General features: G+C 50.2%; 1 protein-coding gene and 3 long non-coding RNA genes across 4 annotated transcripts; all 4 read left to right on the top strand.

Moving 5' to 3' along the window:
• Nucleotides 1-1,199: 1,199 nt before the first annotated feature.
• On the top strand, nt 1,200-8,971 carry LOC131492665 (uncharacterized). Its single transcript, XR_009252226.1, has 2 exons — nt 1,200-1,251; nt 8,322-8,971. It is a non-coding gene; the product is annotated as an uncharacterized LOC131492665 (long non-coding RNA).
• Nucleotides 8,972-40,356: 31,385 nt separating this feature from the next.
• Nucleotides 40,357-51,682, top strand: LOC131492658 (uncharacterized). The gene is made up of 3 exons (XR_009252219.1): nt 40,357-40,464; nt 41,805-41,897; nt 51,562-51,682. It is a non-coding gene; the product is annotated as an uncharacterized LOC131492658 (long non-coding RNA).
• Nucleotides 51,683-56,165: 4,483 nt separating this feature from the next.
• Nucleotides 56,166-58,391, top strand: LOC131492666 (uncharacterized). Its single transcript, XR_009252227.1, has 3 exons — nt 56,166-56,223; nt 57,781-57,864; nt 58,324-58,391. It is a non-coding gene; the product is annotated as an uncharacterized LOC131492666 (long non-coding RNA).
• Nucleotides 58,392-62,486: 4,095 nt separating this feature from the next.
• On the top strand, nt 62,487-70,234 carry LOC131492398 (liprin-alpha-1-like). Its single transcript, XM_058696026.1, has 4 exons — nt 62,487-62,629; nt 64,410-64,629; nt 69,324-69,400; nt 70,066-70,234. Exons 1-4 carry the CDS (start codon nt 62,568-62,570, stop codon nt 70,232-70,234), a joined length of 528 nt encoding a protein of 175 aa, XP_058552009.1. The 5' UTR covers nt 62,487-62,567.
• Nucleotides 70,235-70,539: the final 305 nt, after the last annotated feature.

Raw genomic sequence — 70,539 nt, 5'->3', positions numbered from 1 at the left:
GTGGCCGGGCTCCTGGTGGTTGGAGGTCCTGGGGAGGGTACACCCCTCGGTGCAGATGGGCTGGGGGTCTCAGTAGGCCCACTGCCCGGACGCGAATCCACCCTTTCGCCTGGCGTTATGTCGATCCTAGGAAGTCGTTTTGGACGCTGCACAAAGCACAGCTCATAGCTTTTCAAATAAGTTGCTGGCTGTCATTTCAGGGCTGTGCTCCTCTGTCTGGGTGCACGGTGAACTCATGTCACTCTCCTCTCCACCCCACAGTTGCTGCCTTTGGAGGAAGAGTCACAAGATAGTGTGGCAAGGACACGATGTGTACCATCAGCTCCTTCTTCCCAGAGGTCCCTGAGCTTGGACAGGCTGCAGCAAGGGGCACTGCCCAAGGCCAGCCACGAGGACATCAGGGACGCCACAAAGTAAGGGGCACAGGCATCGTAGGAGATATGCCTGTGGGCTGGTTTTCAGCTCTGAGAACCCTTTGATCTCTCCATGGGGCAGAAAGGGTCAGAACAGCGATTCCAAAGAAAGGCCAATGAACTGAGTTTACGTGCACGGTGTTCTTGGGATACCTGCCTGGGTGCCCTGGGTGTGGCCAGCAGGGCAAAAGGCAGGTGGGAAAGACCAGAGTCTTGTGATGCTGGTGGCTGTAGGGCAACCTCGTTTGCTCAGATCCTACACACCAGCAGTCCTGAGACCTGCCTTTTCCTCCCGGTGGATCCTGGGTGACATGCTCCCTAGGGCTCCTCTCCTGGGCTGCACTGTGCCCTGTGGGGTTGTCAGGAGCCATGCTCTCTTCCCCCCACCCCCACCAGGCAGCTCCAGCAGCCTCTCTGTTACTCGCACCACGTCCTGGGGTGGCTCAGGTGTGCATGTCCTCCGTGCTCCCGGGTCACGGCCAGGGAGGGGTGCTGAGCGTTCTCCACCCAAGGTGCTTGGACTCCAGATATACTTGGGAGGGAGACAGTGTCAGCTCCCAGGGCGCAGCCCTCCCTAGAAGCTGGGGGATTGTGCTTCTAATCACGTGGGGCGGTGTGTCGTGCGACGAGCACGCGTGGAAGATGCTCTCCTGTGCGTCCCCCAGATCCACAGCCTCTCAGGATGGCCCCTTGAGCAACCTCAGCAACACTAGCACTAACGAGGACTCACTGAACAACGCCCCCAAGAAGAAGGGCATCACAAAATCCACCCGCTGGTTGCTCGCCAGAAAACAAAAGGTCCACCCCAGCCACACTAGCGACGAGCCTGCATGACCAGGTTGGTGTCCCCTGCGTGTTTGCAGCGTGTGGGTGGTCTTACTGGCCTCATTCCTCTAGATCCGTGGTGTCTCTGCCTGCAGACCCCTCCCCGTGTCGGGAGACCTCACGTGGCCGTTGACACCCCCCACCTCCCCTTTCATCACTCTGCTTCCCCACAGCCACTGAATTGGAGCCACTGAATTGAAAACCCTTCCCAAGGTGCCCTGGGACTCAGCAAATTGGGCGGACAAGCTGAAAAACACCAAAAACTTTAAAAAATAAGCATTGTGTTTCTTGTCACCTTGCTGAGCACTTTTCAGCTGTACCTGTTTTGAAAGCAGTAGCTGTTCGTTTGCTCAATATAGTCTATAGCTGCAAAGCAGTATTATGTCCTCCACGGACATAAAAAGGCCTCCAGGGCCTTTTGCTCCTGGAACCATGCTGGGAAAATTCGGTCCCTTGGATGTTGCCAGTGTATTTTCTTCCACATCCTTATACTTTCTGTAATGAAAACATTAAGATTCGTGGTAGTGCCGTCTGGCTCTCACACCCACTGCTCCCAGAAATGTGTATGTCTTGTAAGTCCAGAGGTCACAAAAATTGGCCAAAACATTTCACTGTGTTTCCTGCGTTTATTTTGTCATCTTCAGGAGGTATGGGTTAAGTACTTGGTCATATGAGGACAGCGTTTATTGAGTTGTTTGCCGCAGCATTTGATTCAGTTTCACAGAGTGTGTGTAAGTGACTTTCTCCGGGGCTGAGATGTTCAAATTGCTCACTTGGGTTCTGTGTTATCATAGGTATAACGCAGTGTCTGAGAGTGGATCATACTGTGGTCTCTGTGGACACGCATGGCCAGTCCCAGAAACATACGGTTGACCCTTGAACAGCCAGGGTTTGAAGATCAGGTCCACTTATAGGCAAGTTATGTGTTTCCATCCAGTAGAGTGATGTAAATGTATTTTCTTTATGGTTTTCTTAATCACATTTACCTTGTTTTATGAAGGAATGTAGCATATACACGTCACTTATAAAATATGTGTTAACCGACTGTTTCTGGTAAGGCTTCTGGGTACAGTGGGCTATGAGGAGTGAAGTTCTCAGGGAGGTGGCGGTGAGGTAGAGCCCCATAAGGCTCCACGAAAGGTGCCTAGTGTTGACAATGTCCGCCTGGGAGAATGAGTCTCAGTCACGGCCGTGGTCACGTCGTATTTGATGGCACGATTCTTGTTACGAACGACCACCTCACTGCTTCGTTTACGTCCTAACTGTGAGATGCGTGTTGTCAGTCACAGGTTAGGAGACCTCATACGTGTGCCTACTCCCTGTAGAATTCCGCAGATTTCTCAATGTCTTTGAGTGGGCTCTAACTGTAAGGCTGGGAAGCACTCATCTGAGGTTTCCATTGGAGCAGGTGATTGGAAAATCTTGTGTGGTGTCGAGAATTGAGTCCTTGAGGGAAATCGGGACCCTGTTCAGTAGGCCTGGTCCCTGGCGGCCACAGTGCTCGTCCATCTTACCGCACGGAGGAGGCAGAGTTCTGTAACCGGGAGGGGCGCAGCCACAGCAAGGAATTGGGTGTCTGAAAGCTGAGGAAGGAAGTAACTAACCACAAAAGGCAGACGAGTCTTCCATGCCTCCAGGATGTGGGCTTGTAACTCTGGTTCCTCAGCACAGAGTTCGGTGCTGGGGGCCGATTGAAAATGCAGAAGCGAGGGGCGTCTGGAGGGCTCGTCCGGTTAAGGCTCCGACTTCAGCTCAGCTCATGATGTCACGGTCCGTGGGTTCGAGCCCTTTGTCGTGTTCTGCGCTGACAGTGTGGAGCCTAGGTTGGATCCTGTCCCTCCCTCCCTTCGTCTGCCACTCCCCCACTTTCTTGCTGTGTCTCTGTCTCTGTCTCTGTCTCTGTCTGTGTCTCTCTCAAAAATCAATAAACTTGAGAAAAAGGGGCAGCGGGGATGGCCCAGTTGAAGGATAGCCTAGCTGTGATTGAGTTATTGTGAATCACAAGAAAAGCCAGAAGCCAACCTTTGTGATACACGTTGTGTATATACATAATTTAATTATAAGGTATGTAACAGAGAAATGTAATAAGGATCTGCAAGTGTTTGAAGCGTGTCCATGCGTTTGAACAACTGCTATTTTAACTAGTGAAAGACCTTGGAAATGAATTGGGTAAATGTGTTTCCTCTAGTGTGTACTTCCTTTTAAATCTCTTCACAGTTGACAGAAGCAGTCTTTCACCAGAAGTAACTAGTGAATCATCTGGTGATTTTTCCATGTCTCCTAAAGCAAATGCAATCTTTGTTACTTTGCATGAACGTGAGGCGTCCTGTCACAGTCTCTTAATATGCTGGGGAGACTTTTCAGGTCTCTCTGATTTTCAACTGAGTCCACAAAGCGGGCTTTGCGATTAGAACTGAGACGTTTGTGTTGAAGTGACAAGGTGCCCAGGCACGGGGCCAACAGTGTTGTCTGACGGGAGGAAGGTTTTCCAGAACACCCGGAGTGTGCAGCTGAAGCATAGGCTTGGGGCACACAGCAGAGATCCTTGTCCTGCATTACAGGGTGTGGATGTGATGGAGAGAGCTTTCGGCAGCCACCGTGGCCATGGGTGTTGACTGTCGGCAGAGGTGCTGGTTTGGAGGAAGGACCCAGTGATTCGCTGGGTCCTATCGATTGGCCTTAAAGCGGATGCCAACAATCGCGTAGACAGTGGAGTTCACGGCACGTTGATGGCCTCAGATGGGACCTTCGATGTCACCGCCCTGGCGCTTCTGGTGCAGAACCCGACCCAGAACACACAGGTGACACCTGGCCGTCCGCACCCGCCCACTGCTCTCTTGCTGGAGACCCTGCAACCTGTATTGTAGCAAGGCAGCGTGTAGCTTCACCGCACAGCTAGTCCTCTCTCCCCAGGCCCGGTCTGTGCTGTGTGGCACGGAGTCCTCGGTGCTGCCTCCTCCTGCCTGAGCTCTGCCTGTCCCTTCCCCTCACAGGCTCGTGAGACTGGCGTGCATTTAGCTCTTATGTGGAGAGAGAAACACTCTTGCTTCGTGTGCCACGTGGAAGTTTCATGGCTTCTGTTTCTGATTTCCCTGTGGAATTCTGTTTGACTCATGGGCTCAGTGGAGAATCAGGAATCTTTTGATCCTTCTACAGAACACTGAACACCTTTGGGAATGCCCTCAGTGTCCCCAGTGCAAATCCCCCTCCACGGCACCCTTGTCTAATTTCCCGGAGAGCATGGACCCCTCTCCCCAAAGGCCCATTCCTGTGGGCTTCCTGGGGGGCTCAGATGATTCGGCGCTCGACCCTTGCTTTGGGCTCAGGTCATGATCTCATAGTTGGTGACGTCGAGCCCCAAGTCGGGCTCCGTGCCGACAACGTGGAGTCTGTTTGGGATTCTCTCTCTCCATCTCTCGCTGCCCCTCCCCTGCTCGTGCTGTCTCTCTGCCTCTCAAAGATAAGTAAATCAAGCCCATTAATGGACTCCACGTTAACATCTCTGATTGAAAATACACTATTAGGATTCAATGGATATTGTTTTGAGTTTGAAGTCTTGGTTTCAACGCAAGTGCAATATGTCGTCATCCTTTAGATTGACATAACTTTTGGGGTGTTTGCTCGTAATTTCAGGCTCGTGCTATCTTGGAATGGGAGTTGAACCACCTTTTGGTCATGGGGACTGACCAAAGGGTCGGTGAAATAAGTTTTCGGCCTAATGATATCTAAATTTGCGTTAACTGTTAAGTATTATATTTGGGGGTGCCTGGCTGGCTGAGTCGGAGGACAGCGTGACTCATAATCTCTGGGTTGTCACTTTGAGCCCTGTGTTGGGGGTAGAGATTTCCTAAAAGTAAAATCTTAAAAAAAAAAAAAAAAGGAATGTAGATTATTATGTTTGTAGGAATCATGTACCAGACTACTCTTCCAAATGTGGAGATAATTTTACCTTACAAGTTAAGCGTCACTCTTAATTTATTAACAAATGAGCTTTGGGGCGCCTGTGTGGCTCAGTTGGTTGAGTGTCTGACTTTGGCTCAGGTCAGGATCACACTGCTTGTGAGTCTGAGGCCAGCATTGGGCTGGCTGCTGTCTGCGTGGAGCCTGCTTTGGGTCCTCTGTCACCCTTTCCATCGGCCCCTCTCTCGCTCACACACAATCGTTCTCTCTTTCTCTCTCCCTCTCTCTCTGAAAATCTAACAAACAGGGGCGCCTGGTAGCTCAATCATTTAAGCATCTGAGTCTTGCTTTCAGCTCAGGTCGGGATCTCACACTTCGTGAGTTTGAGCCTCCCATTGGGCTCAGCGGTGACAATGGCGATTCTGCTTCGGATTCTCTCTCTCCCTAGCTCTCTGCCCTTCCGCAACTCATACTGTTTCTGTCTCTTTCAAAAATAAATAAATGTACCTACAAAAACTTAAAAAACTACCAAACCAATGAGCTATTGAGAAACCAATAATTTAACAGAGGTGAGGAGTTTGGTTTCTGTCCTTTTGATATTTGACTTTTGATAGTCTTGAGAAATATTTTTCACATCATAACACGTTGATGGCAGCCTGGCAATAGAGCCTGTAAGTTGTGTTTGGGGGCGGCCGGAGGTCTCTCTGCAGTCCAGGGCCCTATGCTCTGGGGGAAGGTTACAGTCGTTTATTTAAAAAGACACGAAGTGTTGATTTCTCCTTATACAACAGCAGGACTGATTTACTCCCACACCACTACTTAAGACTGTCTTCATTGCCATAAGAACACTCAAGTGTGACGAGAATAGGACATGTGAAAGGGTGTGGTGGGACCGTCCTAGCGTGTAGCACTGTCCGCAGCTTAAAGACTGTTTTGAAAACCAAAAGGTAGTATCTTCTATAGCAGGAAGGTGATTTCACAAAGACAGTGCGGCAGGTCCAGTCAGCCCAGGAGTGTCCTGACTTGTGCCCAGTCAGTGTCCTGGCACAAATACGGCCCTGCCTCCCTTTACCGCCTGGGGCAGCCATCTGGGCAGGGGGCCCCCAATGGCTGTCAGGAATGGGGGTAAACAGCTGTAAACAAACTTGCAGAGTGCGGTCATTTTAAAGGGCTGGTAACCTTACTATATATTTTTGGTTTTTATTTCACAATGTGTCCTGTAATTTCCCAGGATGATGATAGAAGCTTCAGGAGGGCACCTTCTTAGAGATAGCAATATAGATCAAGACACTCTTGACTTACCTGCTGAGTCAGCAGAGACTCTCCCTGCAGACTTCTGGGTCACTTCCTCTCTGTCCTCTATGCAGCCAAAGAAGATGCTGCCGGTCTGTATGTGACGTGCTGCTCTGCCCCAGCCTCTTGGCGGAGGTATGGGAGGCTCTTGGGTTGGAATGTGAACACTGATGGAGAATGGCCGACTTAATATGTAACAAGGCGTTCAGATGCTGTGGCATGCTCAGGCTCGGATGATCTAAGATTACTCCTGACTTCTGCTTATCAAAGTTCCCCAGTGATAGAGATTTTTGTTAACATTTCTATCTGATGGAATATTAGCGTATTCTCTCCACTACTACAACTAGGCATCGTGGGTGTCCTCAGAGCTTTGGACCAGCCTCAGAGCGTCACTTGCAGAGCTACGTATGTGATGGGCAGCCCTGGCCCCTCTTTCACAAGATGGCAGATGGACACGGCGAAAGTGTTTTCATGGCCTCTACTGCCCCTTTGCTATTTGAGAGTGAACTCCCGGGGACTCCCCCGGCTGCTTGTGGGTGGAGAGAACCCCACTCAGAAGTGCCCCGGGAGCCCTCAGTGGTTGCTGCTGTGGTTTAGAATGTGTGGGGCTGTATTTGTGCCCTCATGTGCTATTTTAAGACTAACCGCATGCTGCGTTTGCACGCTGCCCCTTGTGTTGCTTGGAGCAGGCATAGTATCTGCACCACAGAGGCTGGATTCAGCCAGTCGTGTCTTAATCCTGCCGACGCCTCCTGTTGGTGAGTAGAGGGCACCGTCCGTGCAGGCCACAGTCGGACACCCTGTGTCCTGTCTGCGCAATGTCCATGTGAGCCAGGAGAGCCGCAGCAGGCTCACTTAGGGACTTTCAGAAATACACAGACACGCAGACGCACATAGACTCACAAACACACACACATACACACACGCACACACACGCACACACACGCACACACACACACACACACACACACACACACACACACACGAGCTTCTCTACACCTGCTAAGAGGATGCTGGTGTTTGTGTGCTTACACTTAAAGAGGTTGGTGTGTTCTCAGTTTTTCCAGAGAAAACTGTATTTCCACTCTTTTCGTAAAAAAAGAAGTTTGGGTTCAGTGTCTGCTAATGTCTTTTTTGGTAGGGAGGCAGGATTGCTGTTGGAGCAGTAGGAAATTTTCCAGGTCTGAGCTGACCTTCCCGGTCGTTCGGGAGCAAGTGGCACTGGCCTTTGCCTGGTCTGGTGGAGCTCCCGGGTCAACAGGCCCTGGCTGGCTTGTTTTACGCACACCTTCTTGAATGGACCAGGCCCAAGAGGATTCTCGTCCTCACATGAGTGACACTGGTGGCCTCTCAGTTGAGAGATTAGCTTTTGAAAGCGGAAGCACATTGCCCTCTGAGGCGCTGAGTTTGAACATGGAGATTTCGGGTGTGGGCCCCGGAGCCCGGCCCTCTTCTCCCTGCTCTGAGGACCTCCAGGGGTGGGCTTTGTTCTGCTCTCATCCTGTTTTCCTGTCTCAGCCACAGTGTTTGATTGTTGGGAGCTCCTGGCTGGAGGCCAGGTGGAGCCTATGACACTTGAACTTAGGGTAGTGAGTTTGAGCCCCATTTTGGAGTGGAGATTACTTAAAATCCTGACAAAATAAAAGAATAGTTGATTGATTCCTTCATCTTGTTTTTTTTAATTTGGGAACTTTCAGTCTTAAGCCAGTAGGAACTCAATCGAATAATTCTCATTGATAATGCAAAATGCTTCATATTTTCTCTAGATTCTCAAATCTCTTCAGCCAGGAAGGTCTTTGGGGAGGGGGGACACGCGCTAGGCCCCACCTGGGGCCCCGGAAGGTGCTTTTCGGGCTGTCTTAAGACTGATTCTTTCCTTTTATCTTGCAGTTTACCCACACTGCTTCTCCCGATGGTCTTGCAGCACGCTGAGCCCAGCAGTGACTACATTTGAAACTTCAACCAGATCTTTCATCTGTTAATCCTTGTTATATGGACCCTGAGATATTTTATTACAGTGTTTGATTACTGAAAAATTCGTGAATAGGATAGAGAAACTCATTTAGCATTTAATGTTTCGTACATTTCTGTAAATTTGTCACTCCCTATAGAGAGTTCCTGACTTTCATGTATATCCGGGCTATAAATATCCTTTGGAATCAATTGATGTTCTTATATCTCAGTTTAGTCTTTCAAATGAATGTACTGTCATGGCTGTATGTATGAATCCTACGACAAATACGGTCTTTTATAACCTGTGCATGTATTGTAATTATCATTGTTTAATTGTTTGTTAAGAAACCCTGACAGAGAAAAGGATTTTACCATGTTTGTAAAATCACCATGACACAGCCTGCATTATCCTTTACGAATGTCCCTTAGCTCTACAACCATGGTTTTGATATAAGCAGACTTAATTTGCAGCAATTGTCGCTGTATTTTAACGACTCACCTTAACTACACTTTTTCTAGCAAGAAATGCTTTCTTGTGCAGTGTGAAGAGATTAAAAATATCTGGTGTTGACTATCAGCTAAAGAAACTTGGAGTGGAAAGCTGATTGAAACACTGTGAAAATCTCCCAGGGCCGGTATGCTCTTTCTGAGCCTGGTCCCTGGGGGCCTGGGCAGTTTGCCTGGAGTGACCCGCACAACCTGGGAGCCGAGGCCCCAGAAAGCCTGGGTGGGGCAACCTGGCCACCTCTTCCCCGGAACCCTGCCCACCCCCTTCTCTCCCCCAACCCGAACCTTAGACCCCTGGCAGCAGAACTCTCAGAGGACCAATCAGGGTGCACTGGTCTCCCACCTCGGGCCAGGGCGCTGGGTGCTCAGCACAGAGCAAGATGCAAGATCCTGGAAACGATGGAGTGCAACTCTAATAAAGGCCTTATTGTTCTTACGGAAATCAGCTGTTTAGATTTGTTTGTAAACAAGTTTAAGGAGTGGACCTCATTCTCCATTTGTAGATTTTATTTAATTTTTTTTATGTTTCTTTATTATTGAAAGACAGAGAGAGAGACAGAGCATGAGCATGGATGCCGCAGAGACAGGAGAAGACACACAATCCGAAGCAGGCTCCAGGCTCTGAGCTGTCTGTCAGCACGGGGCCGGGCGTGGGGCTCGAACTCACGAACTGTGAGATCATGACCTGAGCTGAAGTCGGACGCGTAAGTGACTGAGCCACCCAGGCGCCCCATCTCCATGTGTAGATTTTGAGGAGACAGCCATTTCAGGTTAGAGTAGCCAACGTAACTTATAATTTTGAGGTGGCATATAAAAAAGCCACCAAGGAATGTGCTCAGATCATGGAGCCTTATTTCTTATGCAGCTGGGACAGAGATAGAAACGACACGTCTCTTTACATGTCGTTTCTGCTTTTCATTGGACGTTTGACAGTTTCCCTGTGTTTTCTATTCATCTTTTGTGAACTTCCTGATTGTATGACAGAGTAGGTACCGTCTACTTTGAAGTATTTTTATCACGGCATTATTTATTGCTGGCTTTCAAGGCAGTAGTGGAGCGTTTCTCACTGCCAATAAAGACTAGTAAGAATAAGCTGCCATTGACTTGAGAAGTGGCTGCCGTGGTTTTCTCTGGTGCTCGGGGCCATGAAGGCACTTCTGCCACGTGGAAGTAGTAGTGTGGAAACCAGCTGATAGAATACCACAGCTGGAAGTGGCAGTTCAGGACAGGGGTGTCCTCCACAGGAGGGCCAAGTGTCCAGACCCCAGGGTAGCGGCCCCGGAATCAGTGCAGCCGGGGGCCCAGGCAATAGGCCAACAGGGCAGGGCGACTCTTCCACGGTCAGGGCCAGCTGAGGCTGCTCTTCCTCCAGGACCCCAGGAGACTGGAGTGTGTGCGTGTGCGCATGTGTGTACAGGCGCGTGCTTTCCGCCCAGTCTCCACTCCTCTTCCACCTTCTGTGTGGGCTTTCCTGTCCTGCTGCTGTCCTCTCAAGGTCCCAAGAAGTGCCCAGGGCTGCATCCTTCCCCATCGTCTCAGCCCCTGGAACCCACTAGGCTGCTTCTCCCGAAGCTCAGACCCAGTGCTGAGTCTTATACCAGCCAGTGTGGCAGGCGGGAGGGTCTGCCCGCACTGGGGGCTGGCAGCCACCACCAGGCCAACTCAAGAGGCTCTGGCACAAGATCCCTGTCGCTCAGGCGACCCTGGGACGGTTCCTTCCCTCCCCGCCACGGAGAGGCTGCACACGGGGTTTCGGAGACACGCACCGGGGCACATCCAGCAGTTAGAGGGTACGTTGGCCTCTCCTGTGCAACCGGTGGCCACCGTCCCACTGGCTTGGGGTGTCTTTGGTGCGTCCGGCCAGCCATCCTCAGAGGAGGCGAACAGAACCTTTCTCCACTGGTGCTGAGGGGCGGCCCACAGCCTAGCCTCCAGGCCTCAGAGCCATGACTCTGGTTTCCATGCCAGGATGCTCTTGGAAAATTAAGTAAAAGCTATTTTTAAACTTATAATGAGAACAAAATAATGGAAGTTGCTTTAAAAATCATTAACTAGGGGTGCCGGTGTGGCTCAGTTGGTTGAGCATCTGCCTCTTGATCTCGGCTCAGGTCATAGTCTCATGGTTTGTGGGGTTTGAGCATGGCATCGGTCTCTGCGCTGACAGCACGGACCCTGCTTGGCATTCTCTGTCTCCCCTCCCCCGCTCACGCAAGTGCTTGCTCTCAAAATGAATGTAAAAAAATAAAAAAATTTAACTTGTAATTAAAGCAGTGACTAAAGGATTGTCACATTGCACAAATAGAGGGTTGAGGATGTCTTCATCTCCAACACCTTATTTTCTTTTTTATGTTACCTTTAAATTTTGTAAAAGTTGTGTTCATTTTGAGAGGGACAGAGAGAGAGAGAGGAGCAGGGGCAGAGACCGAGGGAGAGCGAATCCCAAGTGGGTTCCTCACTGTCAGCACAAACCCGACATGGGACACAACTCTCACCAACAAAAAAGATCATGATGTGAGCTGAAATCAAGAGTCAGAAGCTAAACAGACTGAGCCACCCAGGTGCCCCTAATTTCGATTTATTTTTTAAGATTTGAAGCAACGTCTGCATAGACCCATGACCCTCCTACAAGAGTTGTATACTCCCCTGAGTGGCAGCTGAGTGACCCTGGTTTTCTTACTTTTTCAAATGTTTTAATGTTTGTTTATTTTTGAGAGGGAGAGAGAGACACACCCACAGAATGCGACTGGGGGAGGGGCAGAGATAGAGGGAGATATAGAATCCAAAAAAGGCTCCATGCTCTTGGCTTTCAGTACAGAGCCTGACGCAGGGCTTGAACTCACCAATGGTGAGATCATGACCTGAACGGAAGTTGGACACTCAACTAGCTGAGCCACCCAGGGGCCCCTGTTTTTAACGTTTTGCCCAAAGTGCCACCACACTCATTATTTCCAGAGAAACTGTGGCTGCCCCCACCTTGGTTTTTACTCCCCTCCCTACCCCATGTGATAGTATTCTAACCGTTTCCTCCCCTTGCTTCCCTAGAAACTCATTTGTGGCCAGTGTGAGCCCTGGCACATCCACTTCAGATTTACCCGGTGGCATCTAGGTAAAGAAGCGATATGTATTGCTCAGCCACGTGGATTGCAAGGAGGACAACACAAAGGGCTCACGGTGCCACCGTATGTCCCAGTATTTACACGTGACCTCACCCACCCTCTGGGAATGCGACACCCAGGGTTAGGTCAGGGTATGCATCAATGATTAAGTGACCCTGTGGGTTGATACTGGTGGAAGATGGGTGATGCATTCATGAGGGTTTACTGTACATCTTCCTTTGGCATTTGTGCAGAAGTTTCTAGAATAGAAAACGTTAGTGGTTGTTTAGGGATCCCCTCCGTGCGATAGATGGTCTCAGCCTGGAATGACTGCTCCCTGGCCCTCATTTTGGAACGTAAAGTAGCCCGGGTTCAAACTTTGAGCTGCATCGGCAGCGGAGACACGTCTCCTATCACAAACCGGCGTGCAAGTGCCGATTCCATCTTGACGCTGCTTTCACATTTTGATTCCTGTGACATCAGGATGCGTCCTACAAGTGGTGACATGGTAGACTTGCTGAGAGGTGGCCTATGATGACATCAACGTCGCGATGGGAGGTAGGGGCTTCGCTACTACTCCCTTTGAGAGGTGGAGTCTAAGGCCTCCCCTTGAGCCTGGGTCAGCGTCAGTGATGTGCTTGTCGAAATGGATGTGTAGATGGGATGCCGGGGACCCTGGGGTTCTTGTGTGTGACAGAATGGTTCGTGGATGTAAGTGGCATATGCTTGAGACTGGCTTGTTTCTAGGCAAAGAGGGCACTTTATTTCTCTGCTCTGTAATGTCTAACCGTGGGGTGCCTGTCGAGGCTGCTGTATCATTTCTGGGAGTTGGTGGGGAGTCGGTGGCTTGACGGATTGGTGTCTTGATCTCTGGGCAGTAACCATTACTATTCATTAGAATTGCAGCCGGCCTCTCCCTTTGCTCCCAGAAGCTCCCTGCTTTTCATGGAGCCAGCATTCCGTGTGCTGTGTTTGTCTCCCAGCTACAACACGGTCCCTTCAGAGAGGTTTCCTTGGGTTATGTAATTATTGATTGATTGATTGATTGATTGATTAATGTTTGTTCCTTTTTGAGAGAGGAAGACAGGGTGTGAGCAGGGGAGGAGCAGAGAGACAGGAAGACACAGAATCAGAAGCAGGCTCCAGGCTCCTAGCTTACAGCACAGAGCTGGACGAAGGGCTCGAATCCACAAACCTCGAGATCATGACCTGAGTCGAAGTCAGACGCTTAACCTACTGCGCCACCCTGCTGGCCCTTTTGTGTGCGTGTGCGTGTGCGTGTGCGTGTGTGTGTGTGTGTGTGTGTTTGCGTGTGTGAGTATGTGTTTAACTCAGTAATAGAATTTTATCACTTGTAGCAAAGTCCTCATTTACAAGGAACAAAGACTGGAGGCCATGAGGAGATGTATGCTGGCAGGTTGCAGCAATGATTTCTGTTTGCAGGAAGAGAAAACGTTATGCAGCTACAAATCTTTGGAAACGTGTTATTTTCTGTATTTTCTCAATGTGTCTGAAAACCAGTTGAGCTATTTGGTTAGTCAAATGCACTTCCTCCTTCCCTCCTTCGGATTTCTTCACAAAGCCCTGTGAAGTGTGGGAGGATGTCCTGGAGTCCTGAAAAGTTCTGCACGCCTGACGACTTGCCCTGGCGGCAGACGTCCTCCTGACGTTTTTACTCTTCATCGTGTTACACACGGATCCCTCCAGATGCCTGGGATTTCCTCAGTGGATCGCTGGGTTTCAGAGAGAGACCTGTGAACAGCCTCACCTTCCGCCTGGAAGAAAGGTCTGTGCCTTATCAAAATGAATGAAATCTTGCCATGTGCAGCTACATGGATGGAACTGGAGGATATTATGCTAAGTGAAATTCGTCAGAGAAAGAAAACAATCATATGACTTCACTCATATGAGGACTTCAAGAGACAAAAGGGATGAACATAAGGGAAGGGAAACAAAACTAATATAAAAACAGGGAGGGGGACAAAACAGAAGAGACTCATAAATATGGAGAACAAACAGGGATACTGGAGGGGTTGCGAGGGGGGGATGGTCTAAATGGGTAAAGGGCAGTAAGGAATGTACTCCTGAAATCATTGTTGCAGTATATGCTAACCAATTTGGACGTAAATTTTCAAAAATAAAAAAAATAAAATTATAACAAAAAAGAAAACAGAAAGGTATGTCCCTTGACGCCATTGTGTTCCCTCCACTCAGAGCACAGGACTGAGTCCCTGAGCAAGGAAAGGGAGGGGATTCTCCCTTTGGGTGTGCGAAGATCAGATCAGGACAGAAATTTTCTGGGAGGATATTTTGTTGTTTGAAAGGTATAATCAAGAGGGCGCCTGGCTGGCTCTGCTGGAACAGCCTTGACTCTTGACTTCGGGGTCATACGGTCGTGAGTTTGAACCCCACGTTAGGTGTACAGATTACGTATACATTTAATAAATAAATAAATAAAACAAATAATTAATTAATTAAATAACATTTTAAAAACTCCAACACGGTTTCCAGTGATGCCTGTAGTTTCCAAAGAGAACTCTGGAGCTGGGGAGCAGGAAGCATGTGGACGGTGGGCAGGGCTGCCAGGCAGGATGTGAGGAAGGAGGCACAGGTGCTTCCCCTGTCCATTCGTGTGACCGTTTCCTCCGGCCCGAACTGCAGGTGGCTGAATTCCTGCAGTTGGGTGGCCTCTGTCCAGCTCAGGGCCGTGGGACCCACTTGACTGGAGAGGCAGAGACTGTGGGCAAATCACACAACTTTCGGTTAGCCGTTCTTTCATTCGTGAACGGGCTCCCCGGGACAACACTATCTGGGTTCCCCTCCCAGGGCTGAGAGTTGAGTCTGTTTGCTGTCTAAAAGGCAGCAAGAGCAGATTACATCTGGGAAATTCTTGCTGGTCTTGGGGCATCTAGACAGAGTGGAGCTTTGAAGTGGTGGCTTTGAAGGGACAGTGTGGATCCTGCCTTACCTGCTGGCAAACTGTTGCCCGTTCAGGGGACAGTGACAGAGGTCCCACCTGGACACTTGACAGCTGAGCCCTGATTTGCCCCTCGCTGCCATTCCGGATTTGGACTTGAATCCCAGTGGAGCTGGAGGGGGTGGGTCCAGACGGGCTATTGTTCTGGCTGAATTCAAACTACAAGAGCACAGGTGTGTCACCCCAGAAAGCACCTACTGGTGTCCCCGGTTCAGACACGTGGGTGGAGCTTCAGCTTGATCCACTTCAAATAGACTTTCAGTTGCTTCCTGGCCCCGGTGGAATTTTACCAGCACTGGTGTGGAAGACGAGTCGGTTCTCATACATAGGCTTCTCTTGATACCCTTAAAAGTTCGATATTACATTTGCGCGTGGGAAAAGTCTTGTCCTGTTTAGGTGTGAGGCGGCTGTCCCTTGTCTCTGTGCCAGATGGACCCTTCCAGCTCTGATGTGCTGGTCGGAGAGCGGACAGACCATCCTCTGAGCTACCCAGTAGGAGAAAAGTCTGCATTGTACGAGCCCGATATTTCCCCAGAGGTGTTGAAGCAGCCCTCCAATAAATCACTTGAAACAATGGAGGTGCCAGAGCCCGAGTTATAGACGTCACTATTACCCTTCCAGGAAGTACTTGAAATCAAAATGGGTCCTGTTGTTTCTCTGAAGTGAGAAAGGCCATGTAATTTCGCATTCCCTCACATTGTTGGGCTCCTTCCTGTTTGGATAACACTGTTGTTATGACATAGTGAAGGCATGTATGCTTTCTTGCTTGCTTGCTTGCTTGCTTTCTTGCTTGCTTTCTTCCTTGCTGATTTCTTGCTTTCCTTTCTTTTTGAATATTTATTTTTGAAAGAGAGACAGAGAAAGAGAGAGAGAGCGCCACACGGTGGAGGGGCAGAGAGAGAGGGAGACAGAGGCTCTGAAGTGGGTTCTGCACTGATAGCACAGAGCCCGATGGGGGCCTGGGACTCATGATTGGCGAGATAATGACCTGAGCCCAAGTTGGACGCTTAACAGACCAAGCCTCACAGGTTCCCCCGGAGGGACGTATTCTTAATGGATGACTTAAATGCACGGGTGACTCTTTGTTCTCCAGAACATTTTCCCACTCGAATTGAAGCCGGAATGTTTCTGATGGTCTCAGATGCCCTTTGAGAGCAGTATTAGAAATCCCACATGATGTTGCTTTTGTGTCTGATGTAGTCATTCCCACACAGGGTTGTGCGTGTGCATTTGCTGGCCCGGCTGCCCAGCCCCCCGAGCTTAGAGCTGACAAGCTGTGGCCAGAGAGCTTGTTGGGTGGCCTCTGAGAGCCCTTCTCCCAGGCGTCCCTGACCCTGGGCCCTGCTCTTTCAGATGTGGAAAGCTTTGGCAGGCCAAACCGTGTCCAAACCCCAGGATGATGGATATGCCGATGAGACCTCTGGGAGACCAACCCGATTTTGTGGTATGAGTCACCAGTGTCCTTCTGTCTCCCTTTTCCCAAAGGTGATTTTCCTTTTGTTTTCATTTGGGTTGTCTGTGTTTCTTACAGTCCCCTGTGTGGGCTTCACTCCTCATTGGCTACACTTTTCTGAATGATGTAAGTGGAAAAGAGCAGAGATGGGGGCCAAGACCGTGAAAGTTTCTGGGCACCAGAAGCACATCTCTTAATGTTGGTGTGAAATTGGTCTTTTGAAGGGCAGAGACAGACCAGGGGGGACAGAGCTTTCCTGTGAACCCACACGGGCACGACTTGGTCTGTCTTGGGAGCTCATGTTCCCACAACACGCGACTCCGTGCTTCTATACGTGTGTTTGCATAGGTACGTGGAGGCTTAGAATCTCCCATCACAAACAGTTCCTGTATTGACGATTCTAGCATCTTGTCTTCAATGGTGGAGATTGCATCGAGGGACGTGGTCACCTACGCTCTCTGCAACGGGGGCTCCTGCCACACACGATGTTTCTGAATATCTTCGAACTTAAACACCCCTCCACGACTCTAATTTTCCCGCTTTGTCACTGAGCATGGGGTATACTGGAGAGCTGGGTTCTACGTACTGTGTTCTCATGAAAAGCCCCAAATAGGAGAGCCGAGGGATTGTCCCCTGGGAGAGCGGGCCCTGCTCCTGACTCGGCATGGCCTTACGCTGCCACCTCTCCCGGTGGTGTCTCCTAGTCAGGAAGTGTAGGTAAAAGGAACCTGAAAGTGTGCTCAGAATTTTATTTAGGCCACACCAGCTCCCGTCTTTAGCCTCCTGTCCCGACTGTGAAGGACTATCCCTCTGACCTGTGTGGGTCACCTGCGGTGCTTGTCTTCCTTGGCCCCAATATCTTTCAGGAAAATGAAGCTGTTCTTGGCTGAGGCAGTGCCAGGAAATCATCCCCAAAAGAGGGTGAAGTCTGTCGTGTGGGTATTTTAGACACAAGTGTAGGTTCCTCCCTGACTTGCTGAGCCCACACCTTCCACAGAAGCCACGTGAGGATGTCGAGGCCCTGGGAGCCGACTCCCGAGCCGGTGAAGTCACCGTTGCTCTCATCGTCGTTTCTGTTCCCGTGGCTTTGAAACATGCTGGATGTTGGGAGAACCCCTGGGACAGTTGTGGGCACCCTGTGGCCGTTCCAGGTGTTGGAGCCGATTCTACCCCCAGCACCATTCCCAAGGACACTGGGCAGTGGCCAGGGCTGGTTTGCAGGCTGGTTTGCAGGGCAGGCTGCACCCCAGGTGGTGCAGAAACAGGAGGAGGGGGAAAGAGAAGGCAGAAAAGGTGAGGTGTCTGCCTGAAGGCCAACAGAGGCACAGAGGGCAGAGAAAAGGGTTCACGTGGTTCTAAAGTGTGTCAGCTCAGTTAGATGAGGAGACACCATGTTTTGTTTTTTTGTTTGGCTTGGTTTGGTTTTCCAAAAGGGAAATTAGGCAGTCATGTCAGGCCAGAGAAGACAGGGAAGATCCCTGAAACAAAAGGGGTTTCGGCAGCAGCTTGGGAAGTTTCCTTCAAATCTTCATCCGGAGGTAGAGTAGCCAGAGACCATTTGCTCTCATCATCCTAGTTCTTAATCCAGGGAATGAATGAGAGAGAAGCCCACACATATAGGTACAGTAAGCAGAGTGTATAGGGAGAAACAGTGAGAGAGAGAGTCAGAGTCCCTATATCATGGATGGCCTGTGGAAAATACACCGCCCAATTTCAGTCCATGGATTTATTGACAATCATTGGAAGCTGGCCTTGCTGCCTTGGTTGGGAATACTGCCCTGTAGCCGACGGTCATTCCAAAGACACCACAATAGCAGTGTCAAAGCCCTATGTGCCTTAGAAGACACTGTCACTTCCTCCAAGTTAGTCTTAGGCCACGGCAGGCATGGCAAGAGTGCCATAGCTAAGATCTCATGTAATTCACCTAGTCAATGAGTGGATAGGTCCTCATTTAATTGTCTTGCTTTTTCACAGTGTCTTTTCTGTTTTTGTTTCTTTAATGCCAGTTAGTGAATATGAAGAGTTATATTACTTTCAGGTCAACTATTCCATAGATCACTCTGTGTTCATCATGACAAGGACACCGTTCAAACACCATCACCGATTTCACCACCCCCCAGTGCATCCCACCACCCCTATGGTACTATCAGATTGTTCTCTAATCTTAAGAGTCTGTTTCTTCATTGTCTGTTCTCTCTCTCTCTGTCTCACTCTGTCTCTCAGTGTTTCCGTTTGCTTGTCTGTTACTTCAATTAAACATATGAGTAAAATTACTGGATGGTACTTGCCTTTTTCTGGTTGACTTCTTTCCCATACCATCATATTCTCTACCTCCATCTGGGTCCTATAGTTGGATGTATATCTATATCAATATCTAAATCTATATCTATATCTATATAATCGATATATATTGATATATGAATAAATATATATGTTTACATATATCTATATATCTATAGATTCATATAAACATATAGAGATGTAGATACATTCATGGATATATTCATGGATATATATGTATAGGTATGTAATTATGTATATAAATATGTAAAGACGTATATGGGTATATGTGGATATATAAATATATATATACACATATGTTTGGATATAAATGAATACACATATGGATATATATTTTGATATATATATAAGTACATGTATATGGATATATACAGACATATATATGAATATATATATATCAATCATATATATCCATATATATATCCATATATCCATATCCATGTATATATATACATGTATATCAGTGATATATATATATATCCATATATATCAGTGATATATATATATCCATGTATATCAGTGATATATATATATATGTATATATATCAGCAAAAACAAGGAATGAATACTTTCCATTTGCAGGGACATGTTTGAAGTAGTTAGTATTCTGCTAAGCGAAATAAGTCTGTGAGAAAAAGACAAATCCCATGCAATACTTCCACTCATATGTAGAATTGAAGAAACAAAGAAGCACAGGGAAAAGGTAAGGGATAAATTGAAACTCTATTAGGATTCACTGCCACGGACATTTGAGAAATTCATTACGGAAACTGTCTCTCCCCACAACAGAAACAATTCATTCGTATTTTACAGACATTGGAAAATGTGGCCAACACTATCCCCAATCAGAAAGCAATCCTGGAATCATTAATGATTACCCAGCAATACTGCCCTTGGTTCCCCACACAAGGAACTTGTGGTCTTAACAATTGGGAACAAGTAGGGAAAACATTTAAAGCTGGGCATTCTGAGGGGGTAACATTCTCCCTGAGGTCATCCTCGCTTGGTCCATTGTTGACACTGCCCCCTCCCCTTCCGTTCACAGGATGTTTATACAGATGTCAAATTACCCCGAATAGAGGAAAGACCTGAGCTTTTGGACAGTCAGCCTGTGCCTTTGGTGCCTTTGCAGACAAGAGACACTCTCCCTCCCTCAAAGGGTGGGAGGATGTGGAGCCTCTAAAAACCTCACCGAGCAGTTCTGACAAAGTCCTCGCCCCCATGCAGAAGAGAACGCACGAAGGAACCCCATAAGGCTGGTCAATTCCAGCTGTTTCCGTCGTCAAGCAACATGGGCAATAGGTCCGTGAAGGCCTGCTCTTTCCGATAGGAAAAGAATGGCAACAATCAGTTCAGCTGCATGTCCATCACAGCCCTTTTACCACGGGCACTTTTAAAAAATACTCGTGCTACTTACTCCACGTGGCCCGGACTGGGGCTCTCTCATGAGCCTCATTTTGACTCCAGCCCAGTGTGCCGTCTGTGCCCACGAGGTTCAGGCAGCTTGTGTGGTTCCTGCCCTACCGACCTTTGATGCTGCTATTGCCGTGTCTTTCGAATGACTGTCTGCCACAGAACAGTCTAGCCAACCAAGGCAGCAAGCCCAGCTTCCACTCATTGTCAGAAACAATGCAGTGAAATGGTGTGGTGTATTTTACACAGGCGGTTTCTGCTCCTACATGCCACGTCGGGGAGAGAGTCTGAACAGCACTGAAGAAGATCCAAGACAAGGCCCTGATCAGCAGGGTGCATGGCGGGCAGAGGGGCGTGGGTAGCAGGCAGGGGGTGTGCACTCCAGGGCCAAGTCCACCGCCTCACGACAGACGGGCAGGCCAGTGACAGGAACTGTCCCGCGGGAGCACCAGCAGCTTCCCTGGGCAAATGCCGAGCTGGTGGTGTTTCCAGTCGTGGGGTTTAATTCATCTTTTAAAGATCTCTGGGTTTTTAATTCCTACGTGAGCTCTCTATTGTTAATGGTTGGCAATGATTTTCAAAATCTGAAACGTGCACGGGCACCTGGGTGGCTCATTTGGTGAAGCATCAGACTCCTGGTTTCACTCAAGTCATGATCTCGTGGCTTGTGAGTTTAAGCACCACGTCAGGCTCTGCACTGACAGTGTGGAGCCTCCTTGGAAATCTCTCTCTCCCTCTCTCTGCCACTTCCCAGTTTATTATAAATAAATAAATAAATAAATACATGCATGAATACACACATACACACATACATAAAAGAATAAATAAACAAACAAAGAAAGAAATAAACGAAGAAAATCACACAAAAATTTAAACGTGCATGAACTCCTGGTGACTCAGGTGTGCGAGCTATTGACTTGTGATATAGGGGTTGTATGTTTGAGCAGCACACGTGTGTACGGATGACTTCAAAAAGATAAAATCTTTATGAACATTTCTAACATGCACGCGAAATAAAACATTGCAAAAGAGCCAACAATCTGCAGCCTCTGCGGGAGGGTACTGCGTCTCTAACACACCCCGCATGCACACATCAGTGTATAACTGATGCCTGGCAGGGATTTTAACGAGGGACAGGAAAACCAGCAGGGCCTGCAGGGACAATCTGGCAGCATCCACCAAAATTTTACATTCCACCTTCCGTGACCCGGCAATTCCTCTTCTAGAAATTTATGCTTCTTAATAATCACTAATGTCTATGACACAAGAGAACAAGGTTTTTAACTTCAAAAACTGCATAGCGCCTGGATCCCATGGTCCAGAGAAGAAGGAAGTAGCTTGGGAGACTTGGGCCCTTCACGGGACTGGGGTTGAGCTGGCATCCGAAGGACGACAATCCCCCTAAACCCATGGAAGAGACAGGAGTGCTCTCACATGTTCAGGTAAAAAGGCTGGGAGTGTAATGTGGGCCTGTCTCCCCGGGTCCTATTCTGGGGACGCAGGAGGCGTCCCACACGACGGGGCCCCAAGCGGTGAGGACGTGCTGCCACAGGCTGACCTTTCTGTGACTCGTGTCTCTCGGTCATGCCCTGGAAATTGAAGTCCACGACACTCTTGTCCACGTGCTTTGCCTTGAGGCTGTACTTGATGCCAAAGTCGCTCGAGTAATTTGAGGGGACTGGACAGGGGTCGGGGACAAAGACCGACGATGGACTGGTCTCTCGTCTATCACTCACGACAGCAACATTCCGGAATTAGGAGTCACCAGGACACGACGCACACGTATGAAAACACCACCCACGGTCACACATCAGTGAGCCGGCCTCGGCCTACAACTTGTGCCCTGGGCAGCGAGGACCCCAAGCCTGTGATGGGTACCTGCTTCTTGGGGCAGAAACGAGCCGCGTTCCCACTCGGGAAACTAACCCCTTGGAAGCTACTCACTTACCATCCCTTTCCAAAGGGACAGGAAATGCCCACACCTGGCCACAGCAACCGCGCCCTGGCTCATCTGATGACAAGCAAGAGGCGGAAGAAACCGGCTTGCTCAAGACACATCAAGTCCTCTGAGAAGGTGACACTCTTTCATTGGTAAAAAAGGTTCTACAACATGGGCACAACTGAAAGGTCAGCCAGTGACGTATTCGAGAGCACCCGTGTCCAGTAAAAGTGAACCATCATTAATTGAAAGGCTCGGGTTTACATTGTTGGGGGAGAAGATAGCTCTTCACTGACCAGGCCCCAGAGCCGACTGTCCAGGGAACACTGCTCAGAAAGACAGCTTCCGTGGCGGTGACACAGGACCCACGCACCTGGAGAGCACAGTCTCCCCCAGAGGAGACACCGCACTCCCCAGGAAACCACCTCCGGGGACATTGGCTTCTCCCCCTGCTCGACTGGCCTCAGGCCTTACCTTTCTGAGAGGCGTGTTTCTCAGTTTTCCCCTGGTATTCAAAACCCACAACAGAGTGCAATTACCACAAGAAGGGAAACACGTTTTTAGAGGTCTCCAAAACAGGTCATCTGATCCCAGAATGCGTGTGAAAGGTTTGAAACCACAAACCGTGTTATTTTTTGACCTCTGCCTTCCTAAGCCATGGGCAGGCCTACCTCACGCGCAAAGCTCTGGGGATGGAAACTTTCGGCCAGGAAACATTCTGCAACGCCCAGTAGGCAGTGCGGGTGGACCGGTAGCCACCTGCAGGCCCTGCACGGCAAGTTGTGCTCGTGGACTTCAGCCCCGCAATGCCAACCCTCGGCGACCCCCTCCCGCCACAAGCACACCTGCTTTTCCATGAGCTCTTCCAAGAACAATACTATCATCAGTAACCACAACGGGCATGGTGGGGGGGCATCTGCGCACACGGCCCTAGGAGACATGAATCCCCGTCGCCCCGTTTTACAGGCAGGTAACGCAGAACCGCAGCTGACATGTGGTAAAGCCTGAATGCAGACAGAGGGTTAACTCCAAAACCCAACTGCTGTGATGTAAAACAGGGTATACACGGCCCTCAGTCAGAGACTGAGAGACTGAGGCCCAGAGGCGCCAGGACACCGGGCCTTAGCCCTGGAAACGGGCACGTGTGCGGCACTCTGCCATGTCTGCCCTGAACACCACCGGGTCACAGTGATACCCATGCAGGGAGCCTGGTTAGAAATGGTCCCCACGGGCACGGTCTTAGGCAGTGGAAGGCTGTCTGTCCCTGGTCTATGTGATCTGTAGATACCAATGTGGGGGATTTCTACAAGAAACAGTGTTCCTCTTCTCACTTGTTAACCTGGAACATCATCTGAGTCAGGGACTGGGGCGGGGGGCTTCTAGAAGCTCTGCACCTGGACGGCACCCCACAGGCCTGAGTTGAGGTGCTATCTCGAGAGGCCCAGTGCATTCCCTGGTCTAGAGGGAGGGGCTCCGTCACCTGCACTCTGGTTCCCATGACGCCTCACTCACCTGGTCAACTCTGCCCACCTGGACACCAAACTTGCCTCCAATGCCCCTGATGGACTGGACCTGGGACGAGTGCTTGGAGAGCTTCGACTGATACTCGTGGCCGACAGCTGACTGAAACAGGTCACAGAGCAAAGGTGTCAGCTGCCGGGCATAGCAGCTGTATCAGACACCCCCGGGCATGGTCCTCGGGGAACGGGCCCCCACCTTTGTCCACACCAGGGCTCCTCCTGGGAACAGGCTCTGTGTGCAAGCTGGTGGAGGAGGGATCCCCGAAGCCAGCCAAGACCCTACCAGGTGGGGATTGTGATCTGAGGGGCATGGGGAAAGGGCCACGAGGCCGGGACCCTCCCCAGCCGAGTCTGACACCTGGCACCCACAGATGGCGATACAATCGCTAGCTCTGTAAAGCGAGGCACTTGCCCACCGTGTGGCATAGGAATGAGGACCAGAGATTTGCGGCGACAGGCGGAGACAGACTCACGCTCTTGGTGACACCATGCACTCCACCACTCTACACAGAAACTGCAATTGCAACGCCTGCTCTATCCACATACAGGGTCTGCCACGCAGGAAAGTCTAGGCTTCCCGCCACTCTGGCCTCGGTGGGACCAGCTACCCGGGCATCACAGCACTTTGCAAACAAAGCTTCTGGAATGCAGCCCCCACCGAGCATTTATATACAAGCCCATTTCTGAGATCTGCCCACCAAGTTCAGTAAATGCCAGATGTCCCACATCCTCCAAAGCTGAAAATATGGACTACCTAGCTCCCCGGCAGCCCCCGGCCCTGCCTGGCCTCCCAGCACCAGGCTCTGTCCCCAGTGTGGACGGCCCAGACGTGTGACCCAGTGCGGGCATCTGAACCTTCCCTCTTACTGCCTGGGACACGGCACATACACACTCCTCCACCTGGTCTCTCCAGGGCCGTACAAGATACCTGGGTCAGGAGAGGCCGGGGTGAAGAAGAAATCAGGAGGCCCTTCTCAGCACAGTTCAAGGGAGAGAGTAGCGAGGTTTATTCCAAACTTCGGGGCCCTGCCACTCTCTCCCCTCCCCGGCTCTGCTCTGATGTCCATCCTGCCTGGAGACCTGAGTCACACTGGCCTCCCACAGCCTCCGGGCTTCTACTCAAAAGTGCTGACAAAGCTCCCCTGGAGGACAGCCTGCGGAAGGGACTCCCCAGCACAAAACTTACCAGAAAGGAGTTGTAAGAGAGCTTTTCTAAGAGTACTGCCAGACAGGCAGAGTGGCAATTTTTCCAAGTTTTTTCTTTAATCAAAACAGGTTGATCCAACTGAGAAAATCATGCCTATAACTAGGCATCAGCACCAGGGAGGGCGTGGTCTGGAAGCCTAGTCTCACGGTCCAGGCAGGGGGTTGGGCCGAGGCCAGGAACGAGCCCAGGAGCGAGAGCAGGAATGAGGTCCGCCTCACTGGCTCACCCGCAGACAAGGGCAGGATACCAGACAGCAGTGCAGAATGGGGACTGATGGCTGCCACACCTGCCCAGGCCACACTCATGCAAACACGTGCCTGCCTGAGCAGAGTTTTCCTCTCCAAGACTCCATCACATTCTCCTCAAATCTTAACACAGGGATCTCAGGGCTCTTTCCACCTCAGAGAGGACAGGTTACAAAGAACTTCAGAGGTACGCGTTTTTGAGTCTCATTTTTTCATCTTTATTTTTTATTTTGCGTGAAACAAAGACAGAGCATTTCAGGGAGTGCAGAGATACTGAGAGAGAGAGAATCCCTAGGAGGCTCTGCACTGACAGGAGACAGCCCGATGCAGTGCTCAAACCCAGGAACCGTGAGATCATGACCAGAGCCGAAACCGGGAGTCAGACACATAATAGACTGAGCCACCTAGATTTCTGACAAGCTGGTCCAATCTGGAAGAGCTGGAAGCCAACTTGCCTACAGGTGCAGGGAGGCACGGAGAGAGGGGCTGTGAGCCCATGGCAGCACCCCACCAAATTCATCTGTAAGGGCAGTCTCCCCACTATACCAGGTGTAGACACCCGGGCATTTCCGTCAGCTGTCTGGGTACCATCACCGCAGCGGCTGGTAACTCATGAGATATCGCTGAGCGCCTGCACGGTGCCAGGCCAGGCACGAGGTAAGGAGGACAGGCCCCAGCCCCAGAGAGCCTCCACGGAAATACAGTAATGTCCAGGGTGAGTGAAGGACCACAGGCAGAAGACACGGGGGAAAGGCAGCTGCAGACAGGCTGGCGGGAAGGAGGGCTCCTCAGGGAAGCTTCGGGGCCTAGTAAGGCCAGAGCTCAAGGTGTTGAGAGGACAACAGAAGCAGAGAAGCCAGCAGTGACAGCTTTGTTGTTACTGCCATCAAGCTTCTCCTTGATAGATTCATTGTTTGCCCCAATGTGTCATTTTGCCAACCCAGAGCTAGAGACCCAGACAGACCATGAATTTCTCTCCGTTTCAAATCCCTACAACCCCATGGGCACAGGCTTTGTTTCAGGAAGGAAAGTCCTCTACCTGTTTCTCTCACTGTCCGAAGCACGCGGGGGTGATGGGTTGTCTGTACTGCAAAAGGCAACCAGACAACTTTGTAGAATCCAAAGATGATTTCACTCCCCACTCTGCATGTCTAGATATCTCCAGGAATGAGTCACACCAGGAAACGTCCCTGTCTGTTTCCTGTAGCTCACTCTTGGTCCAACCCCAGCGTAGGCAAATTCCAGACCTGGTGTGCGGTGCCCCTAGGACGCCCCAAATATCTGCTCTGTGTGAACACAGTTCAGTGTGGCTCACTGTGACCCAGTGGTGCAGTTCTGCACTTGGCTCAACACTGAGTCCGATCTGAGCAGCATCTGGAATTACAAGGGACAGGTTAGAATTATAGACCAGAAATTCCATATCAGCTGATGGCTTTCCTTCTATGCACAACAGAGGAAGACATCTGTTGGGTCTGAATAAGAGACACTGCTCAAACTAGGAAATTCACATCTACAGGGAGGTCTGCAGAATGTATACAGGTACCTCGCTGGAGAAACATGTAACACACCAACCCCTACACCGTAGTCTCTTGCATGGGGCATGGAATAGAGCGGAAGAGCTCCAGGTGTCTAAGGACAGAGGATGCAAAGTGCCACCAAAGGCTGATGTGTGCAGTCAACCATGCTGAGCCCTATAGCTGGATGGCAGAGGAGGCTGGCCCACTGTCCTCAGTGAGTGCTCTCTCCCAGACTCACGGGAAGTGACTACACAGAGGGCCAGGTCATCAATGCCTGAAGGACAGCAAAGCACCTGCTGGCTGAAGCCTCACCCACGCACTGAAGGACAGCCCCAGATGTGGTTCTGGCACCAGCTGGCTGAAGGCTCGCCAGCGCCGAGAAGCAGAGTCTCTGATCTGGTTCTGGTCTACAGACTGGCACAGATTAGGCTCGTGGTGAACCGGGGGCAGCAGTGACACCAACACCCACACTCAAGATGCTTCTGGGCTTCTGTCCCCCAGAGCCCCCCCACCGCCCCCCAGTAAGGCCTTCTGCCACATTGCCCACGCCCCGGCACACATGAGAATCCTAAAAGAGCTTCTAAAACGCAGGAACACCTCATGAGAAAGGTCAGTCAACAGAGGAGGATCTCACCTTCAGCGCATGGACTCAAAGCTCTTCTGCAAGAAGTCTGAGCCCCTACTTCGCCAACTCTGTGCCCGAAGTGAAACGGCACATGCTGCCAACACCGACCTTGTCCATCCAGTCCTGCCACATGCAGAACTTCCTGCCATAACCATGAGAGGCTTTTGTTCCTCTTTCAAGCTCTTTTCCTTGAGGGTCTGGTGTTCTTAAAACTCATTCTCTCTCAACTTCTGTATGCTTGAAGGGAAGGAGGGGAAGGGAAGGGAAGGGAAGGGAAGAGAAAGAACTGGGAATTGTGGGAGGGCGTCGGTGCCTTCTAAGATGACACGTGAGGTCACGTGGTGGGATCTCTACACCACTAGGCCCCATTCCTCCACACCCCCAGTCCCTGCCTTTGCCAGTCTCCCCTTAGTCTGCCAGGCCTATCTTCTCAGTAGGGCTCAGAGTCAAGTTTACAGGGAAAACAGAAACTAATGTGCTCCGGGCCAGTGAGTCATCCCAAATCCAACAGTAGGTGTACGAAACTTGGAATTTTCTATATTCATATGGAGAAAAGGTTCTCTTTCATCAGGTAGCGGGATTAGGAGAAGCACTTTGCAAGCCTCAGCTCATAGCAGAGGGGGAAAGCAAGTCAACAATCCCACATCGCAGAGACTCTGAGGACGCTAGTCAAAGACAGTGAGGCAAAATGTTTAGACAACATCTCTTTACTTGAAGTACTACTGGGTTTACATATTCTGACATATTCGAAGGTGACCTAAGAGACTATCAGAATTTATCATCTAAAGCCCCTTTCTACATTTAACACTGGGAATAGTGAAGCAGATCCCAAGCTGTGGTCAAAATATGGCAGGTCAAGAAGCCTTTAGAGTTGTCACAATCAAGGGACCACAAAATGGCACAAAGGCCACCCCACAGGGCTGTCCAGGGGTCACCACGTCCACACATCTGGATGGCAATCCCAGAGTATAGCAAAAAAGCAAACGAGCCCTGGCCACTGCCCAGTGTCCTTGGGAATGGTGATGGGGGTGGAACTGGCTCCAACAACTGGAATGGCCACAGGGTGCCCACAACTGTCCCAGGGGTTCTCCCAACATCCAGCATGTTTCAAAGCCACGGGAACAGAAACGACGATGAGAGCAATGGTGACTTCACCGGCTCAGGAGTCGGCTCCCAGGGCCTCGACATCCTCACGTGGCTTCTGTGGAAGGTGTGGGCTCAGCAAGTCAGGGAGGAACCTACACTTGTGTCTAAAATACCCACACGACAGACTTCACCCTCTTTTGGGAATGATTTCCTGGCTCTGCCTCAGCCAAGAACAGCTTCATTTTCCTGAAAGATATTGGGGCCAAGGAAGTCAAGCACCGCAGGTGACCCAAACAGATCAGAGGGATGGTCCCTCACAGTAGGGATGGGAAGATCCAATCGGAAGCCGGTGCATCCTAAAGAAAAGTCTGAGCACAGTTTCAAGGTTCCTTTTACCTACACTTCCTGACTAGGAAACACCACCGGGAGAGGTGGCAGCGTAAGGCCATGCCGAGTCAGGTGCAGGGCCCGCTCTCCCACGGGACAATCCCTCGGCTCTCCTATTTGGGGCTTTTCATGAGAACATGGGACTTAGAAAGCAGCTCTCCAGTATACCCCACGCACAGTGACAAAGCAGGAAAATTAGCGTCGTGGAGGGGAGTTTAAGGTCGAACGTATTCCAAGACATGGTGTGTGGCAGGAACGCCCACGTGCAGAGAGTGTAGGTGACCAAGTCCCCTGATGAAATCTCTGCTCTTGAAGACACCATGCTAGAAGCATCAATACAGGAACTGTTTGTGATGGGAGATTCTAAGCCACCACATACCTACGCGAACACATGTATAAAAGCACAGGGTCACGTGTTGTGGGAACATAAGCTCCCAAGACAGACCAAGTCGTGCCAGTGTGGGTTCACAGGAAAGCTGTGTCCCCCTGATCTGTGTCTCTGCCTTTCAAAAGACCAATTTCACACCAGCATTAAGATAGTCTCTTCCTTGGTGTGCTCATGGTGCCCAGAAACTTTCACGGTCTTGGCCCCCATCTCTGCTCTTTTCCACTTACATCATTCTGAAAAGTGTAGTCAATGAGGAGAGAAGCCCACACAGGGGATTGTAAGAAACACAGACAATTCAAATGAAACAAGAGGAAAATCACCTTTGGGAAAAGGGAGACAGAAGGACACTGGTGACTCATAGCACAAAATAGGGTCAGTCTCCCGTGGATCTCATCAACACCCCTCTTCCTGGGGAATGGACATGGTGTGGCCTTCCTAAGATTCCACATGAAAGAGCGGGCCCGGGGTCACAGACGCTTGGAAGAACGGTCTCAGAGGCTACCCAAAAAGTTCTCTGGCCACAGTGTGACAGCTCTAAGCTTGGGGGCTGGGCAGCTGGGCCACCAAATGCACACCCACAGCCCCGTGGGTTTAAAAATTAACATGAATAAAAAAGAAAATAAGATGTTGGAGACTAAGACAACGTTAGCCCTCTATTTTTGCAATGTGACAATGCCTCACTCACTGCTTTAATTACAAGTGAAAAAATTTTTTTATTTTTGTTAACTTTATTTTGAGATAGAGCACATGCGTGAGTGGGGGAATGGAGAGAGAGAATCCCAAGCAGGGTCTGTGCTGTCAGCCCAGGGCTCGATGCGGGCCTCAAACCCACAAACCATGAGATCATGACCTGAGCCGAGGTCAAGAGTCAGACGCTCAACCAACTGAGCCACCCAGGATACCCTAATTAAAAAATTTTAAATTAATGGACATTATTTTATTCTCCTGAAAATGTTTACAAATAGCTTTTACTTAATATTCCGAGAGCATCCTGGCCTGAAAACCAGAGCCATGGCCCTGAAACACAGAGACTAGGCTGTGGGCCTCCCCTCAGCACCAGTGGAGAAAGGTTCTGTTCGCCTCCTCTAAGGATGGCTGGCCGGACGCACTGAAAACAATCCAAGCAAGCGGGACAGCAGCCACCGGTTGCACAGGAGAGGCTGACCTACCCTCTAACTGCTGGATGTGCTCTGGTGTGTGTGCCCTGAAACCCTGTGGGCGGCCACCATGCCCATGGCTCAGCAGACGGAGGCCTTGGAGGCAGCACAGTGGGACACAGGCCTCCCTGCACCTGGCCCTCACCACAGCCCAGCCTGGCTGGCATCCTGGCGTCCAGGCCTGATGCTGCTTCCTCTCACGTGTGGGCAGGATGGTTTCCTCTTGCATCACTGTCTCCCACGCACGTCCTAGTGCCTTTCCAGAGTGGTTCCTGTCTCACGGGTCCCTGAAAGTGCCTTCTACCAAAGCAGAGAACACTCACCCCCACCAGGCACACGCACGCTCGTGGCTAGGAGAGGCCCAGCACACTGGAGTGAAAAGATCAACCGGCAGTAATCCTGATGCACACCGGAGGTCCTCTTGACCATTTTCCATCTTCTGCTTTCTGCCTGGACAGTCTAGGGCCTGTCGTGTGACCCGAGAGTCCTCTTCCCCGTGGGAGGGTTGGGCCCGTTCTCCCCACCCTGATGCCTCCGGGGTAGGACTAGGCAGAGCAGGCCTTCTCCAGAAATGGGTGGACTGGGGAGGTGGTCCCATCTATGTCCAAATCTCTGGAACCTGTGCACGTGACTTTATTTGGAAAAGCAGGCTTTGTAAGTGCAGCTACGTGGAGGACCTGGAGACCACCCTGGACTCCCTAGGGAGGGGGCTGGGGAGTACACGGATGAATGTTCTTAAAAGAGGAGTCAGGTAAGATCCACCGAGAAGGGACAGGGCACGAGGGCCAGCAAGCACCGAAGCAGGGCAGGATGGAGCCTCCCTGCTCCCGCTGAAATCTGCCCACGCACCGGTTGGTGTGGACACAGCGCTGGCCTCAAGTCAGGACGGCGAAAGGTGCCGCAGGAAGACAAGGAGGAGAATCAGCAGAATCCATGCCACTTCTTCCCACCGAGGACTCAAGCGACAGGGGGGTAAGAGAAAGCAGAACGTCAGAGATGTTGAGAAACACCATCAAGTGACGCCACATCATCAGGAAGGAGGCAACAATCCCTCTTGGGCATGTGCCTGCTGCCCCTCTGCAGAGGCCATGGGGACAGACCCCTCCCGGTACCGCGGAGCACCCACCTGGGAGGTGGCAGGACTCGGCCAGCAAAAGGCGAGGAGGACAGTGTGAAGTCACAATTACATTCAGAACACTCGACGTGACACACAAGAAAGGACCTTAAGGTCAGCAGTGATGAGGGTACAGTGGCCTCAAGGAGGACTGTGTAGCGGTAGGAGAGTCAAGGGTATTCGGTGGGACCTGGCGGGTCTGTGGAAAGGCCTGCAAGCCCCGGAACATTCAGTATGGGGGAGCACAGCCAAGGATGGCTAATGCGTGTTCTCAGAGAGGCCACATCCCTCGGACATCTGCTCGGTGCTTGGTCTGTTTCTCATCTGACATTTCTTTTTTCAGCATCATTGGATTCACCAAATCAAGTTTTAATAAACCATGTGTAACCTATTGTACCTGTGGGGAATTGGTCTGTTTCCAGAAACTCTCAGATGCCGAAGGCTTGCCCAGCTTTGGTGGGGAAAAAAACAGAATCTTAGATGTAAAACGCAGGGAAGCACTTTGTTGTTTCAAACCTCACACTTAACACTAAGGACCAGGAAGTGCAGAAACTAAAGATCAGCCAGCAAAGGTTCTCAACAGGAAGACACAGAATGACCTAACTATGCCCTGACAGAAAGGAGAAGGGAAGTGTTACTCCACAGAAAGTAACTATGTATCCTTCACAGTTAGTAAACCATCGGCCCTGGCGGGAGAGACAGTACCGGAAGAGGAAATCCCAGCGATTGTCAACTGTGCCCTCCACACAAGGCCATGGGTCAGGGTGTCCATCCCTTGACCCAGTGGCCATAAGCTCTCTGTGGCGGGGAGGGAAGGAACCATCCCAGAGTCGCCTGAGCTATGAGGGATCTTGTGCCAGAGTCTCCTGAGGTGGCCTCATGAGGGCTGCTTCGGAATCTGTGTCTTCTCCTGTCTCTGCCCCTCCCATGCTCATGCTCTCTCTCTCTGTCTCTCAATAATAAACAAACATAAAAAACGTAAGGAAAATCTACAAATGGAGAATGAGGTCCACTCTTTAAACTTGTTCACAAACAAATGTAAAAAGTTGATATCCATAAGAACACTAAGACCTTTATTAGAGTTGCACTACATTATTTCCAGGGTCTCGCGCCTTCTTCCTGGGTGCACACCCAGCACCCTGCCGCGCGGTGGGAGCCCAGTGCTTCCTGATTGCTCGTCTGAGATTTGTGGTGCCAGGGAGCCCAGGGTGGGCGTGGGGCAGGGGTGGGGGGAGGACTGGCCCAGGTCCCCCCCCGCCCAGGCTTGCCACGGCCTCAGCTCCCAGGTTCTGCGGGTCACTCCAGGCAAGCTGCCCAGGCCCCCAGGACTAGGCTCTGATAGAGCCAACGCACTGAGGACACCCACGATGCCTAGCTGTAGTAGGTGGAAGAGCACACTAATATTCAAGCAGATAAGCAGAAGTTAGGAGTCATCATAGATCATTGAAGTCTGAGCGCGCCACAGCCTTGTTACATACGAAGTCGGCCATTCTCCACCATTGTTCACATTCCAGTCAAAGAGCCTCCCGTGGCGCCGTCGCCGAGGGGCTGGGGCAGGTCAGCATGTCACGGACCGACGACCAGCTGCATCTTCTTTGGCTGCATAGAGGACAGAGAGGAAGTGGCCCAGAAGTCTGCAGGGAGAGTCTCTGTGACCCAGCAGCTAAGTCACAAATGTCCTTGGGTCTACACTGTTTTCTCCAAGAAGGTGCCTTCCTAAAGTTTTGTCATCCTCCAGAAATCAAGACTGATTGGAAATTAAAAAACAAAAGTGTATACTAAAGTTACCAGCCCTTTAAAATGACCTCGCTCTGCAATTTTGTTTACAGGTATTTACCCACATTCCTGACAGCCATCAGGCAGGGCCCCCTGCACAGAAGGCAGTCCCAGGGGGTAAAGGGAGACAGGGCCACACTTGTGCCAGGACCCTGACCGGGCACAAGTCAACAGAGTCCTGGGCTGCCTGGGCCTGCTCCACTGTCTATGTGAAATCACCTTCCTGCCATAGAAGAGACTACCTTTTCGCTTTCCAAATAGTCTTTAAGCTGCAGACTGTGCCACACGCTGGGACAGTCCCACAGCACCCTTTCCCTTGCCCTGTTCTCCTCACAAGCATGTGTTCATTCTTATGGCAACCACGACAGTCTTAAGTAGTGGTGTGGGAGTAAATCAGTCCTGGTTTTGTAGAAGGAGAATACAACGTTTTGTGTCTTTTCAAATAAATAACTGAAACATTCCTCCAGAGCACAAGGCCCTGGATTGCAGTGAGATATCAGGCTACCCCAAAAATACAACTTACAGGCTCTATTCCCAGGCTGCAGTCCACGTGTTATGATGTCAAAAATATTTCTGAAGACTATCCGTGTCAAACACCAAAAATGAAAGAAACCAAACTCCTCATATCTGTGAAACTATTGGTTTCTCAATAGCTAATTGGTTTGTTTATTTATTTTTTATAGTTTTTTTTTCATTTTTGAAAGAGACAGAAACAGCAAGAGTAGAACAGGGTCAGAGAGGTAGGAGGAGAAAGAATCCTAAGCAAACTCCCCACTGTCAGCACTGTGTCCAATGTGAAGCTCAAATTCACCAAGTGTGAGAACACGACCTATGCCGAAACCAAGACTCAGATGCTTCACTGACTGAGCCACCCAGTCGCCCCTGTTTTTAGAGTTTGAGAGACAGAGAGAGAGAACAAGTGTGTATGAGGAGAAAGGGGCAGAGAGAAAGGAGGAAGACGACGCAAAGCAGGCTCCACGCAGAAAGCAGCCAACCCACACTTTTTGTTACCTCTGAACTTACAAAAATACACATTTCGGGGAGCGGTGGGGTGGGAGAACCAGAAGGCACTACCACGAATCTTAGTGTTTTCATTACAGAAAGTATAAGGATGTGAACGGAAAACACATCAGCAACATCTAAGGGACAGAATTTTCCCAGCATGATTCCAGGAGCAAAAGGTCTACTTTCAGTATCAAATTGCATACAGTCAGGTGGCAACTATCCAAGTTAGTGTAAAACACTTTTATACACTTCAAACATAGGGACATTCAAATCAGACCACTGTTAAACAGTTTCTACAAATTTCCATTCCCAGGGAACCAAAAGCCTGAGGGTTCCTACGGAATTGTGAGCAGTAACAGAAATAACGGCATTTCACCTGAACTACAACTGACAGCGTGCCGGTCATGATCCTTATTATGAGTTCTGAGAAGGAGACTACATTGAGGCAGACAGAAAGAAACTAACGGACAAGTCCGGGGGCTGAAGGGGAAACGGCCTCTAGCGGTAAGGGGCCCTGTGGGCCCAGTGTGGACGTGAGGCACCCCACTCCAGACCTCGCAGGCACTCGGGGCACTGAAGAGTGGCCACATGCGTTGCCTGCTGTCCAGTATCACAGAGCCCACTGAGTTCTTCCCTGGCTCAAGGCCCCATCCCGTTGTCCCATCTCCAATGTCACCCCTTGGCCCGCCTCCTGCTTCACCCCGCTAAACTGCAAACCACCTCTTCTGTTGAAGAGGGCTCACTTTTATTTTTCAGTTGTCGGATCACTGGGATGTGGTCTCAGCCTGCCTCCTTCATCCATTTAACTCAGCTCTGAGACACGCTCAACCCACATGCGACCTGCTCTGCAGTGGAAAGTCCCAGAGAGATATGCCCGCACCACTCCTCTGGATCCCATCCCGGGCATCACAGCGCCTCAGCTGCTTGGTAAGAAACAAAACCCACTGCTGTTACTCGTTCTCAGAATCAAGACCAGTTAAAAATAAGAGGTACTGAATAGATGGCAAAGGTCAGAGTCTATTTATTTAAGAGAAACTCAAAAACTACAGGGGAAGGAAAAAGGAGGGCAACCTAGTGAGTACGCCAGAGAGACCACCAGATGAATGACAGTTTCTGAATGCTGCTGACCATGTCCTCACAGGGGCTGCAGTTACACATAATGAGATGGAGCTTCTGTGATCATAGTATCTCGTGGATATTTAGATGCAGACACTCTTAAAAGCCACGAGACTGCAGTGCTCCCACTGTTCCCATTTACAAGTGATTAAAAAGAAGCACAGGAATGCTACTACGTAGCTTCCCCAGAGCCCCAAACTCATCTGTGCAGGAGCCAGGCTCAGAGTCAAGTGCTCTGGGGTCACGCCCTCCCTGCACAACTTCTCAAGGTGGACTGGGAATCCTCGGGGGTCCTTTCCAGATTTCATACATGCTCTACGTCCTCTAGGGACCATAGTTGAATACGGGCCTCAGGTTCACTGTGGAGGAGATATAACCTATTTGCAGCTATATAGAACATTGAACAAACAACCACTGCTTCAAAACCAGGTACGCTGAGAACTGCTCAGCCACATGACAAATAACACAATGCTTATTTTTTAAAGTTTATTGTGGTTATCAGCTTGTCCGCCCAATTTGCTGAGTCCCAGGGCACCCTGGGAGGGTTTTCAACCTCCAATTCAGCGGCTGTGGGGAAGCAGAGTGATGAAATGGGAGGCGGGGGGTGTCAACAGCCACGTGAGGTCTCCCGAAAGGGGGAGGGGTCTGCAGGTCGAGTGACTGCGGATCTAGAGGAACGATGCCAGTAAGACCTCCCGCATGCGAGAGCCACGCAAGGGACACCAACCTGTTCAGGCGGTCTTGTCACTAGCGTGGCCGGGGTGGACCTTTTGTTTCTTGCCTAGCAAGCAGCACACTGAAGACTGATGACCTTCTTTTGGGGGGCATTGTGCAGCGAGTCCTGGCTACTGCTAATGCTGCTGAGGTTGCTCAAGGGGCCATCCTGAGAGCCTGTCGATCTGGGTGACCCACAGGAGAGCATCTTCCAGGCATGCTCGTTACACGACACACCGCCCCACGTGAGGGAGAAGCACAATCCCCCAGCTTCTAGGGAGGGCTGAGCCCTGGGAGCTGACACTCTCTCTCTCCCAAGTATATCTGGAGTCCAAGCGCCCTGGGTCGAGAACGCTCAGCACCCCTCCCAGGCCGTGACCCAATAACCATGTCGTGAGTCTCATGTAATGCACTGAGTCTGTCCCCTGCATAGTGAGGGCCAGCCTCTCCTAACTCTGAATCTGGTCTGTGCTAACCAAGAGCAATCAGTTTCTGGATCCCAAAGGAAGGATTGCCTTCCTGAGAGTACTTGGTGTTTGGGTGGCTGGTAGAAGAAATGATGGCTAGCCAACTTGTTTCCCTCCCTGGCCATTAAAGATGCTTTCACTCTGAAGAACAGTTGGTTCACCATGGGCAATATTGTCGAGGACCTGCTTAGCACAGAAAGAGACCATTCATGAACTACTGCATCCAAGCCCTGTTCCAAACATCTGAGCTTAGCTTACAGCACAAGCCTGTTACCTTGGAATGACTGTCTTCACTATCCACTGATAGGATGGCAAGGGAAAACAGTGAACTCCAGAAGCTTTCCCTCATTTCTAAGGTAATAACACAGGCATCTTGCCTTTGGGTTCCCACGGTAGCTGACGGAGGCTTCCCTTTGCCGTACCCATATGTGTTTCATATCTATCCATATCTTATTCCTGAGACCATCAGCTTGTCTGGGAGTTGTCCTAGTCATTGCATCCTAAGATTTATCTCATTTTCTGGACCACATGCTTCCTTGGGGAATTCCATCAGACATCTAAAGCAGTTAATATCTATCCATCTCAGGCTGTTCCACAGAATAGAAATGGAAGGAAAACTTCCAGACACATTCTACAAAGCCAGCTTTACTTTGATTGCCAAACCAGACAGAGACCCAGCAAAAAAAAAAACAAAACAAAAACAAAACGACTATAGGATAATATGCCTAATGAATAAGACTACAAAAATTTTCAACAAGATACTGGCAAAACAAACGCACAGCATATTAAAAGAATTTTTCACCATGATCAAGTAGGATTCCTATCTGGGCTATAGGGCTGGTTCAATATTTGGAAATCAATCAATACGATACATCACATTAAGAAAATCACAGGTAAGAACCACATGATCCTGTCAATACCGGCAGAAAAAGCATTTGACAAAACACAGCATCCTTTCTTAATAAAAACCCTCAAGAAAGTCAGAATAGAAGAAACATATGTAAACATCATAGAAGCGATGTATGATACAAGTCCGCAGCTAATATAATTCTCCTGGGGATAAACTGAAAACTTTCCCCCTGTGATCAGGAACATGACAGGGATGTCCATTCTCACCACTGTTGTTGAACATAGCTTTGCAATTCCTAGAAGCAGCAATCAGACAACAAAATGAAATACATGTCATCAAAATGGCAAAGATGAAGTCAAACGTTCACTCGGCACAGACCACATGATACTCTACCTGGAAAACCTGACAGAATCCACAAAAAGTCTTCTCGAACTGATACATCAATTCAGCAAAGTCGCAGAACACAATATCAATGTACAGAAACCCATCGCATTTTAATATACCAATAAAACAAAACAGAAAGAGAACTAAAGAAACTGATCATGTTCACAGTTGCACCAGGACCATAAAATACCTATCAATAACCTCAACATACTAATGAACCAATCCAAAGATATAAAAGTTCTGTGTGCTGAAAACGATACAAGGGTTATGAAGGAAATTGAAGAAGACACAAAGAAATGGGAAAACATTCCATGTTCCTGGATTCGAAGAATGAATATTGTAAAAATGTCAATACCATCCAAAGCAATCTACACATTCAATGCAATCCCCATCAAAATCGTGCCACCATTCTTTCCAAAGCTAGAACAAATAATGCTAACGTGTATGGAACCACAAAAGACCCCAAATATTCAAAGTAATATTGAAGAAGGAAACGAAAGCAGGAGGCATCAGAGTCCCAGATTTTAGCCTCTGCTACAAACCTGTAATCATCAAGACAGTATGGTATGGGCACACAAACAGACACATAGGCCAATGGAACAGAATAGAGAACCCAGATTCAGACCCACAAATGTATGGCCCACTAATCCTCCACAAAGCACGAAAGAGTATCCAATGGAAAAAAAACACAGACTCTTTAACCAGTGGTGCTGGGAGAACTGGACAGCAACATGCAGAAGAATGAAACTAGACCACTTTCTTACAGTGTACACAAAAGTAAACTCAAAATGGATAAAGGACCTGAATGTGAGACAGGAAACCATCAAAAGCTGAGAAGAGAAAGCAGGAGAAAACCTCTCCGACCTCAGCTGTGGCAATTCCTTACATGACACGTCTCCAACGGCAAGGGAATTAAAAGCAAAAATGAGCTGTAGGGACCTCATCAAGATAAAAACCTTCTGCACTGCAAAGGAAACAAGCAACAAAACAAAAAGACAACAGATGAAATGGGAAAAGATATTTGCAAATGACGTATCAGACACAGGGCTAGTATCCAAACACCTATAAAGAACTCACCAAACTCCACACCTGAAAACAAATAATCGGGTGATGAAATGGGCACAAGACATGAATAGGTACTTTTCTAAAGAAGACATCCAGATGGCCAAGAGACATGACAAGATACTCAACATCACTCATGATCAGAGAAATACAAATCAAAACCACACGGTGGTCAGAGTGGCGGAAATGAACAAATCAGGACACTATAGATGCTGAAGTGGATGGGGAGAAACAGGAACCCTCTGGCATTGTTGGTGGGAAGAAAAACTGGTGCAGCCACTCTGGAAACAGTGTGGAGGTTCCTCACCACATTAAAAAAAGATCCACCCTATGACGCAGCAATAGCACTGCTAGAATTCAGGGGATTCAGGAGTGCTGATGCACAGGGGACTCGTACCCCAGTGTTTATAGCAGCATTTGCAACAATAGCCACATGATGGAAAGAGCCTAAATGCCCGTCAATGGACAAATGGATCAAGAAGATGAGGTTTCTATATACAATGGAATACTACTTGCAATGAGAAAAGATGAAATCTGGCCATTTGTAGCAACGTGGAAGGAACTGCAGGGTGTTCTGCCAAGTGAAATAAGTCAGGCAGAGAAAAACAGATACCATATGTTTTCATTCATATGTGGATCCTGAGAAACTTCACAGAGGGGAGGGGAAAGGGGGAAACAAGTTGCAGAGAGGGAAGGAGGCATACCCTAAGGGGCTCTGAAATACTGAGAACAAACTGAGGGTTGATGGGAGGTGGGGGAGAGGAGAAAGTGGGTGATGGCCATCGAGGAGGGCACCTGTGGGGATGAGCACTGGGTGTTGAATGGAAACCAATTTGACAATAAATTATATTGAATACAAGAAAAAAGAAAAGATGCTCAAAGTCACTCCTCATCAGGGGACTACAAATCAGAGCCACACTGAGATGCCACCTGACACGGATCAGAGTGTGCCTGTGGGTGGGCAGTCAGCACTGCTGCTTTGCTGGGACACAGTGTGTCCTCCAAAAGCGACAAGGGGTGGGGGGTCTCGCGCTTTGGGAAACATGGACAATCAGGAGCAGCGAGGCTCCAATGTAGCCCAGGGTGTCCCGAAGCTGGCCCAAACGTGGCCCATCAGCGGCATCGGGGCTCTTACAGGCTCCCGAGCCCCTGTCGGTGGCTGAGGAGCGGGGTGGGGGAGGGGCTTGGAAAGAGCACAGACTTGGGTTATGATTGCACGGAGACCCGCCCATGCATATTTTTGGGGGTGGTTTTGGCTTCTTGGCTAGTTTTCTAGAGCAGTTTTCGCAAACGTGAGAGGATCCTCCAGAGATTTCACACACATTCCTGCTCTTACTGAGGCACAGCCTCTCCCCTGAGCAGGTATCCGCAACCCCCGCCAGGGCGATGCCTTTGTCACAGCCCCAAACCTGTGCTGATGTGTGTCCCTCGCCCAAGGTCCGCAGCTGAGATCGGGTTCGCCTCTGACGTTGTACCCGAGTGCGTTCCGGCGGGTGCGTGATGAGGAGTCTCTGCCGGTGCAGCGTCCCACCGGGTAGTGTTTCCTCCCTGACGCAGTAGTTTCCGTTGGTGCTGGCGCCACAGCGCATTTGCCAGGCGGAGAGGTGGGCGGGAGGCCGGCGGGCTCTTGAGGGCGATAGGAGCCCGCATGCGCTGTGGAGGGCGAGGGAGGTGCCCTTCTGAGCATCCGGGTTCTCCCTTGCTAGAAGTCTTCCACCTACGAAGATGTCGCCCTGGGGCCCCTGTTTCTCCGAAGACCGTCCCGATCGAGGCAGGTGAGTTCTGGTGGACCCAGTGCCGCTCGGACTCCGCAGAGGCCACAGTGCCAGCCGTGAGAGGCCGGGTGGCTCGAGGCGCCCTGGTTCTGCTCACTTGGGGGACAGCATTTGGCCACCCTCGGGAGGAAGGCCGGCCTGTCCGTGTGGATGCCCGCAGGCTCCCGTGAGTCAGTCGTGGTGGCCGCTCTGTGGCGGCGGGATGGTGTGGGGGGTGCCTCCCGTGGCAGTGCTGGCTTAATCGCTCGGCAGGCAGTAAGGGCCCTTCTCACTTCAGGTAGTGGCTTCTGGGAGGTTCTCCGGGTGCCCGCCTCAGCCGCGGCTGTCCTGTAAGGAGTGTGCCGCCCGCCCTCGCAGAGGCTGTCGGAGACCTTCCCGCCTTGTCCGTCCCCTGACCCCACACAGGCTGCACACGTTCTGTCCCCCGAGGCGGCTGCCACGAACAGAGGCCGCCTTAGGCCCTTGCGTCCTGTGGGCCAGGCCCTAGAGAGTCTGGTGAGCTGGGGAAACCCTATAGAAATTGGGAAGTTGATGAGAAGAAGGGGACAGTGTCCTTTGTTCCCTGGTCAGTGTTTCTCAGACTCGGTGGTGTCGGGACACTTGGACATCAGGGGATTATTGAGGGCCCCAGAGAGCCTTCGAGTGTGGGGGTTGTGTCTCTGGATCTCTACTGTGGTGAGATTAAACCGAGAATTGAAGCGGGCACCTGGGTGGCTCTCTGTGTTAAGGGTCCGACTCTGGCTCAGGTGGTGATCTCACAGTTGATGGTTTAGAGCCCCATGTGGGGCTCTGTGCTGCCAGCTGCCAGCCTGGACTTGTCTCAGATTCTCTGTGTCCCTCTCCCTCTGCCCCTCCCCTTCACGTGCCCTGCGTCTCTCTCTCTCAAAAACAAACATTAAGGAAACCAAACCAAATCCCAGCATCTCAGATGTGATGAACTCACTTAAAGACAATAAATTAGGACAGATTAACGTACTCATACCTTTCGTGCAAAACATACGTACATTTTCAGGACAACACTGTGTAGAAGCGTGGCATTTGCTTAGTGCAAGATCTTTATTGTTCCAGCTGCTTCTGCATTCAGTGTCTTGTGGCCAATGATGTTTAAGAAGGCGATGTGGACTCCCCCAGATGAACAGCTGGAGGCGACTAGGGTGTGGCGGTAGCTCCTCTGGCTTCTGGATGCCCTTTCCTGACTCTGCACTCAGATGGGTGGGGCTTCCTTGCTTCTCTTGGGGGTTAGCTGCCCGCACAGAGCGGCCTAGTTGTGTGGCACGCGGTGGACGTTTGGAACATCCTAGGCCACTACTTTCAGCTGATCTTCCATATTTTTCACTCAGCGAACACATTCTTGGAACCACCACCTGGATGAAGAAATGGAACCTTACCGTGCTTCCTACCTCCTACTGACTCCCACCGAACGTCCCCCAAAGGTAACCACGGTCTTGACTTTCACCAGCGATTGCCTTGGCCTGTTCTTCGCTTCATGTTGAGCCAACCCTTGAGCGCTGTGTGTGCGCAATGCACCTGCTTTCCTTGTGTGGCTGTGCTGGTCCTCCCCTGCTGTCGAAGGCCCAGTGTGTGAGCACAGCACGGTTTATTGTTTCTGCTGTGGCTGCTCCGGTTTGTGCAGAGGCTGCCTGCAGATCCACATGCATCGTATTGGGTTGCCTTGGAGGAGCAGGGTGTGAGTGGCGGCACGTGTCTGTTCCCCACGAGCAACAGCGTGCGGGAGCTCAGGGCTGGCCGATGCCTGGTATTGCCTCTTCTCGTGTGTTAGCTGGTTGCTGGGTCTTGGCCACTTACATGTTTCTTTTGAGAAATAATTGCCTTTTGGAAGCCACTTTGTGATTAGGTTGTGTGTTTTGGTTTTTGTTGATTAGAATGAGTTCTTTCTATGTGTGTGAAATACATCTGTGAATGGCACAGCTTTTCACATTCTTGTGTACGTCTGCCTTACGTTCTCTGTGTTGCCTTGTGGTAAGTTTCTTTGGTTTCTATCCAATAGTATAACCATTTGTATGTTTCTTGCCTTGGATTGGCTAGGGCCTCCAGTACTGTGTTGAAGGGAAGTGGTGAGAGTAGGTGTCCTTGTCTCCTCCCAGATACGAGAGAGAAGGGTTTCATAATTTTTTGTATACTTAATATTTTTTAAAGTTTCTTTCTTTCTTTATTGATTTAGAGAGCATGCATGGGAAGGGGAGTTGGAGGGGGGAAAGCGAGTGGATCCCAAGCAGACTCCGCACTGTCAGCAGAGTCTGATGCCAGGCTTGAACTCATGAACCGTGAGATCATGGCCTGAGCTGAAATCAAGAGTCAGACGCTTCACCGACTAGAAGCCACCCAGGTGTCCCAAAGAGTTCAGTATTTTACCACTACATGTGACACTTACCGTGGCATTACTGGTAGATAGTTGTATCAAAACATGAAAATTCTCCTCTGTTTTTAGTTTGCTCTGATTTTTTAACAATCATCAAAGAAATAATAATACTAAATTTTCTGAAATGTGTTTTGTGCATCTTTGGGGACAAGTGATTTGTGTAATGTTGTGGTTTAACTGAAAACAACTTTTGCCCTTCTAGATTAATCCAAACCTGATGTCTATGCATTCTCTTTGCACTGGATTCCATTTGTAAAAAGTGTGCTTTAGATTCTTGCACGTGTATTCAAGAGAGAGGTGGGTGTTCCCTTGCACCCTCTTGTGCCGTCCTTGCTGGGGTTTGGGTTTAAGGTCGTGCTGGCCTCCTAAAACAACGTAGGAAGAAGCACTCCTTGTGCTTTCCCAGAAGAGTTTTTGTATGTGTTCTTTTCTTTTGGGAAGAAGTGCTAGGCCAACAGCTGGTGTAGGGTTTTCCTTGTGAGAAGGGTTTTCATTGCAGATTCCTTTCTTAAGTGGAAATAGGAATTTTCTGATTTCCCATATCTTCTTGTGTCTATTTAGATAAGGCATTTTGTTTTCTAGGAGTTTGCTCAGACCTCCCAGACTTTCCAAGGAATAAGTTTCAACTGGTTTCTAAAACCCCCCTATCTGCAGCATCTGGTGTGATATTTGCTTTAGAACTTCTTGATATTGGTACTTTGTGCTTTGTTTCTTTTTCATAGAACCAACTTGGGCTTTTTTGATTTCTGTCATTTACTATTTGTTTCCTGCAGCACTGATTTCTGCCCTTTTGTTTTCCATCTACTTGGTGATTGTTTGCTGTCCCATCTGGTAGTTCTTGAACTAAATCCTTCATTTGATTTTTAGCCTTTGTTCCTTTCCAGTATGTGTATTGTATTTACTTGCTTATTAGTGTGTTGATTCATTTCAGAAGGAGAGCATGAGCAGGGCAGAGGGTCAGAGGGAGAGAGAGAGAGAGAGAGAGAGAGACAGAGAGAGAGTCTCGAGCAGGCTCCTCACTCCGTGTGGAGCCAGGCTGGGGATCGATCTTGTGGCCGTGGGATCATACCCTGAGCCAAAATCAAGAGTTGGTCACCAAGCAACTGAGCTATCCTATGATATATGTATTCTAAAGCTATGAGTCTCCCTTTAAGCACACCTTTCCTGATCTCACAAGTTTTGATAAGCCAAATGTTTATTATCTTTTATGTGAAACTATTTCCTAACTTTCATTGTGGCATCTTTTTCTTAATTCATCACAATGTTTAGGAGCATAACACATCTTGATGTTTCGGGGGATTTTCTCGTTCTCTTTGTGCGGATTTCTAGCTTAATTCCATGAAGGTATCTGTCTCAGTGTTTTGGGGTGGTTGTAACAAAATACCATAGACTGGCTGCCTAATAAGAAACAGAAACTTCTTTCCTACAGTTGAGGAGACTGGGAAGTTCTCAAGATCAAGGCATCTGCAGATTCCGAGTCAGGGGAGAGTCAGCTTCCTGGTTCATCGACAGCCTGCTTCTCCCTGTCCTCCTGTGGTGGCAGGGGTGACGGTGCTCTCTCAGCCGCCCATGACTGGTCATCACCGGAAGTCTCCCTGTCTTTCTCCCATCACTTTGGGCGTGATGAATTGTTGCGGGAAATGAACTGTGAATCTAATGGTATCCGTCAATATGCCCTGCAGTATTTCAGTCCTTTGTGATGAGCTGACTTTCCTAATGGCCTGGCATATATTCGTTTTCATGAACTGTTCCTTGGGCACGTGAAAATAATGTGTATTGGGGGAATGCAGTAGTCTCTATTTATAGGTTAGATGAAGTTTGTTAATGACAGAATTCAGATTTTAGTAACCACTTGAAACCAAGTAAGGAATAGGCGAGAATGAGTTTAATAATATAACTAACAGGTATATCCAAAATATCATTTCCGTGTATAGCCGGTGTGAGAAAAAATTATATATGATTTTGAATTCTCTTTTTTCACGTTGTCTTTAAAATGTGGTGTGCATTTTATACTTTGCACACGTCGCACTTTGAGGAGCCGCGGTTCAAGTACTTGCAATAAAGCACGTGACCCCATATTGGACAGCCCCGTCACACTGCCTTGAGTTTTCTGTTGTCGTCAGTTCTGTCAGATACTGAGAGATGTATCGTCAAGTCTCCCATCGTGCTTATGGATGTGGCTCTTTTTCCTTTTCTATGTTTGTCAACTTTTCTGTATTTTGAGATTGCGTTATTATATGCAAGTTTAGAAGTCTTGTTCTCTTGGTAGATGGAACTTCCATCGCGAAATGTTCCTCTTTGTCTCTAGTAGAGCTTTTTGCTGTAGAGGTTACTTTATTGGAGGGTCCTGGTGGCCACATCAGTTTTCTGTTCGGTAGAGTTTGTCTGGGGATCTTTTACTTCCACCTGTCTGTGATCTTACGTTTTAAGGTATACCTTTGTGACCAGGGTATGGTAAGTTTCCTTCTAACGCATTTGAGAGTCAACCTTTTGCTTGCAGTATTTGTGCACACGTAATGACTGATATGTTAGTTTACACGTACCGTATTATTAGTTTCTTCTTTGTCCCAGCTGTTCTGTCTTCCTTTGGTCTCTAGCCTTCGTTTAGAAGCAGGAAGGAGTTTTTAATTGTACACTGATCTGTTAGGTTAATTGGAGTGTATCTATTTCTATCTATTTCAGAAATAGAATGTATCTATTTCTATTTCTGGAATGTATATCTATTTCAGGTGCATTTTAAACTGACCCCTGCCTGATTCAGGACTTGTACTGCTTCCCTGACACTGCTCTCTCCTTTTATCTTTTCTTTTTTTTTAAGATTTATTTGTTTTTTGAGAGAGACATAATACAATCGGGTGAGGGGCAGAGCAGAAAGGAAGACACAGAATGTGAAGCGGGTTCCAGGCTCTGAGTCATCAGCACAGAGTCTGACACGGGTCTCCAACTCACACACACCGTGAGATCTTGACCTGAGCCAAAGTCGGACACTCAACTGACTGAGCTACCCAGGCGCCCCTGCTCTTTTCTTTGACACTTGAACCAGACTGAACTCCTCTTCACCTTTTGTTGGGTGATATTTTTACGTTTTAGATGGATTTGGCATTGTTGTCATTGTTTCGTGCACTTAATGCTTGTTAAGTTTTGTTCTCATAGTTACCCTTTCTGTTGTGATGTTGTTCTGCAAGCCTTGTTTTTTCATATTTCTTTCAGAGACTACATTTCTTTTCTGCAACAAGCTGCTTTAATATTGATTTTAGTTTGTGTCTGTAGTTGATGTGTAGTCATGGTTTTTGTGTGTGCGTGTGTGTGTGTGTATGTGTGTGTGTGTTGTTTTTGTTTGTTGTTCAGTTTTTATTTTTGTTTTTGCTTCTGTTTTGCCTGAAAAACATCTTTACTTTGCCTTCACTGTGAAGAATGTTTCTGTTAGGTAAAGACTTCCAGGTTGGTGGCTATTTTAGTTCACCTTTCATACATGCCAATCCATCATCTGGCTTCATTTGCTTTTCTTGAAGAGTCAGCTGGTAGTGTTGTTGTTGTCCCATGGAAGGCGGTCTCTTTGTCCTCTCAAGACTGTTAACATCTTTTTGCCTGAGGTGTTCCTTGTGGAGTCACTCTCTTGGTTCTTTTATCAGTTTTGATTCTTATCTTTTTAGTGAAATGATACTACCCATTCTGTGTTTCCTCTACTTTGTGGGCTCCTATTGGACCTTTGTACCATATCTTCTGTGTCTTTTGGGCTTGTGTATTTTCTTGACGTTTTCTCTGTGTATGGTCTAGATATATTTTTACCTACCTATCTTTCAGTTCACTGAGGCTATTCACCTGTGTCTAGTCTGATGTGAAGCCCACGGACTGAGTTCTTAATGCCATTAACAAGATTTTTTAGTCTTTTAATTATGTTGGAGAGCTAGATAGAGTGGGAGCAAGGGAAGAACAGAGAGAGAGGGAGACATAGATGCCGAAGCAGGCTCTAGGCTCTGCACTGTCAGCACAGAGCCCAACGCGGGGCTCAAACTCCCAAATCATGAGATCATGACCTGAGCTAAAGTCAGATGCTTAACCAACTAAGCCACTCAGGCACCTGGAGATCGTAATTTTAGCTCCGATAATTTGCAGTTTGAGAATCTGTTTTGAGTCTCTGAAAAGTTCCCATTTGTCAAGAATGGTTTTTGGACAGTTGACTTTTGCATCCAATCACTCCAGTCTATGTGTCTCCTCTTGGTCTGTTTCTCTTCTTTCTTCTTTGGGTCGATATGATGTAAAACCTTTTTTTTTTTAATGTTTATCTATTTATTTTGAGGGAGAAAGAAAGTGAGAGCAGGGGTGGGGGTAGAGGATGGGGGAGAGAGAGACACTGTTGAGCAGACGCTCTTTTCTGTCAGTAGAGAACCCAACCCAGGGCTCAAACTCACAAACGTGAGCCGAAACCAAGTGTTGGTCACTTAAACGAGTAGACTGAGCTATCCAGGTGTGTCTCTTTTTTTGTTTGCTTGTTTGTTTCTTTCCTTTTCTTATTAAAAGAATTTTTTTTGTTAATATAATTTACTTTTGAGAGGGAGAGAGAGGTAGAAACAAAACTTGAGCAGGGGAGGGGGAGACAAAGTGGGAGACACGGAATCCAAAGCATGGTCCAGGCTCTTGACTATCACCACAGAGCCTGACGCGGGACTCAAACCATAAAGCGTCAGATCATGACATGAACCAAAGTGGGATGCTTCCCCGACTGAGCCACCCAGGCATTCCTTTCATTTCCTTGCCTTGCTTTGCCTTGCTTTGCCTTGCCTTTCCCTTCCTTTCCTTGCCTTTCCTTGCCTTGCCTTGCCTTGCCTTGCCTTGCCTTGTCTTGCCTTGCCTTGCCTTTCCTATCCTCTCCTTTCCTTTCCTTTCCTTTCCTTTCATTTCCTTGCCTTTCCTTTCCTTTCCATTTTTTTCTTTTCTTTTCTTTTCTTTTCTTCTTTTTTCTTTTCTTTTCCTTTCTTTTCTTTTCTTCCTTTTTCTTTTCTTTTTTCTTTTTTTTTCTTTTCTGTTCTTTTCTGTATTTTTTGGTCTTGCCTTATCTTGTCTTTTCATTTCTTCTTTGTTTTTATTTTTGTGCTGGACTGTATGGAGAAGCATAGAGGCTCTTCATGTGCTTTTATTCCTTCAGCATTTCATCCCACACACCCCGAGTGTGGCGGTTATTGGTCCCACTCAGGCGTGAGTGAGTTGAGACTGGGGCTCAGTCTTTGTAAGGTGCAGTGTGAGCTGGTCTCACGCTGTCCCCCACCCCCGTGTAGACCTCCAGGGTCTCCATTTGGAGGCCTGGAGTATTTCCGAGGACCCGTCCTTGATGCTAGGTCCCAAAGCCCAGTTATTTCCTCCACAGCACAATGAGATGATGGAAGGGTCAGCTTCTCAGGCAGTGCTTGCCGAGTGCCGGGCTCATTTTCTGTGCCTCCCTGTGCTGTCCAGAGCTCGGTTCGCTGCGACTTTCTGCTTGCCTTTCTGTTAGGTTTCCTTTGCAGCTCGTTGGTATATTGCCTGCAATCCCTGAGGAAATTCAGAATCCTCACATGTCTTGAGGGAGAGAGAGGACTCTGAACATTAGAGTTGGCTCAGTGGGCTTCCCTTTTGTTGGGGTCTCAGTCCTTCCAGTTGTGACTGCCTCAGGGTCTCCTTGATGCCTTCAAACATGCTTCAAATTGAATTCATTTTTCCTAGTTCATGATGTGTTGATTAGCAGGCTACTCACATGTATAAGAGCAAGCCAGGGAAGACTGAGAAGTCATAGTAAACATTTTGGTCATCAGCATTTGTTACAAGAGAAAACAAAACCCAGTAGTCCTTGCCTAGTACCCGTCATTCTTCTAAAATGACCATCCAGTTTGCGCACGCTCAGCCAGCGTCCATGGAGTGGTGATGGTGTCAGCCTCCCAGCTCCCTATCCCCACCGCCATGGCCGCCCTCCTCCCCTGTCAGGTGCCTGCCCAGGGCAGGCTTTGTGGTGACGGGCTGGCTATGGCAGGGCTTGATGGTTTTCCCAGAGTTTTTTGTAACGTCCCTTGGCATCTTCCAGACTTTCATAACGTTCCCTCTGTGGCGGTTCTCTTTGGTAGCATTGACTGTCCTTCTTGTCAAGTGCCTGTGTCATGAGCCTCACAGGTCCTCGTGGCCCCTGGTCTGCAGGCTGACTTAGACCCGCTGCGCTCCGGAGCGAGTGAGCCGCCAAGACACGTTTGGTGGTGACCCGTGGGGTTCTGGGTGGCCAGGACATTGTCCAATGCCAAAGAACTTTAGAGGACAGTCCCTTGCTTTCAGCGTACTTCCTGAGTTGAGGGACAGAGCCGGGATGGAACTGGTCCAGGGCAAGGGCTCTGGTTGTGCAGCCAGACCACTGGCCACTGGCACTTGTTGCCTTCAGGACCCTGGGGTGAGCTTCCTACACAGGGCCAGCCGCCCTGATCACACCCCCGCCTGTGTCCGCTCAGACGGTAGCTGCTTCACCCCTTCCTACCCAACATCTTGGTGCTCACTTGTCTTTCTCGTGAATAAATGTCGTTTGTGGCATTTTCCCCCCGACAGGGCATCTCCTTCTGCGTGAAAAACCTGTGCAAGCAGCCATGGTCTCCTCAACTGATTTTCTTGGGTTTTCCCTTTTTGTCTTGGAGTGGTTGACATGCGGTGGATGGTGGTTCCTGCTTCTCTGCAATCTTCTCTGGGGCGTCTGGGAAACCGTGTGCTTCCTCTTCGTGGTAGAAGCTGCTTCTCCTATCATCATGACCATTTGAAAAGCCAAACCCCTTTCTAAATTCACCAAGATATCCTGTGCCTGCATTGAAATGTGCCAGTTTTCGATCCTTCCCTTCCTTCTGCCTTACGTCGTGATAATCAGGTCTTCACTTGTCTTGCAGTTTGAGTTGAGTCTGCAGGTGTGCCCATCTCACAGCAGTCCTACATCCACAGAAATGCCACATCTTCCACACGAGACACAAAGATGTCTCACACATAGCACCAGGTTTTTGCATGTGCTGGGGTAGCCGCAGTGAGAGCTTCGAGAATTTCCCTTTCCTTGTGCCTCCATGGTCCTCACGCAGGCCGGCTGGCAGCTGCAGCTGTGGACCTCAGTACATGTCAGGCCATTCAGCCTTTTCTTGTCATACCATGAGTCTTCTCTACATCGCGGGAGCACGTCCAGCATCCCTGGGGACACTTCAAACGGGTCCCAAGGTGTAAATAAGGTTCGTGGCATTGCCCTTAACAGGGTGAAAATGACGCAGGAACCCTGAGAAATCACTTCTCCTGTGGTGCTTGATTTACTGGAGAAAGGAAGTGCTTACCAAGAGCTGAAAGCAGATTCGTGCAACACTTGAGGTGACCTCAATAGCAACAGGAAGTGGTGCACACTTCCCCCAGAGGACAGCGTCTGCTACAGCTCGTGTTATGCGGTTAGGACTTAATCCTGCGTCTCCACATTTGTTTGCCTTTCTCTTGACTGCAGATGGCACCAGGTAGGTACGGTCAGTTTCTGTGTGCAAAATGATACGTTTTATCTTGTTAGAGTAGGTTTGTGTATGTTTTCGGATAGGAAATGCTATAATAGCCTAGTATCTGCGTTTATTTCATGCACCCGTGGCCTCCCTTTTACTTACTATCTTTGATATTTCGTAGCTGCTCAGCTCATCTGCCAGTCTTTCCAAATGTCACACATCTCCAGAAAAGTTTCCAATGTATTTATTGGAACAAAAATCGCCACATAAAAATGGGCCTGCACAGTCCTACATCAAGGATCAGATAGGCGTCTGTGGGTTCACCTTGTCAAATCAGATTGCAAGGAACGTGTTCAGTTCTGTGGTAACATTCCCGTTGATTTGGAAAGGGTTAATTTATGAAGGAACTTGAAGTATGTCACCAGTTTGTCCTTGGATTTTCTAGAATGGCTGAAATCAACCACTCTCTTTATTTGGAATGTCAGTTTTTAAGCGAACCTTTATGCCCTCATTTGTCCTACAGAGACAAAAGCTCTGGGGCGCCTGGGTGTCTCCGGGCGTTAAACGTCTGACTCTTGGTTTAGCTCAGGTCATGATGTCCTGGTTCACGGATTGAGCCTTGCACCAGGCTCTGCGCTCGACTGACTGGAGAGTGTGCGTCCACCTCCTTGGAGCCCATCTGTACGCCATGTCCTGGGCGGGCGCTCGGTATTGGCGGGAGAGAAACCCCATGTGGGGTGGTGGGCCCTGGCATCACTCTCCTCAGAGACCCTTCATCCATAATATTTCCTGCTTGACTAAAGAAATAAGTCTTAAATTCTCCCTATCGACAAGAGTCCTACCATCATTTTTGAAAAGCCCATTTGGTATGGTTGACTTGACTGAGACAGGGGTCCAGGCTAAGACAGCAGCTTTTGAGTACCGTCAGCCTTTCCCCGCTGCCGCTCCACAAGCCTGCTTGCCAGACGAGGCCAGAGGCTGGGGATGGGCAGCAGGCTTCTTGGCCTGTTGCTCCCGAGTCAGCAGAGCTCCTGAGTCCTAGACCTGCCAGGCACCTGAAAACGTCTGTCCCCTTGAGTGTCTGTCCCTCCGAAAATCCCCGGGACTCCTGTGGGTGGTGAGGAGGGGACTGGTGTGTGTGATGCTACTTGAGGGTGGTGGGTGCTGGGACTCTGGAGGGCCACGGAGGCCTGGTGTGCTCTGGTAAAGACCCCCTGTGTCTCTCCACTTTTGTCCCCTCTCCGACCCCAGGAGTGTGCAGCTCTCGCTGCAGAGCTCCACACCTGCAGGGAGCAGCTCGTGCAGAGAGAGGAGGAGATCGCCAACCTGAAGGCGGAGAGAAACAACACCAGGGTCAGTAGGTGCACTGCCAGGGTCTTTCAACACAGGACACCATTCACTCCCCTTGTCTACATGTCCCCATGGATTTGGCTGGGACCTATTGTTCTCAAACCTTGTTTGATCCGTGAGGAGGAGTGAGGCTATTTTAACACATTCGAGGGGATGGCTCCCTACCTGGGCACTGAATTGAAGGGATTCAGACTTGGTTTTGCATTTGGTGAACTTGAGGCCCGGAATTGAAGTTGTTCTTGAAACACGCTTTTCCTTTTGCCTCTCCCACTAGGTGCTCCTGGAACACTTGGAGTTCCTAATCTGCAGACACGAGAGATCTCTCAGGAGAACATTGGTGAGGCGACAGGCGAAGACTCAGGCCGGCGTGTCCAGTGAGGTGGAGGTGCTCAAGGTCCTGAACTCCATATTGGACAACGACAAAACGGAGGATGAAATGGTGTGCCTTGCCATGGCGGTTCTCAATTTGTGCACATGCTGTGTGTTATAGGCACACTTTGTGTGTTTGTGTGACTTGAGTTTCCTTTTCATCTTCTTGAATTCTTGTAAGAAGACAGGTCTGTATGGTTAAAAAGCAGTAGTTGGTGGAAATGTGTGTATCGATTGGCTAGTACAAATTACATAATGTAATTTATTTCAGGGAAGATTTGTCTCCAATGTTAAATTGAAAGCTGTTAACAAGCAAGTTTGTGAACAGGAGCATCCGTGAAAAAACTTACCAGCATTCTGTCATGTTATTTGAGGCAAAGGGGATCTTAGGGTAACTGTACAGTAAGGCCTAGTGAAAACACCTCTGTGTACAAGCTCAATCCCTTTGTTTCCAGGTGAGAGAGCAGTTACGTGTGGCACTGGAGAGGTGTAGTTTCGTAGAAGAATTAGAGGCCACACGCAGAGTTCAGCTGCAGACCTCATGACAGGATTTGATTGGAGGGGGTTTCCTTTTTATCCATTGTTTTAAAAACAACATATGAAGACTAGCAGTGGGGGCCCTCACATGTTGCTTCCCTTTCTGGCTTTCAAAGGTGCAGAGCCAGATGAAAGAGCTCCTGGCTACCCTGTGCACTCTCGTGGCCAAGCTGGAAGAGGAGCTAGACATCTCAAGGAAAGACCTCATCCTTTCTCAAGCAATGAACACCATATTACAAAGAGATGTCCATGAAGTGAGTGTCGGATGAAATGGCCACACCGTCGTCTAGCCAAACGTGGGGTGTTTGGTTCGGTCATTGCCCAGTGTGTCCTTCATCTCCCACGGGTTTTGAACGTTTGGATTTTGGTAGAAGTAGCAGCAGAACGGGATGTGTCTCCGGGGCCTGGGCGGGCTGCCTCCCCGTCTGCGCGGTGGAATCTGTCCTCCCTGGGTTCTCCCCTGCCGAGGCCTGGCGGGCAGGTGGCGGAGTGCCCTCGGGTGTGGAGTGTGGGCCACCTGAGCTTGGCCCATGCCATGCTCTCGGTCTGTTTTGGGAACACACTCGGCACGTGGGAACCAGCGTGCTGCTGCCAGGTCGCTGCCGAGGGCACGACCATGCGAGGGCGGCTCTACCGAGGGGCCGTCACGGCCGCCTCTGCCGCCCTGCCCTCCTGCCAGGGGTTCCGTGCTCCTGGTCGTGGCGGTCAGAGTGAGCGAGGGGCAGCCCGCTGGTCCCGGTGTAAGGTCATGGAGGAGTGGGGACGCTTCTGCACGTGTGGTCATCGATGGGAATCTGATACTTGTCACAGAAACCAGTAAGATTAGGATGGTTTCTCTGTGCCTCCTCCTGTCACTGTGAGCTGCCCTTTGTGGACAGTCCCCACACACCCCAATCCCAGCCCAGCAATGCCACCTTGGGAAGACCCTGTCAGACCCTCGAGTGTGTACGTACACGAGCAGTCTGTTTAGTACCTTAGCGTGGGTGAGGTCATGTAAGAATTTAAAACAAAAGTATTTGCAGAAATTATATAACCCGTTCAGTGAAGTTGTTGTTTGGCAAAGGTGGGGGGAGACCCCGCAGCAGAGTTCAATATGCAGAGAGTTTAGAAAATCATTTCTTAGGACTCATCACTTTCAGTCTTGAGACTGCTGACATAAATTGCTTAGTAAACACAGAGGGCTGGAAGAGGAATCTCTCGGGTGGTGGACAAGAAAGGCAGGGCAGGACGGTCTGGTTCCATTTGCAGTGTCAGATACCATGGGATACAATGTTGTTACAGGGTTAGGCTATAGAAGATGACTTCTAGTTATATGCACGGTGGAGTTTGGCTTCCTTTTGTTAACACTGCTGCTCCATCTTTGTGGGAATTGGATGAGATTTCCCCCACCTTTTCCCCGGAGAAAGGATGGTGTCTCATGGTGTGTGCCTCCAGAGGCAAGTCGCTGTTCTGTGGAAAGCTCAACGGTGTCCGGAGGCAACCGAGGTTGTGACTTCCGGGAGATTTTATTATCCGTTTGTCTTTGAACACATGGGAAAGAATAAGCCTGGGTACCTGGCCAGAATCCCGAGCAGCCTCCGCACTGTCGGCACAGAGCCTGACGCGGGGAGCCAACTCACAAAGCGTCACCGGCTGAGCCACCCAGGTGCCCCGAGGATGCTACTTTTCTGTTTGTTTGGGAAATGAGGATTTCGCCCGGTTTTTGTGTCTGGAGTGTGTTAATGTGTCGTAAGCTAATTCCTTCCCTGTTTTCCCTCTGAAATACCTGCTGTAGACCATGGCCCAGAAGGAAGACATGCAAGAGAGGATCACTACCCTTGAGAAGCGTTGCCTCAGGGCACAGCAGGAAGCCACCTCTCTGCCCGACCTCAAAGATAAACTTGAAAACGAGATCACAAAGAAGGACTCTCTGCATCGACAGGTCGTTGGTTTCGTTGTACTACGTTCCACTTTTATTAATTACAAGTCAGGTTAAGGACCAACTGTCAATGTCAGGGTTTTAGGATCTTAGAATCTTGTGTTGACCAGTGGGGTTACTTCAACGTCCAGGGTTTAATTCTTTCGAATTTTATGGAAGCATGTTATGGGGCTACCCTCCTTGATTCCTTCTTTGTCTTGTCTTACATGCACATTACTCTGTTGCCTGTTAGCACTGTTTCCAAAGGAACAGGGAGTGGCTGGGAATGTGTAGGCAGCTGGCCATTTTGGTTAGTACCTGAGATCGGGGGGTGGGGTGGAATGGCAGGTGCAGAAGCACAGTCTGGAGTGAGGATGTGAGACCCTGTGTTTTGGGAAGCCGCACGGCTCTTCCTTGGTTGTCTCAGGTCATCCGGCATTGAACAGGAAAACCGCATCCAGCTTCTTGGAAACATAGTGAGTTTGCCTGGTGTGTTTGTCAAATGTGTCAGTCGACCCAAAATGATAATCAAAGTGAAAGACTAGGAAGCCATGAAAATGACATTGAGGAATGCTGTTTGAGAGCACGTAAGATGTTCCAAATCATGAGTGTAAAAGGCAGATCTCGAAATACTATGTGTACAGCATGTGATTTATTTTTGAGGGTTTTAAAGCATGATACACAGTCTGTATATACACAGAAAGCTATATGCACACAGAAGATGGAAGGAGTCTGTGGGAACAAATGTTAACCTGGCAAAAACCTCACCTTATACATGATTTTTAAAATGACTTTATATATTTTTAATGCTTATTTATTTTTGAGAGAGGGAGCCAGAGTGAGAGAGAGAGAGAGAGAGAGAGAGAGAGAGAGACAGAAAGAGGATGAGCAGTGGAGGGCCAGAGAGGGAGAGAGGGAGACACAGAATCCCAAGCAGGCTCCAGGCTCTGAGCTGTCAGCACAGAGCACGAGGCGGGGTTGACCCCATGAGCTATGAGATCATGACCTGAGCCGAACTGGCCGCTTAACCGACTGAGCCACCTCGGCTTCCCTAAAAGTCCTTTAACAAAAACTCTCGTGTCTAAGTTTTCCACGTTGAAGTTTTCCACGTTTTTGGTCAAGAGGGAGAGTGCTTTTGTTGAATAATGGTACACTTCCAAAAAGAACTCAACTGGCATCAGGCATGCTCTCAGAAGCTCTGTGCTGGCTGATGTGCCCACCTCTGAATGCCCTATGGAGCGAGCCCTCAGACCACAGTATAAATATGTTCACGAAGGCTTAGGACCGAATCCTTCTCTCCTTAACTTGTCAGGAAGAACGAGCAAGCTCCTCCAGAAGATGGGTTTTCTTTAATGTGTGGGAACTTTGTCTTTTGAAAGACTTCTTTGAAGATACTGAAGAAGAGCAAAGAGTTTGGAAAGACATGTTTTGCGTAGTGAAACGAGGACCAAGGCAGTGGGTGACTCCTTGCAGAAAGGAAAGGTTTACTCTGAAGCACCTCCCAAACTGTTGGCTTCAGTCAGAACGAACAGTAGATCTCTGCATTTAGCTTTTGTTTCACTTTATTAAAAATGGAAACGGAGAGAAGACTTGCTACACTTTGATGCTTTGCCTTCATTTCCTAGATTGGAGATCAAAACCGCCAGTTGCAAGAGCGCCTGGACGTGGCAGAGCGGAAGCTGCAGCAGACCCCGAGGAAGGCCAAGATGCTGCCCGAGGAGGAAGCCGAGCCGGCCCAGAGGGTGGCCACCCTCTGCAAGGTGGGGCCCGCCTTTCCTTCTGGGTCCCATGGTGGGAATGTCATTTTCATGGCGGTCCGTTCTTGTATCTCATTTCTCACCGGTAACGTCGGCGTGCCAAATTCCGCGAACCAGCTGAGATCTGTTTTCAGTGTTACTATGTCTGAGATTGGAATGCTTTTCAAACGGCAGTCATCATTTCCAGTTTTGGTCCCTCCGGTTTTGTCCGATGTGTGCTGTTTGCCGGCGGCTGCATCTAAGACTCACTGCTTTTCAGAGTTAAGTCAGAGACTCAAAGCTCAAGATAGTAGCCTTGGATAAGAGAAGGACAAGGGCACCTGACTGGCTGAGTCAGTGGAGCTTGGGACTCTTGATCTCAGGGTTATGAATTTGAGCTCCCTGTTGGGTGTAGAACTTACCAAAAAAAAATAAAATAAAATAATAGAATTTTTCCGAGAAATGAGAGAATCCTATCCTCTTTTAAACACAATTGTTTTTTATTTAAAAAATCCTTAAATGTTCATTTATTTTGAGAAAGAGAGAGCGAGCTTGGGCGCATACATGAGCAGGGGAGGGGCAGAAAGAAGGAGATAGAATGCCAAGTAGGCTCCATGCTATCAGCACAGAGCCTGACACAGGGCTCGAACTCCCAAACCTTGACTTCATGACCTGAACTGAAGCCAAGAGTCAGAACCCGACTGACTGAGCCACCCAGACACCCCTGTAGGAAATAAATCTTTAAGGAATTCACTCGGAGGTTCAACAAATAGAGTCGAGGAACGTGCCAGACACAGTCCCTGCCCTCCCAGCTCTCACAGTGTTCACCACCCACGGAGGAAGGCAGCAGTTGAAGAGTTGAAGAGGTAGTTTCCAAACATGATGTGGTCGGTGCTGGGATCGAGTGATGCGCACAGGACGAGGGAGCACATGACTGGGCAGCCAGTCCGTCCTTCCGGAACCTGGGCTGAGGGAACCTGTAGCAGGGAGCCTGTCGGTGCTTCTGTGTCACCGGTTCCAGTGCAGTGAGGGTCCCAGTGGGAAGGGGGTGGGGTCGTCACGGGATGCTGACCCTCAAGGCTGCCATCAATTCAGGCAGGCGGTATTGGGCACCCACAGGCCCAGGCTCCAACAGAGTCTCTCCTCCTTTGTGATCTGCATGTCAAGTCTCCGTTTGTTTTCTCGCCTGTCCTCTCTCCTGTCCCTGGTCAGCCGTGTAGCCCGACCGTTTGTCTTTGGACACTCTGCTGCTGAGGAAGCTAAATTGTTGGAAGTGACTTCCCAGCTTAGGAAGGCAGCACGCCTGTTTGCTCTTTCCACTTGCTGCTTCTTCCTGTCCGTGCTGAGTGGCCAGGGGTGTCTCCCGGGGGACGAGGCACCGTCCAAGGATCCGGGAACCGGGGTGGGGACGAGACCGTTGCCTACCCCCGGTCACCAGCATGGAAGCCCACTGCTTCCAACTGGCACGCATGAGGCCGGTAGGGACTGTGAGCAGGCGGAAGGCCGCTCACAGCATGTCGTGCGTAGGCACAGCGTGTGGTGTGGGGCTGCCAGCTCTTCTGACCCCGCTGTCGCCCACAGGCCGAGCAGAGGCGTGGCAACATCGAGGAAAGGCTGCGCCAGATGGAGGCCCAGCTGGAGGAAAAGAAACAAGAACTGCAGCGGGTACGTGTCCGAGCGGAGCAGCCGCGCACCTGGCAGTGGTTGAGGATGAGGCACAGGCTTGGGGTGTGGGGGTATGGAGTGGTCCCTTGTTTCCTACTTTTCCCCTTGTGGACGCCAGGCCCCTTCTCGATCCCATCAGGGGTACAGTGGACTCTTGTGCGAGTTGGATGCTAGTTAACACTCCTAGCATGTGGACAATGTTCTCTGGACGCTGGGGCCCCGGAGGCAGTGCCGCTTAGGGGTGGAGGCACCCACACAGCCTACTGTGCCCAGCAGCTCATTAGCAGCTACTCACGGTTGACGCGGGACCTCGTGGGTGTCCCTTGGCCAAAGCGGAGGTACTGGCCTGGGGTAGGGCAGCCTAGAGGAGGGGCCTCCTTCCTTAGGACATGACACTGAGGTCCTGAAATCAGGTCATGGGCCTGACCTTGGTCCCCACATCCTGAATTTCTAGTTGAGATGTAAAGGCACAGGTCAGGGTAGATGTTCCTAAGAAGAGGAATAGCATAATCGTGACTTGACGAAAGGGAGGCCCCTGTCCCTTGAATCCCCTGAGACTTTTCCTTGGGTAGCTGGTCGGACGTCAACGTGAAACACCCAGGAGACAGAGCAGGCAGCGGCCTCCCCATCTTGGGACGTCCATCCAAGGCCATCAGGTTTTGTTTTCACCAGAAAACTCGAAACACTCACCCTTAACTTACACCAGAAACTCGTGTGCTTGGCCCTCAGGGTCAGAGAATAAAACATGAGTTCTCGCGGAGTGAAGCTTCTGATGCCAGCGTGACGGCTCGTGTTGGCCGACCCCAGCCTGCCATGACACATACACACAAGCGAGCACAACCAGACACTAGCCTCTTGGGCCAAGAATTCGACCTCACCTACTTAGAGAAGCACTTCATTGCCTTTAGCACTGTATGGTAGTTTGGAAGGACAGGTGTTGAGATAAGGAATCTAGTATAACTGAGACAATTCCAAGGAAATTTTTAAGCTATTTTGCTTGAAAAATACTTGGGTGCTGATCCCTTCTTGTGGGGTGGCCAAGTGATGGCCGTTGCTGCGTGTTAGGTGTGGTGGTCGTGCTTTCTGTTGCCTGCTCCCAAGGAAAGAGGTGCCAGCAGGTGTGGCTTAGAGATGAGGAAGCCCGAGCATGGAGGGACTGTCCATTGCCTAGCCTGCGGGTGTGTCCTGTGGGCTCTTCCTCCTCCCTGGGCCCCCCGACTGCAGGGCACATGTGTAGTCCGTACCCCACGGCCCTCCGCCCGGCAGGAGCCCCTGAATCCTGCCGGCCTGTCCTCGGCGCTTCTGTTTTGGGTTAATTCAGGAGATGCGGCAGAAACAAGTTTTTAAACCAGACGATTGATGAGAGTTGTATATAACACAGACCCGTGAACTTTGCGGTTACGTTCGGAAATTACTTGAGGTAATTTGTTATGAATTTCTAATACAAGTTCCATTACAAAACGTTCAGGAGATGTGGGAACTTCACGAAAAACAGGTGAAAGTCTTTCTCACCACTGAATCTTTCCCAAAGTGGATTTTGTTTTATCTTTCGGTTTTGTCAATGGATTCATTTCTTTCCCCCTGAGGCCAGATCCGAGCTTCTGTTTCCGCCCCGGAATATTCCTCCTCCCGTGTGTAGATAAGCTGATCCCCTTAAGAATATGCTCTTTCCTGCATGTACATCTGCCTCCTGAGCCCATCTGAGAGCTAATAATGAGGACATTCGTGAAGGCCCATGCGTGTTTTGTTTCCCAGAAACAAAGGCACCTGCTAAGTGATGGCCCCGGGAAGCAGGTTCCTGCGTTTCTGTGTCCCGGGAGGTCGGTGCTGGCAGTGAGGCACAAGCACGCCCAAGAGTGCCGTGGGAAGGGGCAGCCGAGGATGGCGTGCGTGTGGGTCGCACCGCTGGTCATTCGCACGTCTGAGCCAATGTTCGCACTTTTGCTTCAAGCCTGCGTCTTCTCTTTCAGGTAAGGCAGAGAGAAAAAGTGAATGAAGAGACTAATAAATGTCTGTCGGGCACTATTGACCAGCTCCTTTCCGAATCAGATGAGCGTCTTCAGCGTCATCTTAAGGAGAGAATGGCTGCTGTGGAAGATAAGGTAGGACATGAGAGACAGCGGCTGAGTGCCTCCCCGTCCTCACAGAGGAGACGCTCACGTTGTGATCCTGAGGAGCAGCGTGGAAGAGAGGCTAACAGCCACTGTAGAAAGTAGAAATGATTCTTTCACGCGGAAAACTGCAGGCTGTTACCCACTGTCTGTGTTAAGTTCCCAGTGTCCTGTCCCTGCCCGACGTATGTGTGCGGGAAGGTGAGTCTTACTGTCTAGAAGAGGAGTATGGTCTGGGGAGGGCCCGAGAGTATGTTAGGCTTTTACTAACTGAGAGGTAAGGAGTAAGCTAGCTTCATGCTAATCAAAGATGGGCCCAGAAACAGCCATAGGCAGTATATAACTAAGGGGAGGGGCCGTGTGTCGATAACCCTTTGTTGATAGGACCCGGCAGTGGCTGGATGTGGTCAGCAGGCCCTCGTTGGCCACCCCTGTGCTGGAACCTTCAGCCTGGTTCTTGTCTGGGGAGCTAATTTGTACCTCTTTTGTCCAGACGGACCGGTAGGAGTGCGCACTTCTGTCAAGCATTTAAGCAGCTGAAAACAGAGTTTCTCCTGTTCCATCTCCTGCCTTCCCTCTTTTCATCTGAGTTGGAAAGAGTCTAAGCCTGGACTCTTACACCATCATAACGGATACACTTGAGGTGTAACGGGAGGGAAGCAGTATCATAGGATCTCTGTGAGAGAAGCTCTGGTGGTGACAGTTGGGTGCGGACCTGATACTACCGGTTCTGGTGACACCTGTGTCCCTGTAGATGAGCCCAGAATCTTCCCTAAGATGGGCACTTGGAGACACCAGTGAGCAATGCTAATTACACGACACACTTGTTTTGGGTAAAACCCATTATGAGGTGCGTTATTATACCCCACGTGAGGTTCTACCTTGATCACTGGGGCCAGCCTTTAGGTAGAATAGTTGTATGTGAGATTGGAATTCTATGTACGAAACTTAGGTCAGGTTTCCCAAGTGACTGAGGCATCACAGACCCTAAAAGCTAGTACGAACCAGTGTACCTGCTGCAAGTAAACTTAGGAACTTGTCATACTTACAGTCAGACAGTGATCCGTGAAGAAATTGTACATGGACAAAGTATGAGTAAAGGCTGTTACTGCAGTTTCACAGACAGCATTTCACTCTGTGGTCATGTGACCCTGTTCGTTGGTATGGCCATCCACTCCATGCCTTTTCTGTGGTGCTGCGTTATTGTAAAGAGAAACGTAGGTGTGCTCTAGCATGTGGAACGTTTGAAAGAATCAACACTAAAGGACTGTACCTTTCTCAGAAGTCTCCGTTAGGAGAAGTGGGCAATCTGAAAAAACAGTTACAAGAAACGCAACGTGAGAAGGTATTTCCATCTCTCAATCATTCAGTGATCCCTTGAGACTGGAAAGGAGCAGGTGACCTCTGGGGCTGACACTTCCTCCAAGGCGAGCCACCACTGTGCTTTCGAGGGGCCCCACGCTGGCAAGTCTGAATGGCACGCATGTGGCGGAGTTGGAGCTGAGCAGCCTATGGGGTTCAGATTTCTGAGTCCCTTCGGGGGTCCACTCGAAAGCTAAAATGTTCACGCAAACCTTTCGTTGAGTGCAGCGTTGCCCAGCAGGAAGGTAACAGGAGACACGGGTGTCATCCCAAGGATTCTCGCGGCTGCATTCGAAATGGTCAAACAGACGGGTGATGTTAGTTTTCATGTAGCCCGATGCAGGCAACGTGTTATTGTATCATGTAAATAGTATAGACATGAAGGAGCTACTCTACAATGTTTTTCCACATTCAGTCCTTGCAACCCACGGGCCGTCTCACAGTTCCATCCCCTGTGGTCGGGACCAGCCCCACTTTGGGCACTCAGTTAGCCACGTGCGGCGGTGTCTGCTGCCTGGGACGGCACTGCCTAGGGCGTTGTTGTGTGACCGAAGGTCCTCTTCGGTTTTGCTCCTTGGTGCTGCGTGTGCAGACGTGAGTCTGGGCTGCGGAGGGTCCACGAAGGAGCACGTGCCTATTGCACAGAAGGGCTATTCCCCCACCGCCCAGAAAGTCCTGCTCCTCTCTACATAATTAGGAACAAGTGTTAGTGGCTCGGTGTTTCTCCTCTGTAACCTTGTTAGGCCTGTGACCTAACTGTTCAGTAGGGTTTAGGACGTTCACTTGGTGATCCGGGTGTTTACTGGAGGACTCTTGGAGACAATGGTCTTGGGGTTTGTAACTGCTGAATTTCCCCATCGTGTAATGAACCTACAGTGTTGTATCAGTTTCAAGTAGACAGCATACCGTTTCACCAATTGCACGCGTAACTCTGTGCTCACCACCATCACTGTGGTCACCGTGTGTCACCATACAGAGTCCTTAAGGTATCACGGACCGTATTCCCTGTACGGTGCTTTTCATCCCCGAGACGGCCTTATTTGATATCTGGATGCTTATGCCTCCTAATCAGCATCACCTCTTTTGCCCACCGCCCCTACTCTCCTCTCCTCTGGCCACTACCAGTTTGTGCTCCGTGTTGAACGGACTCTTGAGGCAAAGAATCGTTAACCTTGCTTGCAGTGAGTGTCGTTGTCATTTGCTGCTTTGCAGGATCGGCTTCTACAGAGCATGGAAGCACTGAGGGCTGAATTAAAGCGGGCAAGACTGAGAGGCTCTTCGCTTCACCACGGGTATGACATTTCCCGGGTCACAGATGTGTTTGAGATGCGGCTGGGGGCGGCTTCCCTCTGTCACCAGTATGACCTGAACCAGCTCATGGTTCCAATGTAGAACCGTGGGTGTGCTATGGTATGACCCGAACCGGATCAGAGTTACACACAATAACCCTGAGCGTGTTGTAGTCTGATGCGATCCATTTTCCAGGTACCACCTAACTGATGATGGGGCGGGGCTGGGGGGGACACTGCCCTTCACCGTGCCTAACATGAACCACCTCAAAAACACATATGTTAGCACCTGCTGTGTATCTTCTAGAGGAATCCTTTGGCCGAATGGGCAGAGTGACTGGATGTAGCTCAGGGAGCCGGTAGCTTCGTAGTTGGCAAGAGGGAGAAGTGAAACCTCATTGCAGAGGTTAGGTTTGGAATCTCAGGAGACCGGGAGGCATGACAGAGCTCACAGCCATGGGAGGAGGCGTGGAAGTTAGGGAAAGTTCTGTTCGTGTTTGGGTGGGTTTATTTGCGGCCTCCCTCCACCGAGTGTGGCAGTGATGGGGTGGGGCTAGGAGGGGTCCAGCGTGCCAGATTCGGACCCAGCGTCCCCGGAAGCTGTGGTCCCTTCGGTAACACCAGTGGGGTCACCATGGGAGTGGACACGTGGCCATGGTTGTGAAGGTCACCTTCACATTGGTGGGGTTAGCGCAGTGCTCCCAGTTTCTTAGCTTTTTGAAAAGAGTGGAGAATGACATGTAATCGCTTTAAGTCTGTTGGGACATTGGTGAGTCGCCTGTGAGGGAGCGGGTCAGCCGGCTTGTGAGCTGCGTCCTGCAGACAGTAATTGTCAGCAGGTATTAAAAGGTTTGCTTGCTTCTTTGTAAGAAATAGGTACCAGGTGAGAGTCATTCTGGTGTGACAGTGCCTCGAGTAGCTGACTGGGCCCCCTTAGGTGCAGGCTCCTGCTCCAAAAGCAGGCCCACTCAGGCCGCACTGGGATTTGTGCAACGGAAGTCAGCTTCTCTTCTTTTCCAGAGAGCAAGGAGCCACTGGACTCCCGTGCAGGGTTCAAGTGTGGAGGGTGAGCCCGTGGCTGAGGCCGGGCACGTGGGCTGGCGGGTGCTCCTTCATAGCTGCTGACCGCTTCGTGCCCAGAGCCTTTGCTGAGGGGAGCAGCTGACAGCCCAATTAAGTGACTCCACCCTAGGGGCTCGGGGCTCCATGGAACTTTTCTGGAGACTTCTGTGGCCAAGGGGGACATTTGTCTGTTAGTCTAACTGCACAGAGGCCAGAGACGCTTTTGCCTCCTGTGTACGGGAGCTGCGAGGTGTGGTTCCCAAGGATCCTGCCGCGGATGCCCCTGGGGCGCCCGAAAGTGGCTGGTGGAGGAAAACCTGGGGCCACCTGGCATCACAGCGAGGGCCTTGGCACACGTGGTCCGATGGCAGGTGAAGGCCAGAGGGACGTATAGGAGTGCTTCCCGGTCAGTTGGGCAGGAGGTGGTGCAGACACGCTGGATGACAGCTTGACTGGGGGCAGGCGCTGCTCCACCTCGGGGACGTCTGGGCCGCGGGGATGCGTTGCACCTGCTGGGCCCGGGAGACCCTGTCTCCACAGGACCCGGCTAGCGGGCTTGCACTGGAGCCAGGGGCAAGGATGCCTTCCTTGGAGACCTTTTTCTGTGACCTCATTTTCCTAATTGACGGGTTTTGGCCTGGCTGACAAAGTCCCCTTTTCTTTAGATAACAACCTCGGTGTGTGTGTGCGTGTTTGTTGATTGTTTCCCTCCGTATTTCAGGCGGACGCACGTCGGCAGCATCCCAGCTTCCAGGTTCCGTCTGGCGGACAGCCCCACGGATGCCAGCAGCAGCAGCAGCAGCAGCGCGGTGTTGCGGCGCCGCCGGAAAGGCCGTGTGGCCCGTCTGCGACATGAGCCTTCCAAGGCAAGGACCTCCATCCTCTGGGGGCTCTCGTGGGACCCACCTGCCAGCTCCAATGTCACCTGCCTTTTCCTGTCTGTGAGGCTCTTCTGGAACTAAAGGACTGATAGGCTGCTTTCTCCTTGCCGCTTCCCCCATTCTTCTTTTGCTGCCTTAGAATTTACTTTTGAGAGCTTTTGTTCTTTCTTTGTATCAAGTAGCAATGTGGATTAAGATAGGACCTAGTGTTAAGTACAGCACAATGCAAATTAGTAAGGGTTTGAAACGCTAATGAAGGTTAAATGAACACGTGTATTCATCCTTAAACAACAAAGAATTCACCTTTGGAGTCTAAGTACTTTTGTCCTTTGTCTCTTCGGCTGCGTATATTTTTATATATTTGTGTAAGTTGTGAGCACCTGTAGTCATGGAACAAGTTTGGTGCAGACATCGTCCCAGAGCTAGGGTGCAGCATGACTGAAAAACCCAGATGAGGGGCGTCGGGTGGCTCAGTCGGTCAAGCGTCCGACTGCTGATTTCTGCTCATGTCACGATCTCTGGGTTTGTGAGATCGAGCCCCAGAGCCCCGCAGCCCCGCATGGGGCTCTGCGCTGACCGCGCCTAGAGCCTGCTTGGGATTCTCTCTCTCTCCCTCTCTCTGCCCGTCCCCCACTTGAAATAAAACAAAGAAAGCAATAAATAGATAAAAAGTCAGAGGAGAGGCCTGCACCCCTATGTGTGCACAGTGTAGTGAGAAGAGACCAGCAGCGAAAGGGAAGTAAAGGCGATATGTGTGTTAGTAATCTATTTCTGTTTGACAGATGATTGACAAGTCCCTAGGTGGGCACCTGTGGATAGCCCCAGAGTCCAAGGGTGGCTCTCTGGGCACTGCCCAGTGTGGCAGTGGAGAGAGACACAGAACTGGCAGAGACCAAGCGGTCACGACAAGGTGGAAGGAGCTCAGTGAGCCAGGTGCTCAGGGAAAGGGAGAGCGGTGGCCTGGTCGTGCTGGGTGGGGCCAGGCAAGGTGGAGGCCGAGGAGCACGGTGGTCTGGTCCAGGAGCCCTTGCGCTAAAGCCCACTCGCCAGAGTTCCAGAGTCTGTGTAGACACAGTAGGGGCAGCTTTCTGGAGGACTTGAACTCTGGTTGGGAGCAGAGACGCAGTGCTAGCTGGAAGGAGACACAGGGTAAAAGTTCTGTGGTTTGTGTTTTGTCAGTTTGCTGTTTTGCCCTGGAGCGTCTGTGGTCAGTCGTGGCTGGCTCGTGTTGTTTCTCCTGTATCTTCATTTGTCAGTAGATAGTCGGGTTTTGCCCCAATAGTGATAAATTGTCGTTAGCGTATCACTGTATAGTACAGGTGGATACGGGTTTGATCTAGGTAATAATCTGTAAACGAAGTGTTTCTTCAAAAGACATAAGGCACTGAGCATAGCTGAACGGAAGCTCGATACAGACAGCACGCTTTGCGGAGCCGACGCTCGTGTTCAGGACTCCAAATCTCATGGGCTTACTGAGCACAAGTACTGCCTTCTACACTGAAACTCAGGACTCCTACAAGTGAAGCTGTCACCTGCCCCTAAGCCCGTTTTTATCACGTACCTGCCCAGGGCACCCTCCTGTAACCAGCACAGTGATTTGTGAGAGGTTGTCACTCAAATTCTAGGTCAGGATTTCACATTCACGTCCAGCATGGCATTAACAGAGTGGGTTTGTTTGGAGTTATACAAGGTGTTGCGGGAACTTCGGCATCCCCTAGGGTGATACTGTAAAGGTGTAACTTGGTTTTCAACAAGGAGAACAGTTACAGGAAAGTTTAGAATAGGCACCTGTTAGATGTCTTTGTTCGGCAGGATGCCATGTTTTAATGAGTTGTGTATGTTGTAATGGAGTTTTACGTCCCTGAGTGATAATTGGTAGCGTCTCTGGTAAACACACGTTTACATGTGTGGTGGCACAAAGTTCTGCTTCCAGTCGTGGTTGTTTCTAAATCTTCTCTCAATTATATCCATCCTGTTGTTCTCTTTAAAAGATGTTTGCTCGTTTTGTCTTGGAAATTTTAACTTCCTAGTGTGCAGTAAATCTGATTTCTCTTCCTTTCTTTGCATGCCTCTGTCAGCCTAGTGATGTAAGGAAGCATCGGAGGAAGCGAAAGGGTTTCGTAGTGCAACCTAGCCGTGTTTGTCTGTGGTGTGGGGGAGAGTGCCCGTCTCTTCACAGTGAGCACCACAGCTGGGTAAGGACGAGCGGCTGGCGTGTGCGGGGAAGTACAGGAGCCACTGGGGACTCGAGCGTGGCGGCCGGTTTCCACGGTACCTGCGACGGCCACCAGAGCTCGCCGTTGTCTCTCGTTTGTGTCTTGCTCGCTGCGCTGCGTACTTAGTTCCATGAGACATAGAAGTTTCTAGGAAGAGAAATTACTGAAGCAGAGCCATAGAGTTTCGACTTCGGGATAACCGCTTTTGACAGCCGTAGCCGGTAGCATTCAATGAGCTCTTCGGGTTCGCCACCTGGTGTGTGCAGTGGTTTAGGATCCTGTTACCTGGCCCTCACAGACATCCTCGCGAGCCACAGCTTGTGTGGTTAGCCCATTTCCAGATGTGCAACCAGAGCCCGAGAGCCCGGGTCCTGTGCATGAGGACACTTTGCAGGGCAAACACTGGCCAAGAAACCACTCTGCCACATACCCCACCTTTGCTCGGGCACCCTTCTCCCATTTACAGTGCCCCTCACTGGGACAGGACACCTCCTATGTCCAGGGGACAATGATGTGGGTGTGCCCATTCTCAGGGGAAGCGCCGTGCCTCGGGTCGGAACCCTCGACCAGAGAGTCCGCATCATAACTGGGATGCCTTGCTTCCTGGATCGTACCCCCATCCCAGACCTTCCCAGCCATGTGCTGACAGGGCCGTGCCTCTGATACAGAGCTGGGCGGCAGCTGGGGGAGCCCCTCCACTGCAGAGATGGTGTGTCCGTTCAGTTGAATTCTCGCGTTCAAGTGCCAGTTCGGTCACTGGTGGTTTTGTGACCGGGGTGTATTAATCACCGTCTTTTTCTCCTGCCTTGCCTTCCTGGTAAGTGAGGACAGCGAAAGAATCATGGCCCTTGGGGTGTCCACACACTGCCCATCGGTGCACGGTCCTCAGAGATCAGGAGCTCACATCGGCGACGGGGCACAGGGCACGCCCTGCGTTCTGATGGCTCGTGCTGCCTTTTCCTCTGTGGCAAGCCTTTCTCAAGGAACAGAGGGTCGTGTGATGAACACCCAGGCAGGACGGCCTGCTCCCCCAGCTCACTGATGGCTACTTGGAGGGCTCTTTGGAGGTTTTCGGGGATGAAGTCTAGGTGTATGTGCAGTGGGAGTCAGGTCCATGCGGACAGGGCCAGCACGGGCATTGCACTTCCCAGCCTTGCGGGAGTCTCCCGTTTTGGCTGAGACTGAATTGGCCCATAGGCACAAGTCTGGCAGGACCCAGTGCTGGGCGGGGGCCTGTGTGTGGACTGCGCTGCGACACAGGGGAGGGTGTGCTCCCGGAACCCTCCGTCTCTGCTCACCTCATAGCCTGGTCGCTAGTGTGGCTGCCTGTCCTGTTCCGTTTTGGCGTTTGTTTTCTCCATATACTTGCTTCCACCTGGGTATGAAATCTACTTGCGTGAAGCAAGTAGCAAGCAAACCCTGTTTGGATTTCTGTGGATAATTTGTAGCCTGTTAAGGTAGCCTTTTGTTGTCTGATGATTGTCATGGAAATCAGGAGAGGAGGCAGGTGTCTGTAATTGTTGGTTATGCTTGTGTCTTCCCTGAGCTCAGCTCCACTTGGTGCTGACCGCCATGGGTGTCCCGAGCCCCATGCAGCTTCGGAGGTCCTGGTACAAACCCAGTTGGCTGTGCCTGTCTCGCCCGTCCTACACGTGTGTCTCATGAGATCCGGCCCTGCCTCACCACCAGGACCTGTCAAGGGTCATAACGCTGGCGGGTCCGTGGCCCCACGGTCCTTTCCAGGGGCCACAGCCACAAGCCACAGACCCACAACCTGTGACAGAAGGAAAAATGGAGTCAGAAGGGGTTCATTTGTCGTGACGGCAGCCAAGGGACACTGTGTCTCCACCGTGTCGAGCAGACTGTCTGTAAGCTGCCGATGAGTCCGTCAGTTTGTAACCTCAACCGAAATGTCCCCGAGAAGCAGAAGTCAGACCCGAGTGTGGGGTCAGGGGGTTGGGTGCCTTGTCATTTTACACACGTCCCTGTAGATTCCAGCCTTGCATCGCTACCAGAAGTGACAGTGGATTAGGCCACAAGCTCGCTCCATTTCCCCCAAACAAAGAGCTTTGCACAATCATGCATGGGAGGGCTCCGTGCTCACCAGGGTTTGCCCTGAATGGCGTCAGGAAACAAGCACCTTCCTTCTCAGCTGGCCGTGGTGTATGGTGACATGGTCTGGGTCTCCGCCTCTACCTTCTGTGGCCGGGCTCCTGGTGGTTGGAGGTCCTGGGGAGGGTACACCCCTCGGTGCAGATGGGCTAGGGGTCTCAGTGGGCCCACTGCCCGGACGCGAAACCACCCTTTCCCTGGCGTTAGGCCGATCCTAGGAAGTCGTTTTGGACGCTGCACAAAGCACAGCTCATAGCTTTTCAAATGAGTTGCTGGCTGTCATTTCAGGGTCGTGTGCTCCTCTGTCTGGGTGCACGGTGAACTCATGTCAATCTCCTCTCCACCCCACAGTTGCTGCCTTTGGAGGAAGAGTAACAAGATAGTGTGGCAAGGACACGATGTGAACCATCAGCTCCTTCTTCCCAGAGGTCCCTGAGCTTGGACAGGCTGCAGCAAGGGGCACTGCCCAAGGCCAGCCACGAGGACATCAGGGACGCCACAAAGTAAGGGGCACAGGCATCGTAGGAGATATGCCTGTGGGCTGGTTTTCAGCTCTGAGAACCCTTTGATCTCTCCATGGGGGAGAAAGGGTCGGAACAGCGATTCCAAAGAAAGGCCAATGAACTGAGTTTACGTGCACGGTGTTCTTGGGATACCTGCCTGGGTGCCCTGGGTGTGGCCAGCAGGGCAAAAGGCAGGTGGGAAAGACCAGAGTCTTGTGATGCTGGTGGCTGTAGGGCAACCTCGTTTGCTCAGATCCTACACACCAGCAGTCCTGAGACCTGCCTTTTCCTCCCGGTGGATCCTGGGTGACATGCTCCCTAGGGCTCCTCTCCTGGGCTGCACTGTGCCCTGTGGGGTTGTCAGGAGCCATGCTCTCTTCCCCCCACCCCCACCAGGCAGCTTCAGCAGCCTCTCTGTTACTCGCACCATGTCCTGGGGTGGCTCAGGTGTGCATGTCCTCCGTGCTCCCGGGTCACGGCCAGGGAGGGGTGCTGAGCGTTCTCCACCCAAGGTGCTTGGACTCCAGATATACTTGGGAGGGAGACAGTGTCAGCTCCCAGGGCGCAGCCCTCCCTAGAAGCTGGGGGATTGTGCTTCTAATCACGTGGGGCGGTGTGTCGTGCGACGAGCACACGTGGAAGATGCTCTCCTGTGCGTCCCCCAGATCCACAGCCTCTCAGGATGGCCCCTTGAGCAACCTCAGCAACACTAGGAATAACGAGGACTCACTGAACAACGCCCCCAAGAAGAAGGGCATCACAAAATCCATCCGCTGGTTGCTCGCCAGAAAACAAAAGGTCCACCCCAGCCATGCCAGCGACGAGCCTGCATGACCAGGTTGGTGTCCCCTGCGTGTTTGCAGCGTGTGGGTGGTCTTACTGGCCTCATTCCTCTAGATCCGTGGTGTCTCTGCCTGCAGACCCCTCCCCGTGTCGGGAGACCTCCCGTGGCCGTTGACACCCCCCACCTCCCATTTCATCACTCTGCTTCCCCACAGCCACTGAATTGGAGCCACTGAATTGAAAACCCTCCCAAGGTGCCCTGGGACTCAGAAAATTGGGCAGACAAGCTGAAAAACACCAAAAACTTTAAAAAATAAGCATTGTGTTTCTTGTCACCTTGCTGAGCACTTTTCAGC

Source organism: Neofelis nebulosa, chromosome 13, assembly GCF_028018385.1.
Source record: "Neofelis nebulosa isolate mNeoNeb1 chromosome 13, mNeoNeb1.pri, whole genome shotgun sequence".
In the NCBI taxonomy this organism is placed as follows: Eukaryota; Metazoa; Chordata; class Mammalia; order Carnivora; family Felidae; genus Neofelis; species Neofelis nebulosa.
Note: the sequence above shows the minus strand (reverse complement) of the source record. Positions and strands in the feature narration are given on the sequence as shown.

Excerpts from the sequence above, each read along its gene's own strand:
- LOC131492398 (XM_058696026.1), top strand. The coding sequence starts at position 62,568 with ATGGAAGCACTGAGGGCTGAATTAAAGCGGGCAAGACTGAGAGGCTCT. Across the intron at positions 62,630-64,409 it reads GGCTCTTCGCTTCACCACGG|GCGGACGCACGTCGGCAGCA; the intron begins GTATGACATTTC and ends TCCGTATTTCAG. Across the intron at positions 69,401-70,065 it reads GACATCAGGGACGCCACAAA|ATCCACAGCCTCTCAGGATG; the intron begins GTAAGGGGCACA and ends TGCGTCCCCCAG.